General features: G+C 45.4%; 1 pseudogene; it reads left to right on the top strand.

Annotated features, from left to right (window-relative positions):
• The first annotated feature begins 31,939 nt into the window (after window positions 1-31,939).
• LOC130350007 (phospholipid scramblase 2-like) lies at window positions 31,940-70,997 on the top strand (annotated as a pseudogene).
• Window positions 70,998-72,089: the final 1,092 nt, after the last annotated feature.

The raw sequence follows: 72,089 nt of genomic DNA, 5'->3' as shown, positions 1-72,089 counted from the left end.
CCCGATATGCAATCAGTATCCAAGTATACCCGATATACAATCAGTATCCAAGTATACCCGATATACAATCAGCACCCAAGTATACCCGATATACAATCAGCACCCAAGTATACCCGATATACAATCAGTATCCAAGTATACCCGATATGCAATCAGCGCCCAAGAATACCCGATATACAATCAGCACCCAAGTATACCCGATATAAAATCAGCACCCAAGTATACCCGAAATACAATCAGCACCCAAGTATACCCGATATAAAATCAGCACCCAAGTATACCCGATATACAATCAGCGCCCAATTATACCCGATATGCAATCAGCACCCAAGTATACCCGATATACAATCAGTATCCAAGTATACCCGATATGCAATCAGCGCCCAAGAATACCCGATATACAATCAGCACCCAAGCATACCCGATATACAATCAGCACCCAAGTATACCCAATATAAAATCAGCACCCAAGTATACCCGATATACAATCAGAATCCAAGTATACCCGATATGCAATCAGCACCCAAGTATACCCGATATACAATCAGAATCCAAGTATACCCGATATACAATCAGTATCTAAGTATACCCGATATACAATCAGCGCCCAAGAATACCCGATATGCAATCAGCACCCAAGAATACCCGATATACAATCAGCACCCAAGTATACCCGATATACAATCAGCACCCAAGTATACCCGATATACAATCAGTATCCAAGTATACCCGATATGCAATCAGCGCCCAAGAATACCCGATATACAATCAGCATCCAAGTATACCCGATATAAAATCAGCACCCAAGTATACCCGAAATACAATCAGCACCCAAGTATACCCGATATGCTATCAGCACCCAAGTATACCCGATATACAATCAGCATCCAAGTATACCCGATATACAATCAGTACCCAAGTATACCCGATATGCAATCAGCACCCAAGAATACCCGATATACAATCAGCACCCAAGTATACCCAATATATACAATCAGTATCCAAATATACCCGATATACAATCAGCACCCAAGTATACCCGATATACAATCAGTATTCAAGTATACCCGATATACAATCAGTATCCAAGTATACCCGATATACAATCAGCACCCAAGTATACCCGATATACAATCAGCACCCAAGTATACCCGATATACAATCAGTATTCAAGTATACCCGATATACAATCAGTATCCAAGTATACCCGATATACAATCAGTATCCAAGTATACCCGATATACAATCAGCACCCAAGTATACCCGATATACAATCAGCACCCAAGTATACCCGATATAAAATCAGCACCCAAGTATACCCGGTATACAATAAGCGCCCAAGTATACCCGATATGCAATCAGCACCCAAGTATACCCGATATACAATCAGAATCCAAGTATACCCGATATACAATCAGTATCCAAGTATACCCGATATACAATCAGCGCCCAAGAATACCCGATATACAATCAGCACCCAAGTATACCCGATATACAATCAGTATCTAAGTATACCCGATATGCAATCAGCACCCAAGAATACCCGATATACAATCAGCATCCAAGTATACCCGATATAAAATCAGCACCCAAGTATACCCGATATGCAATCAGTATCCAAGTATACCCGATATACAATCAGTATCCAAGTATACCCGATATACAATCAGCACCCAAGTATACCCGATATACAATCAGCACCCAAGTATACCCGATATACAATCAGTATCCAAGTATACCCGATATGCAATCAGCGCCCAAGAATACCCGATATACAATCAGCACCCAAGAAAACCCGATATAAAATCAGCACCCAAGTATACCCGAAATACAATCAGCACCCAAGTATACCCGATATAAAATCAGCACCCAAGTATACCCGATATACAATCAGCGCCCAAGTATACCCGATATGCAATCAGCACCCAAGTATACCCGATATACAATCAGTATCCAAGTATACCCGATATGCAATCAGCGCCCAAGAATACCCGATATACAATCAGCACCCAAGCATACCCGATATACAATCAGCACCCAAGTATACCCGATATAAAATCAGCACCCAAGTATACCCGATATACAATAAGCGCCCAAGTATACCCGATATGCAATCAGCACCCAAGTATACCCGATATACAATCAGAATCCAAGTATACCCGATATACAATCAGTATCTAAGTATACCCGATATACAATCAGCGCCCAAGAATACCCGATATGCAATCAGCACCCAAGAATACCCGATATACAATCAGCACCCAAGCATACCCGATATACAATCAGCACCCAAGTATACCCAATATAAAATCAGCACCCAAGTATACCCGATATACAATCAGAATCCAAGTATACCCGATATGCAATCAGCACCCAAGTATACCCGATATACAATCAGAATCCAAGTATACCCGATATACAATCAGTATGTAAGTATACCCGATATACAATCAGCGCCCAAGAATACCCGATATGCAATCAGCACCCAAGAATACCCGATATACAATCAGCACCCAAGTATACCCGATATACAATCAGCACCCAAGTATACCCGATATACAATCAGTATCCAAGTATACCCGATATGCAATCAGCGCCCAAGAATACCCGATATACAATCAGCACCCAAGTATACCCGATATAAAATCAGCACCCAAGTATACCCGAAATACAATCAGCACCCAAGTATACCCGATATGCTATCAGCACCCAAGTATACCCGATATACAATCAGCATCCAAGTATACCCGATATACAATCAGTATCCAAGTATACCCGATATGCAATCAGCACCCAAGAATACCCGATATACAATCAGCACCCAAGTATACCCAATATATACAATCAGTATCCAAATATACCCGATATACAATCAGCACCCAAGTATACCCGATATACAATCAGTATTCAAGTATACCCGATATACAATCAGTATCCAAGTATACCCGATATACAATCAGCACCCAAGTATACCCGATATACAATCAGCACCCAAGTATACCCGATATACAATCAGTATTCAAGTATACCCGATATACAATCAGTATCCAAGTATACCCGATATACAATCAGTATCCAAGTATACCCGATATACAATCAGCACCCAAGTATACCCGATATACAATCAGCACCCAAGTATACCCGATATAAAATCAGCACCCAAGTATACCCGGTATACAATAAGCGCCCAAGTATACCCGATATGCAATCAGCACCCAAGTATACCCGATATACAATCAGAATCCAAGTATACCCGATATACAATCAGTATCCAAGTATACCCGATATACAATCAGCGCCCAAGAATACCCGATATACAATCAGCACCCAAGTATACCCGATATACAATCAGTATCTAAGTATACCCGATATGCAATCAGCACCCAAGAATACCCGATATACAATCAGCATCCAAGTATACCCGATATAAAATCAGCACCCAAGTATACCCGATATGCAATCAGTATCCAAGTATACCCGATATACAATCAGTATCCAAGTATACCCGATATACAATCAGCACCCAAGTATACCCGATATACAATCAGCACCCAAGTATACCCGATATACAATCAGTATCCAAGTATACCCGATATGCAATCAGCGCCCAAGAATACCCGATATACAATCAGCACCCAAGAAAACCCGATATAAAATCAGCACCCAAGTATACCCGAAATACAATCAGCACCCAAGTATACCCGATATAAAATCAGCACCCAAGTATACCCGATATACAATCAGCGCCCAAGTATACCCGATATGCAATCAGCACCCAAGTATACCCGATATACAATCAGTATCCAAGTATACCCGATATGCAATCAGCGCCCAAGAATACCCGATATACAATCAGCACCCAAGCATACCCGATATACAATCAGCACCCAAGTATACCCGATATAAAATCAGCACCCAAGTATACCCGATATACAATAAGCGCCCAAGTATACCCGATATGCAATCAGCACCCAAGTATACCCGATATACAATCAGAATCCAAGTATACCCGATATACAATCAGTATCTAAGTATACCCGATATACAATCAGCGCCCAAGAATACCCGATATGCAATCAGCACCCAAGAATACCCGATATACAATCAGCACCCAAGTATACCCGATATACAATCAGCACCCAAGTATACCCGATATACAATCAGTATCCAAGTATACCCGATATGCAATCAGCGCCCAAGAATACCCGATATACAATCAGCACCCAAGTATACCCGATATAAAATCAGCACCCAAGTATACCCGAAATACAATCAGCACCCAAGTATACCCGATATAAAATCAGCACCCAAGTATACCCGATATACAATCAGCGCTAAAGTATACCCAATATGCAATCAGCACCCAAGTATACCCGATATACAATCAGTATCCAAGTATACCCGATATGCAATCAGCACCCATGAATACCCGATATACAATCAGCACCCAAGTATACCCAATATAAAATCAGCACCCAAGTATACCCGATATACAATCAGCGCCCAAGTATACCCGATATGCAATCAGCACCCAAGTATACCCGATATACAATCAGAATCCAAGTATACCCGATATACAATCAGTATCCAAGTATACCCGATATACAATCAGTATCCAAGTATATCCGAAATACAATCAGCACCCAAGTATACCCGATATACAATCAGCACCCAAGTATACCCGATATAAAATCAGTATCCAAGTATACCCGATATACAATCAGTATCCAAGTATACCCGATATACAATCAGCACCCAAGTATACCCGATATACAATCAGCACCCAAGTATACCCGATATAAAATCAGTATCCAAGTATACCCGATATACAATCAGTATCAAAGTATACCCGATATACAATCAGTATCCAAGTATACCCGATATACAATCAGTATCCAAGTATACCCGATATACAATCAGCACCCAAGTATACCCGATATACAATCAGCACCCAAGTATACCCAATATATACAATCAGTATCCAAGTATACCCGATATACAATCAGCACCCAAGTATACCCAATATACAATCAGTATCCAAGTATACCCGATATACAATCAGTGTCCAAGTATACCCGATATACAATCAGCACCCAAGTATACCCGATATACAATCAGCACCCAAGTATACCCGATATAAAATCAGCACCCAAGTATACCCGATATACAATCAGTATCCAAGTATACCCGATATACAATCAGTATCCAAGTATACCCGATATACAATCAGTATCCAAGTATACCCGATATACAATCAGCACCCAAGTATACCCGATATACAATCAGCACCCAAGTATACCCGATATAAAATCAGTATCCAAGTATACCCGATATACAATCAGTATCCAAGTATACCCGATATACAATCAGTATCCAAGTATACCCGATATACAATCAGTATCCAAGTATACCCGATATACAATCAGTATCCAAGTATACCCGATATACAATCAGCACCCAAGTATACCCGATATACAATCAGCACCCAATTATACCCGATATACAATCAGCACCCAAGTGTACCCGATATACAATCAGCACCCAAGTATACCCGATATACAATCAGTATCCAAGTATACCCAAAATACAATCAGTATCCAAGTATACCCGATATACAATCAGCACCCAAGTATACCCGATATACAATCAGCACCCAAGTATACCCGATATACAATCAGTATCCAAGTATACCCGATATACAATCAGCACCCAAGTATACCCGATATACAATCAGCACCCAAGTATACTCGATATACAATCAGCACCCAAGTATACCCGATATACAATCAGCACCCAAGTATACCCGATATAAAATCAGCACCCAAGAATACCCGATATACAATCAGCACCCAAGTATACCCGATATACAATCATCACCCAAGTATACCCGATATACAATCAGTATCCAAGTATACCCGATATGCAATCAGCGCCCAAGAATACCCGATATACAATCAGCACCCAAGCATACCCGATATACAATCAGCACCCAAGTATACCCAATATAAAATCAGCACCCAAGTATACCCGATATACAATCAGAATCCAAGTATACCCGATATGCAATCAGCACCCAAGTATACCCGATATACAATCAGAATCCAAGTATACCCGATATACAATCAGTATCTAAGTATACCCGATATACAATCAGCGCCCAAGAATACCCGATATGCAATCAGCACCCAAGAATACCCGATATACAATCAGCACCCAAGTATACCCGATATACAATCAGCACCCAAGTATACCCGATATACAATCAGTATCCAAGTATACCCGATATGCAATCAGCGCCCAAGAATACCCGATATACAATCAGCACCCAAGTATACCCGATATAAAATCAGCACCCAAGTATACCCGAAATACAATCAGCACCCAAGTATACCCGATATGCTATCAGCACCCAAGTATACCCGATATACAATCAGCATCCAAGTATACCCGATATACAATCAGTATCCAAGTATATCCGATATGCAATCAGCACCCAAGAATACCCGATATACAATCAGCACCCAAGTATACCCAATATATACAATCAGTATCCAAATATACCCGATATACAATCAGCACCCAAGTATACCCGATATACAATCAGTATTCAAGTATACCCGATATACAATCAGTATCCAAGTATACCCGATATACAATCAGCACCCAAGTATACCCGATATACAATCAGCACCCAAGTATACCCGATATACAATCAGTATTCAAGTATACCCGATATACAATCAGTATCCAAGTATACCCGATATACAATCAGTATCCAAGTATACCCGATATACAATCAGCACCCAAGTATACCCGATATACAATCAGCACCCAAGTATACCCGATATAAAATCAGCACCCAAGTATACCCGGTATACAATAAGCGCCCAAGTATACCCGATATGCAATCAGCACCCAAGTATACCCGATATACAATCAGAATCCAAGTATACCCGATATACAATCAGTATCCAAGTATACCCGATATACAATCAGCGCCCAAGAATACCCGATATACAATCAGCACCCAAGTATACCCGATATACAATCAGTATCTAAGTATACCCGATATGCAATCAGCACCCAAGAATACCCGATATACAATCAGCATCCAAGTATACCCGATATAAAATCAGCACCCAAGTATACCCGATATGCAATCAGTATCCAAGTATACCCGATATACAATCAGTATCCAAGTATACCCGATATACAATCAGCACCCAAGTATACCCGATATACAATCAGCACCCAAGTATACCCGATATACAATCAGTATCCAAGTATACCCGATATGCAATCAGCGCCCAAGAATACCCGATATACAATCAGCACCCAAGAAAACCCGATATAAAATCAGCACCCAAGTATACCCGAAATACAATCAGCACTAAAGTATACCCGATATAAAATCAGCACCCAAGTATACCCGATATACAATCAGCGCCCAAGTATACCCGATATGCAATCAGCACCCAAGTATACCCGATATACAATCAGTATCCAAGTATACCCGATATGCAATCAGCGCCCAAGAATACCCGATATACAATCAGCACCCAAGCATACCCGATATACAATCAGCACCCAAGTATACCCGATATAAAATCAGCACCCAAGTATACCCGATATACAATAAGCGCCCAAGTATACCCGATATGCAATCAGCACCCAAGTATACCCGATATACAATCAGAATCCAAGTATACCCGATATACAATCAGTATCTAAGTATACCCGATATACAATCAGCGCCCAAGAATACCCGATATGCAATCAGCACCCAAGAATACCCGATATACAATCAGCACCCAAGTATACCCGATATACAATCAGCACCCAAGTATACCCGATATACAATCAGTATCCAAGTATACCCGATATGCAATCAGCGCCCAAGAATACCCGATATACAATCAGCACCCAAGTATACCCGATATAAAATCAGCACCCAAGTATACTCGAAATACAATCAGCACCCAAGTATACCCGATATAAAATCAGCACCCAAGTATACCCGATATACAATCAGCGCCCAAGTATACCCAATATGCAATCAGCACCCAAGTATACCCGATATACAATCAGTATCCAAGTATACCCGATATGCAATCAGCACCCATGAATACCCGATATACAATCAGCACCCAAGTATACCCGATATAAAATCAGCACCCAAGTATACCCGATATACAATCAGCGCCCAAGTATACCCGATATGCAATCAGCACCCAAGTATACCCGATATACAATCAGAATCCAAGTATACCCGATATACAATCAGTATCCAAGTATACCCGATATACAATCAGTATCCAAGTATATCCGAAATACAATCAGCACCCAAGTATACCCGATATACAATCAGCAACCAAGTATACCCGATATAAAATCAGTATCCAAGTATACCCGATATACAATCAGTATCCAAGTATACCCGATATACAATCAGCACCCAAGTATACCCGATATACAATCAGCACCCAAGTATACCCGATATAAAATCAGTATCCAAGTATACCCGATATACAATCAGTATCAAAGTATACCCGATATACAATCAGTATCCAAGTATACCCGATATACAATCAGTATCCAAGTATACCCGATATACAATCAGCACCCAAGTATACCCGATATACAATCAGCACCCAAGTATACCCAATATATACAATCAGTATCCAAGTATACCCGATATACAATCAGCACCCAAGTATACCCAATATACAATCAGTATCCAAGTATACCCGATATACAATCAGTATCCAAGTATACCCGATATACAATCAGCACCCAAGTATACCCGATATACAATCAGCACCCAAGTATACCCGATATAAAATCAGCACCCAAGTATACCCGATATACAATCAGTATCCAAGTATACCCGATATACAATCAGTATCCAAGTATACCCGATATACAATCAGTATCCAAGTATACCCGATATACAATCAGCACCCAAGTATACCCGATATACAATCAGCACCCAAGTATACCCGATATAAAATCAGTATCCAAGTATACCCGATATACAATCAGTATCCAAGTATACCCGATATACAATCAGTATCCAAGTATACCCGATATACAATCAGTATCCAAGTATACCCGATATACAATCAGTATCCAAGTATACCCGATATACAATCAGCACCCAAGTATACCCGATATACAATCAGCACCCAATTATACCCGATATACAATCAGCACCCAAGTGTACCCGATATACAATCAGCACCCAAGTATACCCGATATACAATCAGTATCCAAGTATACCCAAAATACAATCAGTATCCAAGTATACCCGATATACAATCAGCACCCAAGTATACCCGATATACAATCAGCACCCAAGTATACCCGATATACAATCAGTATCCAAGTATACCCGATATACAATCAGCACCCAAGTATACCCGATATACAATCAGCACCCAAGTATACTCGATATACAATCAGCACCCAAGTATACCCGATATACAATCAGCACCCAAGTATACCCGATATAAAATCAGCACCCAAGAATACCCGATATACAATCAGCACCCAAGTATACCCGATATACAATCATCACCCAAGTATACCCGATATACAATCAGCACCCAAGTATACCCAATATATACAATCAGTATCCAAGTATACCCGATATACAATCAGCACCCAAGTATACCCGATATACAATCAGCACCCAAGTATACCCGATATACAATCAGCACCCAAGTATACCCGATATACAATCAGCACCCAAGTATACCCGATATACAATCAACACCCAAGTATACTCGATATACAATCAGCACCCAAGTATACCCGATATACAATCAACACCCAAGTATACCCGATATACAATCAGCACCCAAGTATACCCGATATACAATCAGCACCCAAGTATACCTGATATACAATCAGCACCCAAGTATACCCGATATACAATCAGCACCCAAGTATACCCGATATACAATCAGCACCCAAGTATACCCGATATACAATCAGCACCCAAGTATGCCCGATATACAATCAGCACCCAAGTATACCCGATATACAATCAGCACCCAAGTATACCCAATATATACAATCAGCACCCAAGTATACCCAATATATACAATCAGCACCCAAGTATACCCAATATATACAATCAGCACCCAAGTATACCCAATATATACAATCAGTATCCAAGTATACCCGATATACAATCAGCACCCAAGTATACCCGATATACAATCAGCACCCAAGTATACCCGATATACAATCAGCACCCAAGTATACCCGATATACAATCAGCACCCAAGTATACTCGATATACAATCAGCACCCAAGTATACCCGATATACAATTAGCACCCAAGTATACCCGATATACAATCAGCACCCAAGTATACCCAATATACAATCAGCACCCAAGTATACCCGATATACAATCAGCACCCAAGAATACCCGATATACAATCAGCACCCAAGTATACCCGATATACAATCAGCACCCAAGTATACCCGATATACAATCAGCACCCAAGTATACCCGATATACAATCAGCACCCAAGTATACCCGATATACAATCAACACCCAAGTATACTCGATATACAATCAGCACCCAAGTATACCCGATATACAATCAACACCCAAGTATACCCGATATACAATCAGCACCCAAGTATACCCGATATACAATCAGCACCCAAGTATACCTGATATACAATCCGCACCCAAGTATACCCGATATACAATCAGCACCCAAGTATACCCGATATACAATCAGCACCCAAGTATACCCGATATACAACCAGCACCCAAGTATACCCAATATATACAATCAGCACCCAAGTATACCCAATATATACAATCAGTATCCAAGTATACCCGATATACAATCAGCACCCAAGTATACCCGATATACAATCAGCACCCAAGTATACCCGATATACAATCAGCACCCAAGTGTACCCGATATACAATCAGCACCCAAGTATACCCGATATACAATCAGCACCCAAGTATACCCGATATACAATCAGCACCCAAGAATACCCGATATACAATCAGCACCCAAGTATACCCGATATACAATCAGCACCCAAGTATACCCGATATACAATCAGCACCCAAGTATACCCAATATATACAATCAGTATCCAAGTATTCCCGATATACAATCAGCACCCAAGTATACCCGATATACAATCAGCACCCAAGTATACCCGATATACAATCAGCACCCAAGTATACCCGATATACAATCAGCACCCAAGTATACCCAATATATACAATCAGCACCCAAGTATACCCAACATATACAATCAGCACCCAAGTATACCCAATATATACAATCAGTAGCCAAGCATACCCGATATACAATCAGCACCCAAGTATACCCGATATACAATCAGCACCCAAGTATACCCGATATACAATCAGCACCCAATTGTACCCGATATACAATCAGCACCCAAGTATACCCGATATACAATCAGCACCCAAGTATACCCGATATACAATCAGCACCCAAGTGTACCCGATATACAATCAGCACCCAAGTATACCCGATATACAATCAGCACCCAAGTACACCCGATATACAATCAGCACCCAAGTATACCCAATATATACAATCAGTATCCAAGTATACCCGATATACAATCAGCACCCAAGTATACCCGATATACAATCAGCACCCAAGTATACCCGATATACAATCAACACCCAAGTATACTCGATATACAATCAGCACCCAAGTATACCCGATATAAAATCAGCACCCAAGTATACCCGATATACAATCAGCACCCATGTATACCCGATATACAATCAGCACCCAAGTATACCCGATATACAATCAGCACCCAAGTATACCCGATATACAATCAGCACCCAAGTATACCCGATATACAATCAGCACCCAAATATACCTGATATACAATCAGCTACCAAGAATACCCGATATACAATCAGCTACCAAGAATACCCGATATACAATCAGCACCCAAGTATACCCGATATACAATCAGCACCCAAGTATACCCGATATACAATCAGCACCCAAGTATATCCGATATACAATCAACACTTAAGTATACTCGATATACAATCAGCACCCAAGTATACCCGATATAAAATCAGCACCCAAGTATACCCGATATACAATCAGCACCCAACTATACCCGATATACAATCAGCACCCAAGTATACCCGATATACAATCAGCACCCAAGTATACCCGGTATACAATCAGCACCCAAGTATACCCGATATACAATCAGCACCCAAGTATACCCGATATACAATCAGCACCCAAGTATACCCGATATACAATCATCATCCAAGTATTCCCGATATATAATCAGTATCCAAGTATACCCGATATATAATCAGTATCCAAGTATACCCGATATACAATCAGCACCCAAGTATACCCGATATACAATCAACACCCAAGAATACTCGATATACAATCAGCACCCAAGTATACCCGATATAAAATCAGCACCCAAGTATACCCGATATACAATCAGCACCCAAGTATACCCGATATACAATCAGCACCCAAGTATACCCGATATACAATCAGCACCCAAGCTTACCCGATATACAATCAGCACCCAAGTATACCAGATATACAATCAGCACCCAAGTATACCCAATATACAATCAGCATCCAAGTATTCCCGATATACAATCAGCACGCAAGTATACCCAATACACAATCAGCACCCAATTATTCCCGATATACAATCAGCACCCAAGTATACTCAATATACAATCAGCATCCAAGTATACCCGATATACAATCAGCACCCAAGTATACCCAATATATACAATCAGCACCCAAGTATACCCGATATACAATCAGCATCCAAGTATACCCGATATACAATCAGCACCCAAGTATACCCAATATACAATCAGCACCCATATATACCCGATATACAATCAGCATCCAAGTATACCCGATATACAATCAGTATCCAAGTATACCCGATATACAATCAGCACCCAAGTATACCTGATATACAAACAGCACCCAAGTATACCCGATATACAATCAGTATCCAAGTATACCCGATATACAATCAGCACCCAAGTATACCCGATATACAATCAGCACCCAAGTATACTCGATATACAATCAGCACCCAAGTATACCCGATATACAATCAGCACCCAAGTATACCCGATATACAATCAGCACCCAAGAATACCCGATATACAATCAGCACCCAAGTATACCCGATATGCAATCAGCGCCCAAGAATACCTGATATACAATCAGCACCCAAGTATACCCGATATACAATCAGAATCCAAGTATACCCGATATACAATCAGTATCCAAGTATACCCGAAATGCAATCAGCACCCAAGAATACCCGATATGCAATCAGCACCCAAGTATACCCAATATATACAATCAGTATCCAAGTATACCCGATATACAATCAGCACCCAAATATACCCGATATACAATCAGTATCCAAGTATACCCGATATACAATCAGTATCCAAGTATACCCGATATACAATCAGCACCCAAGTATACCCGATATACAATCAGCACCCAAGTATACCCGATATAAAATCAGCACCCAAGTATACCCGATATACAATCAGTATCCAAGTATACCCGATATACAATCAGTATCCAAGTATACCCGATATACAATCAGTATCCAAGTATACCCGATATACAATCAGAATCCAAGTATACCCGATATACAATCAGCACCCAAGTATACCCGATATACAATCAGCACCCAAGTATACCCGATATAAAATCAGCACCCAAGTATACCCGATATACAATCAGCACCCAAGTATACCCGATATACAATCAGCACCCAAGTATACCCGATATACAATCAGCACCCAAGTATACCCGGTATACAATCAGCACCCAAGTATACCCAATATACAATCAGCACCCAAGTATACCCGATATACAATCAGCACCCAAGTATACCCGATATACAATCAGCATCCAAGTATTCCCGATATATAATCAGTATCCAAGTATACCCGATATATAATCAGTATCCAAGTATACCCGATATACAATCAGCACCCAAGTATACCCGATATACAATCAACACCCAAGAATACTCGATATACAATCAGCACCCAAGTATACCCGATATAAAATCAGCACCCAAGTATACCCGATATACAATCAGCACCCAAGTATACCCGATATACAATCAGCACCCAAGTATACCCGATATACAATCAGCACCCAAGCTTACCCGATATACAATCAGCACCCAAGTATACCAGATATACAATCAGCACCCAAGTATACCCGATATACAATCAGCACCCAAGTATACCCGATATACAATCAGCATCCAAGTATTCCCGATATATAATCAGCATCCAAGTATACCCGATATATTCAATCAGCACCCAAGTATACCCAATATACAATCAGCACCCAAGTATACCCAATATACAATCAGCATCCAAGTATTCCCGATATACAATCAGCACCCAAGTATACCCGATATACAATCAGCATCCAAGTATTCCCGATATATAATCAGCATCCAAGTATACCCGATATATACAATCAGCACCCAAGTATACCCGATATACAATCAGCACCCAAGTATACCCGATATACAATCAGCATCCAAGTATTCCCGATATATAATCAGCATCCAAGTATACCCAATATATACAATCAGCACCCAAGTATACCCAATATACAATCAGCATCCAAGTATTCCCGATATATAATCAGCACCCAGGTATACCCAATATATACAATCAGCACCCAAGTATACCCAATATACAATCAGCACCCAAGTATACCCAATATACAATCAGTATCCAAGTATTCCCGATATACAATCAGCACCCAAGTATACCCAATATACAATCAGCATCCAACTATTCCCGATATACAATCAGCACCCAAGTATACCCGATATACAATCAGCATCCAAGTATTCCCGATATATAATCAGCATCCAAGTGTACCCGATATATACAATCAGCACCCAAGTATACCCGATATACAATCAGCATCCAAGTATTCCCGATATATAATCAGCATCCAAGTATACCCAATATATAAAATCAGCACCCAAGTATACCCAATATACAATCAGCATCCAAGTATTCCCGATATATAATCAGCACCCAGGTATACCCGATATATACAATCAGCACCCAAGTATACCCAATATACAATCAGCACCCAAGTATACCCAATATACAATCAGCATCCAAGTATTCCCGATATACAATCAGCACGCAAGTATACCCAATATACAATCAGCATCCAAGTATTCCCGATATACAATCAGCACCCAAGTATACCCAATATACAATCAGCATCCAAGTATACCCGATATTAAATCAGCACCCAAGTATACCCAATATATACAATCAGCACCCAAGTATACCCGATATACAATCAGCATCCAAGTATACCCGATATACAATCAGCACCCAAGTATACCCAATATACAATCAGCACCCAAGTATACTCGATATACAATCAGCACCCAAGTATACTCGATATACAATCAGTATCCAAGTATACCCGATATACAATCAGCACCCAAGTATACCCGATATACAATCAGCATCCAAGTATACTCGATATACAATCAGTATCCAAGTATACCCGATATACAATCAGCACCCAAGTATACCTGATATACAATCAGCACCCAAGTATACCCGATATACAATCAGTATCCAAGTATACCCGATATACAATCAGCACCCAAGTATACCCGATATACAATCAGCACCCAAGTATACTCGATATACAATCAGCACCCAAGTATACCCGATATACAATCAGCACCCAAGTATACCCGATATACAATCAGCACCCAAGAATACCCGATATACAATCAGCACCCAAGTATACCCGATATACAATCAGCACCCAAGTATACCCGATATACAATCAGCACCCAAGTATACCCAATATATACAATCAGTATCCAAGTATACCCGATATACAATCAGCACCCAAGTATACCCGATATACAATCAGCACCCAAGTATACCCGATATACAATCAGCACCCAAGTATACCCGATATACAATCAGCACCCAAGTATACCCAATATATACAATCAGCACCCAAGTATACCCAACATATACAATCAGCACCCAAGTATACCCAATATATACAATCAGTAGCCAAGCATACCCGATATACAATCAGCACCCAAGTATACCCGATATACAATCAGCACCCAAGTATACCCGATATACAATCAGCACCCAATTGTACCCGATATACAATCAGCACCCAAGTATACCCGATATACAATCAGCACCCAAGTATACCCGATATACAATCAGCACCCAAGTGTACCCGATATACAATCAGCACCCAAGTATACCCGATATACAATCAGCACCCAAGTACACCCGATATACAATCAGCACCCAAGTATACCCAATATATACAATCAGTATCCAAGTATACCCGATATACAATCAGCACCCAAGTATACCCGATATACAATCAGCACCCAAGTATACCCGATATACAATCAACACCCAAGTATACTCGATATACAATCAGCACCCAAGTATACCCGATATAAAATCAGCACCCAAGTATACCCGATATACAATCAGCACCCATGTATACCCGATATACAATCAGCACCCAAGTATACCCGATATACAATCAGCACCCAAGTATACCCGATATACAATCAGCACCCAAGTATACCCGATATACAATCAGCACCCAAATATACCTGATATACAATCAGCTACCAAGAATACCCGATATACAATCAGCTACCAAGAATACCCGATATACAATCAGCACCCAAGTATACCCGATATACAATCAGCACCCAAGTATACCCGATATACAATCAGCACCCAAGTATATCCGATATACAATCAACACTTAAGTATACTCGATATACAATCAGCACCCAAGTATACCCGATATAAAATCAGCACCCAAGTATACCCGATATACAATCAGCACCCAACTATACCCGATATACAATCAGCACCCAAGTATACCCGATATACAATCAGCACCCAAGTATACCCGGTATACAATCAGCACCCAAGTATACCCGATATACAATCAGCACCCAAGTATACCCGATATACAATCAGCACCCAAGTATACCCGATATACAATCATCATCCAAGTATTCCCGATATATAATCAGTATCCAAGTATACCCGATATATAATCAGTATCCAAGTATACCCGATATACAATCAGCACCCAAGTATACCCGATATACAATCAACACCCAAGAATACTCGATATACAATCAGCACCCAAGTATACCCGATATAAAATCAGCACCCAAGTATACCCGATATACAATCAGCACCCAAGTATACCCGATATACAATCAGCACCCAAGTATACCCGATATACAATCAGCACCCAAGCTTACCCGATATACAATCAGCACCCAAGTATACCAGATATACAATCAGCACCCAAGTATACCCAATATACAATCAGCATCCAAGTATTCCCGATATACAATCAGCACGCAAGTATACCCAATACACAATCAGCACCCAATTATTCCCGATATACAATCAGCACCCAAGTATACTCAATATACAATCAGCATCCAAGTATACCCGATATACAATCAGCACCCAAGTATACCCAATATATACAATCAGCACCCAAGTATACCCGATATACAATCAGCATCCAAGTATACCCGATATACAATCAGCACCCAAGTATACCCAATATACAATCAGCACCCATATATACCCGATATACAATCAGCATCCAAGTATACCCGATATACAATCAGTATCCAAGTATACCCGATATACAATCAGCACCCAAGTATACCTGATATACAAACAGCACCCAAGTATACCCGATATACAATCAGTATCCAAGTATACCCGATATACAATCAGCACCCAAGTATACCCGATATACAATCAGCACCCAAGTATACTCGATATACAATCAGCACCCAAGTATACCCGATATACATTCAGCACCCAAGTATACCCGATATACAATCAGCACCCAAGAATACCCGATATACAATCAGCACCCAAGTATACCCGATATGCAATCAGCGCCCAAGAATACCTGATATACAATCAGCACCCAAGTATACCCGATATACAATCAGAATCCAAGTATACCCGATATACAATCAGTATCCAAGTATACCCGAAATGCAATCAGCACCCAAGAATACCCGATATGCAATCAGCACCCAAGTATACCCAATATATACAATCAGTATCCAAGTATACCCGATATACAATCAGCACCCAAATATACCCGATATACAATCAGTATCCAAGTATACCCGATATACAATCAGTATCCAAGTATACCCGATATACAATCAGCACCCAAGTATACCCGATATACAATCAGCACCCAAGTATACCCGATATAAAATCAGCACCCAAGTATACCCGATATACAATCAGTATCCAAGTATACCCGATATACAATCAGTATCCAAGTATACCCGATATACAATCAGTATCCAAGTATACCCGATATACAATCAGAATCCAAGTATACCCGATATACAATCAGCACCCAAGTATACCCGATATACAATCAGCACCCAAGTATACCCGATATAAAATCAGCACCCAAGTATACCCGATATACAATCAGCACCCAAGTATACCCGATATACAATCAGCACCCAAGTATACCCGATATACAATCAGCACCCAAGTATACCCGGTATACAATCAGCACCCAAGTATACCCAATATACAATCAGCACCCAAGTATACCCGATATACAATCAGCACCCAAGTATACCCGATATACAATCAGCATCCAAGTATTCCCGATATATAATCAGTATCCAAGTATACCCGATATATAATCAGTATCCAAGTATACCCGATATACAATTAGCACCCAAGTATACCCGATATACAATCAACACCCAAGAATACTCGATATACAATCAGCACCCAAGTATACCCGATATAAAATCAGCACCCAAGTATACCCGATATACAATCAGCACCCAAGTATACCCGATATACAATCAGCACCCAAGTATACCCGATATACAATCAGCACCCAAGCTTACCCGATATATAATCAGCACCCAAGTATACCAGATATACAATCAGCACCCAAGTATACCCGATATACAATCAGCACCCAAGTATACCCGATATACAATCAGCATCCAAGTATTCCCGATATATAATCAGCATCCAAGTATACCCGATATATTCAATCAGCACCCAAGTATACCCAATATACAATCAGCACCCAAGTATACCCAATATACAATCAGCATCCAAGTATTCCCGATATACAATCAGCACCCAAGTATACCCGATATACAATCAGCATCCAAGTATTCCCGATATATAATCAGCATCCAAGTATACCCGATATATACAATCAGCACCCAAGTATACCCGATATACAATCAGCACCCAAGTATACCCGATATACAATCAGCATCCAAGTATTCCCGATATATAATCAGCATCCAAGTATACCCAATATATACAATCAGCACCCAAGTATACCCAATATACAATCAGCATCCAAGTATTCCCGATATATAATCAGCACCCAGGTATACCCAATATATACAATCAGCACCCAAGTATACCCAATATACAATCAGCACCCAAGTATACCCAATATACAATCAGTATCCAAGTATTCCCGATATACAATCAGCACCCAAGTATACCCAATATACAATCAGCATCCAAGTATTCCCGATATACAATCAGCACCCAAGTATACCCGATATACAATCAGCATCCAAGTATTCCCGATATATAATCAGCATCCAAGTGTACCCGATATATACAATCAGCACCCAAGTATACCCGATATACAATCAGCATCCAAGTATTCCCGATATATAATCAGCATCCAAGTATACCCAATATATAAAATCAGCACCCAAGTATACCCAATATACAATCAGCATCCAAGTATTCCCGATATATAATCAGCACCCAGGTATACCCGATATATACAATCAGCACCCAAGTATACCCAATATACAATCAGCACCCAAGTATACCCAATATACAATCAGCATCCAAGTATTCCCGATATACAATCAGCACGCAAGTATACCCAATATACAATCAGCATCCAAGTATTCCCGATATACAATCAGCACCCAAGTATACCCAATATACAATCAGCATCCAAGTATACCCGATATTAAATCAGCACCCAAGTATACCCAATATATACAATCAGCACCCAAGTATACCCGATATACAATCAGCATCCAAGTATACCCGATATACAATCAGCACCCAAGTATACCCAATATACAATCAGCACCCAAGTATACTCGATATACAATCAGCACCCAAGTATACTCGATATACAATCAGTATCCAAGTATACCCGATATACAATCAGCACCCAAGTATACCCGATATACAATCAGCATCCAAGTATACTCGATATACAATCAGTATCCAAGTATACCCGATATACAATCAGCACCCAAGTATACCTGATATACAATCAGCACCCAAGTATACCCGATATACAATCAGTATCCAAGTATACCCGATATACAATCAGCACCCAAGTATACCCGATATACAATCAGCACCCAAGTATACTCGATATACAATCAGCACCCAAGTATACCCGATATACAATCAGCACCCAAGTATACCCGATATACAATCAGCACCCAAGAATACCCGATATACAATCAGCACCCAAGTATACCCGATATGCAATCAGCGCCCAAGAATACCTGATATACAATCAGCACCCAAGTATACCCGATATACAATCAGAATCCAAGTATACCCGATATACAATCAGTATCCAAGTATACCCGAAATGCAATCAGCACCCAAGAATACCCGATATGCAATCAGCACCCAAGTATACCCAATATATACAATCAGTATCCAAGTATAACCGATATACAATCAGCACCCAAATATACCCGATATACAATCAGTATCCAAGTATACCCGATATACAATCAGTATCCAAGTATACCCGATATACAATCAGCACCCAAGTATACCCGATATACAATCAGCACCCAAGTATACCCGATATAAAATCAGCACCCAAGTATACCCGATATACAATCAGTATCCAAGTATACCCGATATACAATCAGTATCCAAGTATACCCGATATACAATCAGTATCCAAGTATACCCGATATACAATCAGTATCCAAGTATACCCGATATACAATCAGCACCCAAGTATACCCGATATACAATCAGCACCCAAGTATACCCGATATAAAATCAGCACCCAAGTATACCCGATACACAATCAGTATCCAAGTATACCCGATATACAATCAGTATCCAAGTATACCCGATATACAATCAGCACCCAAGTATACCCGATATACAATCAGCACCCAAGTATACCCGATATACAATTAGTATCCAAGTATACCCGATATACAATCAGCACCCAAGAATACCCGATATACAATCAGCACCCAAGTATACTCGATATACAATCAGCACCCAAGTATACCCGATATACAATCAGCACCCAAGTATACCCGATATACAATCAGCACCCAAGAATACCCGATATACAATCAGCACCCAAGTATACCCGATATAGAATCAGCACCCAAGTATACCCGATATACAATCAGCACCCAAGTATACCCAATATATACAATCAGTATCCAAGTATACCCGATATACAATCAGCACCCAAGTATACCCGATATACAATCAGCACCCAAGTATACCCGATATACAATCAGCACCCAAGTATACCCGATATACAATCAGCACCCAAGTATACCCGATATACAATCAACACCCAAGTATACTCGATATACAATCAGCACCCAAGTATACCCGATATACAATCAACACCCAAGTATACCCGATATACAATCAGCACCCAAGTATACCCGATATACAATCAGCACCCAAGTATACCCGATATACAATCAGAATCCAAGTATACCCGATATACAATCAGCACCCAAGTATACCCGATATACAATCACCACCCAAGTATACTCGATATACAATCAGCATCCAAGTATACCCGATATACAATCAGCACCCAAGTATACCCGATATACAATCAGCACCCAAGTATACCCGATATAAAATCAGCACCCAAGTATACCCGATATACAATCAGCACCCAAGTATACCCAATATATACAATCAGCACCCAAGTATACCCAATATATACAATCAGTATCCAAGTATACCCGATATACAATCAGCACCCAAGTATACCCGATATACAATCAGTATCCAAGTATACCCGATATACAATCAGCACCCAAGTATACCCGATATACAATCAGCACCCAAGTATACCCGATATACAATCAGCACCCAAGTATACCCGATATACAATCAGCACCCAAGTATACCCGATATACAATCAGCACCCAAGAATACCCGATATACAATCAGCACCTAAGTATACCCGATATACAATCAGCATCCAAGTATTCCCGATATACAATCAGCATCCAAGTATACCCGATATATATAATCAGCATCCAAGTATACCCGATATATACAATCAGCACCCAAGTATACCCGATATACAATCAGCATCCAAGTATTCCCGATATATAATCAGCATCCAAGTATACCCAATATATAAAATCAGCACCCAAGTATACCCAATATACAATCAGCATCCAAGTATTCCCGATACATAATCAGCACCCAGGTATACCCGATATATACAATCAGCACCCAAGTATACCCAATATACAATCAGCACCCAAGTATACCCAATATACAATCAGCATCCAAGTATTCCCGATATACAATCAGCATGCAAGTATACCCGATATACAATCAGCATCCAAGTATTCCCGATATACAATCAGCACCCAAGTATACCCAATATACAATCAGCATCCAAGTATACCCGATATACAATCAGCACCCAAGTATACCCAATATATACAATCAGCACCCAAGTATACCCGATATACAATCAGCATCCAAGTATACCTGATATACAATCAGCACCCAAGTATACCCAATATACAATCAGCACCCATATATACCCGATATACAATCAGCATCCAAGTATACCCGATATACAATCAGTATCCAAGTATACCCGATATACAATCAGCACCCAAGTATACCTGATATACAATCAGCACCCAAGTATACCCGATATACAATCAGTATCCAAGTATACCCGATATACAATCAGCACCCAAGTATACCCGATATACAATCAGCACCCAAGTATACCCGATATGCAATCTTCGCACAAGAATGCCTGATATACAATCAGCACCCAAGTATACCCGATATACAATCAGAATCCAAGTATACCCGATATACAATCAGTATCCAAGTATACCCGATATGCAATCAGCACCCAAGAATACCCGATATACAATCAGCACCCAAGTATACCCAATATATACAATCAGTATCCAAGTATACCCGATATACAATCAGCACCCAAGTATACCCGACATACAATCAGTATCCAAGTATACCCGATATACAATCAGTATCCAAGTATACCCGATATACAATCAGCACCCAAGTATACCCGATATACAATCAGCACCCAAGTATACCCGATATAAAATCAGCACCCAAGTATACCCGATATACAATTAGTATCCAAGTATACCCGATATACAATCAGTATCCAAGTATACCCGATATACAATCAGTATCCAAGTATACCCGATATACAATCAGTATCCAAGTATACCCGATATACAATCAGCACCCAAGTATACCCGATATAAAATCAGCACCCAAGTATACCCGATGTACAATCAGTATCCAAGTATACCCGATATACAATCAGTATCCAAGTATACCCGATATACAATCAGCACCCAAGTATACCCGATATACAATCAGCACCCAAGTATACCCGATATACAATCAGTATCCAAGTATACCCGATATACAATCAGCACCCAAGTATACCCGATATACAATCAGCACCCAAGTATACTCGATATACAATCAGCACCCAAGTATACCCGATATACAATCAGCACCCAAGTATACCCGATATACAATCAGCACCCAAGAATACCCGATATACAATCAGCACCCAAGTATACCCGATATACAATCAGCACCCAAGTATACCCGATATACAATCAGCACCCAAGTATACCCAATATATAAAATCAGTATCCAAGTATACCCGATATACAATCAGCACCCAAGTATACCCGATATACAATCAGCACCCAAGTATACCCGATATACAATCAGCACCCAAGTATACCCGATATACAATCAGCACCCAAGTATACCCGATATACAACCAACACCCAAGTATACTCGATATACAATCAGCACCCAAGTATACCCGATATACAATCAACACCCAAGTATACCCGATATACAATCAGCACCCAAGTATACCCGATATACAATCAGCACCCAAGTATACCTGATATACAATCAGCACCCAAGTATACCCGATATACAATCAGCACCCAAGTATACCCGATATACAATCAGCACCCAAGTATACCCGATATACAATCAGCACCCAAGTATACCCGATATACAATCAGCACCCAAGTATACCCAATATATACAATCAGTATCCAAGTATACCCGATATACAATCAGCACCCAAGTATACCCGATATACAATCAGCACCCAAGTATACCCGATATACAATCAGCACCCAAGTATACCCGATATACAATCAGCACCCAAGTATACCCGATATACAATCAGCACCCAAGTATACCCGATATACAATCAGCACCCAAGTATATCCGATATACAATCAGCACCCAAGTATACCCGATATACAATCAGCACCCAAGTATACCCAATATATACAATCAGCACCCAAGTATACCCAATATATAAAATCAGTATCCAAGTATACCCGATATACAATCAGCACCCAAGTATACCCGATATACAATCAGTATCCAAGTATACCCGATATACAATCAGCACCCAAGTATACCCGATATACAATCAGCACCCAAGTATACCCGATATACAATCAGCACCCAAGTATACCCGATATACAATCAGCACCCAAGTATACCCGATATACAATCAGCACCCAAGAATACCCGATATACAATCAGCACCCAAGTATACCCGATATACAATCAGCACCCAAGTATACCCGATATATAATCAGCACCCAAGTATACCCAATATATACAATCAGCATCCAAGTATACCGGATATACAATCAGCACCCAAGTATACCCGATATACAATCAGCACCCAAGTATACCCGATATACAATCAGCACCCAAGTATACCCGATATACAATCAACACCCAAGTATACTCGATATACAATCAGCACCCAAGTATACCCGATATACAATCAACACCCAAGTATACCCGATATACAATCAGCACCCAAGTATACCCGATATACAATCAGCACCCAAGTATACCTGATATACAATCAGCACCCAAGTATACCCGATATACAATCAGCACCCAAGTATACCCGATATACAATCAGCACCCAAGTATACCCAATATACAATCAGCACCCAAGTATACCCGATATACAATCAGCACCCAAGTATACCCGATATACAATCAGCACCCAAGTATACCCAATATATACAATCAGCACCCAAGTATACCCAATTTATACAATCAGTATCCAAGTATACCCGATATACAATCAGCACCCAAGTATACCCGATATACAATCAGCACCCAAGTATACCCGATATACAATCAGCACCCAAGTGTACCCGATATACAATCAGCACCCAAGTATACCCGATATACAATCAGCACCCAAGTATACCCGATATACAATCAGCACCCAAGTATTCCCAATATATACAATCAGTATCCAAGTATACCCGATATACAATCAACACCCAAGTATACCCGATATACAATCAGCACCCAAGTATACCCGATATACAATCAGCACCCAAGTATACCTGATATACAATCAGCACCCAAGTATACCCGATATACAATCAGCACCCAAGTATACCCGATATACAATCAGCACCCAAGTATACCCGATATACAATCAGCACCCAAGTATACCCGATATACAATCAGCACCCAAGTATACCCGATATAAAATCAGCACCCAAGTATACCCGATATACAATCAGCACCGAACTATACCCGATATACAATCAGCACCCAAGTATACCCGATATACAATCAGCACCCAAGTATACCCGATATACAATCAGCACCCAAGTATACCCGATATACAATCAGCACCCAAGTATACCCGATATACAATCAGCACCCAAGTATACCCGATATACAATCAGCATCCAAGTATTCCCGATATATAATCAGTATCCAAGTATACCCGATATATAACCAGTATCCAAGTATACCCGATATACAATCAGCACCCAAGTATACCCGATATACAATCAACACCCAAGTATACTCGATATACAATCAGCACCCAAGTATACCCGATATAAAATCAGCACCCAAGTATACCCGATATACAATCAGCACCCAAGTATACCCGATATACAATCAGCACCCAAGTATACCCGATACACAATCAGCACCCAAGTATACCCGATATACAATCAGCACCCAAGTATACCCGATATACAATCAGCACCCAAGTATACCCGATATACAATCAGCACCCAAGTATATCCGATATACAATCAGTATCCAAGTATACCCGATATACAATCAGCACCCAAGTATACCCGATAAACAATCAGCACCCAAGTATACTCGATATACAATCAGCACCCAAGTATACCCGATATGCAATCAGCACCCAAGTATACCCGATATACAATCAGCACCCAAGAATACCCGATATACAATCAGCACCCAAGTATACCCGATATACAATCAGCACCCAAGTATACCCGATATACAATCAGCACCCAAGTATACCCAATATATACAATCAGTATCCAAGTATACCCGATATACAATCAGCACCCAAGTATACCCGATATACAATCAGCACCCAAGTATACCCGATATACAATCAGCACCCAAGTATACCCGATATACAATCAGCACCCAAGTATACCCGATATATAATCAACACCCAAGTATACTCGATATACAATCAGCACCCAAGTATACCCGATATACAATCAACACCCAAGTATACCCGATATACAATCAGCACCCAAGTATACCCGATATACAATCAGCACCCAAGTATACCCAATTTATACAATCAGTATCCAAGTATACCCGATATACAATCAGCACCCAAGTATACCCGATATACAATCAGCACCCAAGTATACCCGATATACAATCAGCACCCAAGTATACCCGATATACAATCAGCACCCAAGTATACTTTATATACAATCAGCATCCAAGTATACCTGATATACAATCAGCACCCAAGTATACCCGATATACAATCAGCACCCAAGTATACTCGATATACAATCAGCACCCAAGTATACCCGATATACAATCAGCACCCAAGTATACCCGATATACAATCAGCATCCAAGTATACTCGATATATACAATCAGCACCCAAGTATACCTGATATACAATCAGCACCCAAGTATACTCGATATACAATCAGCACCCAACTATACTGGATATACAATCAGCACCCAAGTATAACCGATATACAATCAGCATCCAAGTATAGTCGATATACAATCAGCACCCAAGTATACTCGATATACAATAAGCCAATCAGCACCCAAGTATACCCGATATACAATCAGCACCCAAGTATACCCGATATACAATCAGCACTCAAGTATACCCGATATACAATCAGCACCCAAGTATACTCGATGTACAGTAAGCCAATCAGCACCCAAGTATACCCGATATACAATCAGCACCCAAGTATACTCGATATATACAATCAGCATCCAAGTATACCCGAAACACATTGGGCACCTAAGTAAATTAGAAACACCTAAAACACAATCGGCACCCAAGTCTACCCGAAATACAATAGACACCCAAGTCTAACCGAAACACCCAAAATACTAATGGCACTTAAGTATACCCAAAATACATAGAAACATAGAATGTGTTCAGGTGAGAACCATTTGGCCCATTTAGTCTGCCCAATGTATCAGCTCCCAAGTTTACCCCAAATTCTACTACATGGATCACAGGAACTAATAGTTTTGTGGGTGTTTTTTCTTTTTACACTGGGGCAGTTAATAAACATGAATAAGCCCCTCCCAATTATTTTTAAATTGCTCTCTCTTTTCCCATAAAAAAATAAATAATAATAATTAACAAATTTGGTATCACTGTGTGTGGAAATGACCGATCCCGTAAAATAGAATGGTATTGATCCCTCATGGTGAACGGCGTAAAAGTAAAAATATACCAAATGGAAGAATTGCGGATTTTTGGTCATTTCATATATCTGAAAATAAAATAATAAAAAAATTACCAAAAAGTCCCATCAGAAAAAAATCGTCACGTTACAAAACTACAGATCACGGCACAAAAAATGACCCTCATACAGCCGCGTGTACGGAAAAATAAACGGTATAGGGTCATAGGAGGAGGATATTAAGTAGACTCATTTTCTTACAAAAGTCAAAATGGGGCAAACTGACCATAAACCAACAGGAATGGGGGTAGACAGTCCAAGATCGTACACAGGAGAAACTGGTCCGGTCCTAGGGGATGAGACAGAGGCAAAGTCCAGTAGACAGGCAGGGTCAGGACCACAGGGGCAGCAGACAGACAGAGACCTAGCAGTACTTAATACACAACTTTGCTGAGGCCAGGAACAGCACATGTGGCAGACTTGTATAGAGAGTTCTTGGCTGCGATTGGGGGAGGATCCAATAGTGAGAGCACCCTTTTTCTATAAGATTCAGCCAGTACTTGTGCACAGACCCTAGTGGATAGATGAAGAACAGCAGCAGGATACACTCCAGAGCAGCAAGACCAGGAACCATGGCAGACACAAGGCAAAGAAGATGTCGCACGATGCTGGTAAGGACCAGAACACATGGAACACTGGTGGTGGCCAACCAGCAGCATTACAGTAAAGAGGAGGAGGATACAGAGGAAGAAGAGCATGATGAGGAGTATTAGGATGATGATGATTGTTTTGATGATGATGATGACTATGTCGGTAATGATGATGAGGACGATGTCGGTGATGAGGATGGATGATGATTCTGTCGGTGATGAGGATGGATGATGATTGTGTCGGTGATGAGGATGGATGATGATTGTGTCGGTGATGAGGATGGATGATGATTGTGTCGGTGATGATGAGGATGATGATTGTGTCGGTGATGAGGATGGATGATGATTGTGTCGGTGATGAGGATGGATGATGATTGTGTCGGTGATGAGGATGGATAATGATTGTGTCGGTGATGAGGATGGATGATGATTGTGTCGGTGATGAGGATGGATGATGATTGTGTCGGTGATGATGAGGATGATGATTGTGTCGGTGATGATGAGCATGATGATTGTGCCACTTTCCCAGTAATCTCAATTATTCTCTCTGCTCTGTTACAGGTCAGTCAGTTCTACATCAATCAGACTTGTAAGTTTTCACTGCTGGAGCCTGCGTTACATTGTGGTGATAAGAGATGAGCGAACTTTTGAAAAATTCGATTCGGCTGGTCCGCTGAATTAAAAAAAAAATTTGATTTGATCCAAATTTATTTGCGACAAATCTATATTCAAAAAGGCTATTTCTAGCCTACATACAGCCTCTATAGGGGTATAGAACACTTTGCTGTGTCCTAAAACGCATATGGAGTGTGCTGGGGTAGTGAAATAATACTGTTATTCAGAATAACATGCAGATTACCGGCATCGCTCTTAGAATCACTGCCGCACAGCAGCACAATGACAGAGCCTGGTGGTGACATCAGCAAGAGGAGACCATATAGTGACTGAATGGCACAGCGTGGAGGTGTTGGCAGCATGAGGAGACCATATAGTGACTGAATGACACAGCGTGGACATGTTGGCAGCATGAGGAGACCATATAGTGGATGAATGACACAGCGTGGAGGTGTTGGCAGCATGAGGAGACCATATAGTGGCTGAATGACACAGCGTGTAGGTGTTGGCAGCATGAGGAGACCATATAGTGACTGAATGGCACAGCCTGGAGGTGTTGGCAGCATGAGGACACCATATAGTGACTGAATGACACAGCGTGGAGGTGTTGGCAGCATGAGGACACCATATAGTGACTGAATGACACAGCGTGGAGGTGTTGGCAGCATGAGGAGACCATATAGTGGCTGAATGACACAGCGTGGAGGTGTTGGCAGCATGAGGACACCATATAGTGGCTGAATGACACAGCGTGTAGGTGTTGGCAGCATGAGGAGACCATATAGTGACTGAATGGCACAGCGTGGAGGTGTTGGCAGCATGAGGAGACCATATAGTGGCTGAATGACACAGCGTGGAGGTGTTGGCAGCATGAGGAGACCATATAGTGGATGAATGACACAGCGTGTAGGTGTTGGCAGCATGAGGAGACCATATAGTGGCTGAATGACACAGCATGGAGGTGTTGGCAGCATGAGGAGACCATATAGTGGATGAATGACACAGTGTGGAGGTGTTGGCAGCATGAGGAGACCATATAGTGGCTGAATGACACAGTGTGGAGGTGTTTGCAGCATGAGGAGACCATATAGTGACTGAATGGCACAGCGTGGAGGTGTTGGCAACATGAGGAGACCATATAGTGGCTGAATGACACAGCGTGGAGGTGTTTGCAGCATGAGGAGACCATTTAGTGGCTGAATGACACAACGTGGAGGTGTTGGCAGCATGAGGAGACCATATAGTGGCTGAATGACACAGCGTGGAGGTGTTGGCAGCAAGAGGAGACCATATAGTGACTGAATGACACAGCGTGGAGGTGTTGGCAGCATGAGGAGACCATATAGTGGCTGAATGACACAGCGTGGAGGTGTTGGCAGCATGAGGACACCATATAGTGGCTGAATGACACAGCGTGTAGGTGTTGGCAGCATGAGGAGACCATATAGTGACTGAATGGCACAGCGTGGAGGTGTTGGCAGCATGAGGAGACCATATAGTGGCTGAATGACACAGCGTGGAGGTGTTGGCAGAATGAGGACACCATATCGTGGATGAATGACACAGCGTGTAGGTGTTGGCAGCATGAGGAGACCATATAGTGGATGAATGACACAGCGTGTAGGTGTTGGCAGCATGAGGAGACCATATAGTGACTGAATGGCACAGCGTGGAGGTGTTGGCAACATGAGGAGACCATTTAGTGGCTGAATGACACAACGTGGAGGTGTTGGCAGCATGAGGAGACCATATAGTGGCTGAATGACACAGCGTGGAGGTGTTGGCAGCAAGAGGAGACCATTTAGTGGCTGAATGACACAGCGTGGAGGTATTGGCAGCCTGAGGAGACCATATAGTGGCTGAATGACACAGCGTGTAGGTGTTGGCAGCATGAGGAGACCATATAGTGGATGAATGACACAGCGTGGAGGTGTTGGCAGCATGAGGAGACCATATAGCGGCTGAATGACACAGCGTGGAGGTGGCTGAAGAATGAGTAGACATCAGGGCTTCACAATCCCTAAGATTAAAAGATGAATTTTGAAATTGAAATTGAAGATTTCTGATAGCTATTGCTACCATAAATTTCTTTAGGCCCAGGCCCAGCAGCATCAGTGAACCATATAGTGGCTGAATGACACAGCCTGGAGTTGGCGGAAGCATGAGGAGACCATATAGTGGCTAAATGGAACAGCCAGGAGTTGGCGGCAGATGAGGAGACAATAGGGCCTTACAATCTCTAAGAATGAAAGATAAATTTTGAAATTTCCATTGAAGATGTATGGTACCTAGTGCTACCATAAACATATATATGTAATGTCCTAGGCCCAGCAGCATCACTAAACCATATAGTTACTGAATGACACAGACTGGAGCTGGCTGAAGCATCAGCAAACCATACATTGGATGAATGACACAGCCTGGAGGTGGCAGAAGCAGCATCAGGAGTCCTGAAAGTGTGGTGGGTGGAAATTACAGTACCTGGTGACGAAGGTGGGTGAAAAAAGGTCTGATGTGGAGGAATGTCTGTAACTGGGGAGCAGCGCCTTAAATCTGTTTGGCACTATCCATATTTGTGAAGTGTTGGTGTGGCACCATGGTCAATCTACTCTGAGGCATCTGTCATTGGTGGCTCGAAATCCTGGCTGATCCATCCCTGATTCATCTTCACAAAGGTCAGTCTCTCCACGAGTGGCCTCTGCCGCACTAAGCATGGCACACTACTGGCCGGGCAGGACAGCTTTTCCAGGGCAAACTCTGCTAGTTGCGGCCATAAATCAAGTTTGGCTGCCCAGAAGTCCAGCGAATCTTCAATGTTTGTTGGCATGGCCATGTCAAGGTATGCCACCACCTGCTGGTTCAGGTCCTGCTCCATGTCTACCTGCTGCTGATGAGTTGCTTCACTATGCGGGTGAAGACTTAGGCTCATCAGCGACTGTAGACTTAGGCTGTTGATAATAGAGCTGGTACTGCTCCTGCCACCCCACCCCTCCCCAGCAGCCATGGCAGTGGAAGGTGAGCGCAGAGGGCCCTCCAAGTCAGACCTGCTGGTGGATGGACGATGGCGCCGATAGGCATCGGCCAACTGACTACGTAGAATCTCTCTGTAGTAGGTCAGTTTTTCCTCCCTCTCAGTGAGTGTAAAAAAGGTCCCAATTTTGTGCCGGTAGCGAGGGTCTAATAAGGTGGAGAGCCAGAAGTATCCAGCTGCCGAATGGTAATGTGGTGTCCCGATACCGGATTGCATCCGTTACCTTGTGGTGAGGTCCCCAAAGTCAGAGTCCCTAGGTACCAGTGGGATCCTCATCTATAGTTAGCCCCTAGTCACCCCTTTAATAATTAAAATTATCCAATTTCTAATTGTCTATATGTATATAAAGTGTACTTACCTTGTTGTAGTGTCGCGGGACCTGCGGGTCACGTGATGCATTCCAGAACTCTATGGTTTTTACTCAAGGACCTTTGGAGGTAGTCAGGGGATCACCCACCATGCTTTGTAACGGTGAGTGACAGCTGACATGGACCAATCCAAAACGGCCCTGCCCATATAAGGGAGCGGCGACCATTAATCTCTCTTTCCTCGCGGGCTGCTGATGAGGATGGATCTGCGCAGCTGTCATCGGCAACCACTAGGCCAAAGCCTTGCGGCAGCGGCCATCATTCCAAAACTGTGAGTTACTTCAATTCCCTATTACTCCGCAAGATCACTGGACCTAAACAGACCCCTAAATCCAGCGGATCTCTGCAAAACCTAATTCTACTAATCTCAGGATAACTTATCGGTCCTAAGCACCTGTCAGTCCCTGCCGCGCTGATAATAGACTCTGTTACTAAGACTGTTACCGTTACTGAATGTACCGCAATTCATCAGTAAAGTTCCTGCAAGTTCATGTTCAGCACTGCCGTGGACAATCATTTATTTCTGCATGCACCTATCGTTTCTGGGAAGGGTGGCGATAGGCCTAGCAACTACCTCAGCTTATTAACCCTCACCCTGGTGTCACGAGTGACAAGGGTTAAATTAACCCCTCATATTCCAACACAGCAACACCCCAACTACACAATACCCCACAAGGGCTACCACAATGACAATTCGGCTGTCACTACACAACTGAGCATGCATTGTGCCATTTGTGCAAGTGACTCGGAGGGACTCCCTGCCTCCATCTCCACTGTATACTGCCACGGTGTGTCTGGGTCCTCTGTCTCATCTTCCTCATAACCCTCCAGCTCCTCTGACTGCTCCTGCTCCTCCTCTCCTGTCAGATGACTAGAAAAACCACCCATTTGGCGAAACCTAAACTGTGCTCCACTGTGTCCATCCCCATCCCCCTGTTCCTCCAGTTCAGCCCCCACAGGGCTCATGTGGCCATGAGATGTAGTCGCAACGTCTCCAGTGCTGTGATCAGCCATTGTTTCCAACATGTGTTATAGGAAATGAAGCAGTGGAATGATGTCGTTCATGCTGTAATCCAGGTGACTTACAAATAATGTGGCTTCCTCAAAGGGCCTCATCAAACGGCAGGTGTCACGTATGAGCTGCCACTGGTTGACATTGAAGTTACACAGAAATCAAGAAATCGGTGATGGCTTTTCTTTGTTCGTATAGTCTGTCCAACATATGGAGGGTGGAATTCCAACGTGTGGAAACGTCACAAATAAGACTATGTTGTGGGATACTGTTCTGACGCTGCAGCTCAAGGAAGGTGTGCTTGGCGGTGTACGAGTGGCTGAAGTGCATGCAGTTTCCTTGCCATTGTCAGGATGTTTTGCAAATGGGGTGAAGACTTCAGGAAGCGCTTGACAACCAGATTCAACACGTGTGCCATGCAGGGCGCATGTTTCACACTTCCTTGTCGCAGCGCAGACAAGATGTTCTTCCCGTTGTCGGTCACCATGGTTCCCATTTCCAGATTTCGTGGAGTAAGCCATACTCGGATTTCTTTATGAATGAATTTTAGCATTTCCTCCCCTGTGTGACTCCATTCGCCAAGGCAAACCATGTGAAGAACAGCTTGACACCGCCGTGCCCTACACACATGGTACGATGAAGTGGAGTGCAGTGGAGGCCGAGGACACGGTGGAGGATGACGAGGCGACGTTGCACACTGTCACAGGACCAACTACCTGAGAGCGAGAGCGTGGAGGAAGAAGCGGTGTGACCTGCCCAAGTTGCTGTTGTGGCTGTGCAAGAACCACATTTACCCAGTGAGCCGTAAAAGACATGTATTGTCCCTGCCCGTAGTAACAGCTCCACACGTCGGCGCTGTCGCGCACTTTTGAACGCACTGACAGGCTCAAGGATGGCCCACCTTCTCTTGTACAAACTTATGCAGGGCTGGTACTGCCTTCGTCACAAAGAAATGACGGCTTGGGACTCTCCACCTCGGCTCGGCACAAGCCATCAATTCTCTGAAAGGTGCAGAGTCCACCACTTGAAAAGGGAGGGACTGCAACACCAGCAGGAGCACAGGAGCACATTTAACTTCTGCACCGTTGGATGAGTGGGCGCATACTGTTGTCTCTTGGACATGGCTTCGTCGATGGATTGTTGGCGGAATGGCTGACTAAAAGCGGGAGAAGCAGGAGCGACAGAAGGAGAGTTTGACACAATGCTCCCTTCGACTGAGGTGGTGGAGTCTTGGCTGGATGAATGAGGGAGCGGCTGGCCACTGGGTGATGCAGCAGGCTGGACCACTACATCGGAGCCACGGATATCCCAGGCCGCTTTATGGTGGCGAAGCATGTGTTGACGCATGTGTCTTGTTGTCCTGTGATGTGTCTTGTTGTCCTGTGATGTGTCTTGTTGCCCTGTGATGTGTCTTGTTGCCCTGTGATGTGTCTTGTTGTCCTGTGATGTGTCTTGTTGTCCTGTGATGTGTCTTGTTGTCCTGTGATGTGTCTTGTTGCCCCGTGATGTGTCTTGTTGCCCTGTGATGTGTCTTGTTGTCCTGTGATTTGTCTTGTTGTCCAGTGATGTGTCTTGTTGCCCTGTGATGTGTCTTGTTGTCCTGTGATGTGTCTTGTTGCCCCGTGATGTGTCTTGTTGTCCTGTGATGTGTCTTGTTGCCCTGTGATGTGTCTTGTTGTCCTGTGATGTGTCTTGTTGTCCTGTGATGTGTCTTGTTGCCCTGTGATGTGTCTTGTTGTCCTGTGATGTGTCTTGTTGCCCCGTGATGTGTCTTGTTGCCCCGTGATGTGTCTTGTTGTCCTGTGATTTGTCTTGTTGTCCTGTGATGTGTCTTGTTGTCCTGTGATTTGTCTTGTTGTCCTGTGATTTGTCTTGTTGCCCCGTGATGTGTCTTGTTGCCCCGTGATGTGTCTTGTTGTCCCGTGATGTGTCTTGTTGCCCTGTGATGTGTCTTGTTGCCCTGTGATGTGTCTTGTTGCCCTGTGATGTGTCTTGTTGTCCTGTGATGTGTCTTGTTGTCTTGTGATGTGTCTTGTTGTCTTGTGATGTGTCTTGTTGTCCTGTGATTTGTCTTGTTGTCCTGTGATTTGTCTTGTTGCCCCGTGATGTGTCTTGTTGCCCCGTGATGTGTCTTGTTGTCCTGTGATGTGTCTTGTTGCCCTGTGATGTGTCTTGTTGCCCTGTGATGTGTCTTGTTGTCCTGTGATGTGTCTTGTTGTCTTGTGATGTGTCTTGTTGTCCTGTGATGTGTCTTGTTGCCCTGTGATGTGTCTTGTTGTCCTGTGATGTGTCTTGTTGCCCTGTGATTTGTCTTGTTGCCCTGTGATGTGTCTTGTTGTCCTGTGATGTGTCTTGTTGTCCTGTGATGTGTCTTGTTGTCCTGTGATGTGTCTTGTTGTCCTGTGATTTGTCTTGTTGCCCTGTGATGTGTCTTGTTGCCCTGTGATGTGTCTTGCTGTCCTGTGATGTGTTGTGTTGTCCTGTGATGTGTCTTGTTGCCCTGTGATTTGTCTTGTTGCCCTGTGATGTGTCTTGTTGTCCTGTGATGTGTCTTGTTGTCCTGTGATGTGTCTTGTTGTCCTGTGATGTGTCTTGTTGTCCTGTGATTTGTCTTGTTGCCCTGTGATGTGTCTTGTTGCCCTGTGATGTGTCTTGCTGTCCTGTGATGTGTTGTGTTGTCCTGTGATGTGTCTTGTTGTCCTGTGATGTGTCTTGTTGTCCTGTGATGTGTCTTGTTGTCCTGTGATTTGTCCTGTTGCCCTGTGATGTGTCTTGTTGCCCTGTGATGTGTCTTGCTGTCCTGTGATGTGTCGTGTTGTCCTGTGATGTGTCTTGTTGTCCTGTGATGTGTCTTGTTGTCCTGTGATTTGTCTTGTTGCCCTGTGATGTGTCTTGTTGTCCTGTGATGTGTCTTGTTGTCTTGTGATGTGTCTTGTTGTCCTGTGATTTGTCTTGTTGTCCTATGATTTGTCTTGTTGTCCTGTGATGTGTCTTGTTGTCCTGTGATGTGTCTTGTTGCCCTGTGATGTGTCTTGTTGCCCTGTGATGTGTCTTATTGCCCTGTGATGTGTCTTGTTGCCCTGTGATGTGTCTTGTTGTCCTGTGATCTGTCTTGTTGCCCTGTGTTGTGTCTTGTTGTCCTGTGATGTGTCTTGTTGTCCTGTGATGTGTCTTGTTGCCCTGTGATTTGTCTTGTTGTCCTGTGATGTGTCTTGTTGTCCTGTGATGTGTCTTGTTGTCCTGTGATTTGTCTTGTTGTCCTGTGATGTGTCTTGTTGTCCTGTGATGTGTCTTGTTGCCCTGTGATTTGTCTTGTTGTCCTTTGATTTGTGTTGTTGCCCTGTTGTAGTGTCCCGGTACCGTATCCTGTACTTTACCTGTATAGAGGTCCCCATAGCCAGAGTCCCTAGGATGTCGGGGTCCCTCTTGTCTAGTCATCCCCTTGTCACCTCTCACTTAGTCAGTAGATATATAGTAATTCTATTTGATATTTATATAGCTATAGGTATAGAAACTGTATATATTTGGTTATTTACCTGTACGGAGCGTAGCAGGACCTGTGGGTCACGTGATCAGGTAGAAACTATGGTTTTGCTTAAGGACCTTTGGAGGTCCCCGTGACGTGTTCACCCACCATGCCTTGTAACGGTGAGTGACAGCTGACAGGGACCAATCCAAAACGGCCCTGCCCATATAAGGGAGCGGCGGCCATTAATCGCGCTCTTGTTCCTGCGCTGCTGATGAGGATGGATCTGCGCAGCTGTCATCAGCAGTAATCAGGCCTAAGCCTTGCGGCAACGGTCATCTCTCAAATCTGTGAGTTACTTCAATCCCTATTACCTCAGCAAGATCACCGGACCTAAATATTCCCCTAAATCCGGACGGATCTCTGCACCAATCCTAAATCTAATAACTCTTTGGATAAGTCAATGGTCCTCAGCATCTGTCAATCACTGCTGTGCTGTATAGAAACTGTATTACTAAGACTGTTGCTGTTAATTGGATGTACTGCAAGTACCTCAGTAAAGTTTATACAAGTTCAAGTTCATCTCCATTGTGGACCTTCATTCATTTAAGCATGCACCTATCGTTTCTGGGAAGGGGGGCGATAGGCTGGAGATTTACCTCAGCGTATTAACTCTCACCCTGGCGTCACGAGTGACAGGGGTTAAATTAACCCCTTATATTCTGAAGCAACACCACAACTACACTATACCCCCCAAGGGCTATCACACTGTGATTTGTCTTGTTGTCCTCGGATGTGCTGTGTTGTCTTGGGATTTGTCTTGCTGTCCTGTGATTTGTCTTGTTGTCCTTTGATGTCTTGTTGTCCTGTGATGTCTTGTTGTCCTGGGATTTGTCTTGTTGCCCTGTGATGTGTCTTGTTGTCCTGGGATTTGTCTTGTTGTCCTGTGATGTCTTGTTGTCCTTAACTTTTATTCTAACAAAATAAAGAAAATTGTGCTCAGTGGCCACTAGGTGGCAGTGACGTATTAAAAATACAGCACTGTGTATGGACGTTGTTGGGTATATTTATTATGCTATATAGCATGTATAGGTATATAAGCTGATTTTATTCAAATATTTATTATTAATAATCAGCTAGCTGGTTGTACAAGCCAATATTTTCACTTTCAAGATACCCTACATCCAGCATTGGTATGTTAGCTGGCTATTTTTGATATTTTTGCCGCTAGCTTTTATTACAGCCTTCTATACATTTCTTAGATCCAATATCACAGTACTGAGCTAAAATATACCCAACAACCTCCATACACAGTGCTGTATTTTTTATACGTCACTGCCCCCTAGTGGCCACTGAGCACAATTTTCTTTATTTTGTTAGAATAAAAGTTAAGTTATAAACAAATAAAACATTTTTGGGGTGCCTCTAGTCAGGGTTCTCCCTGATGGGATTTATTTCCCCAAGGAATTTTTGTTGTGATTATTAGTTGCCCGGAGACCCCCAGGGGGAATCTTTTTGGTAGTACTGTTGTCCTGTCATGTGTCTTGTTGTCATGTGATTTCAGGCAACAGCATGTTCCAGAATAACTGCACCTACGACTTGTTAGGACCAAATGGAAACCTCATATACCAGGCAACTGAGAATCGGGAATGCTGTGGACCTCGGATGGATGTCAGAGTCCAGGACACTCAGGGATACAATGTCCTCCACCTGCTTATACCTTCTGAATGCTGCAGCTGGGAAACAAAAGTAAGTCACAAATATACAACAAATATACAACATGTAGACCAAGGTCTACGATACAATGGAGGAAAGTTATTATAGATCATTCAGTCTGGAATTCAGGATGGACAAGAGCAGTGTAAATTGAGGTCTAGGTCTTTCTTAGGATGGGTGAGATACAAGGTCTAGATCTTAGGATCGGTGAGGCACAAGGTCTAGGTCTTAGGATAGGTGAGATACAAGTTCTAGGTCTTAGGAGCGCATAGATACAAGGTCTAGGTCTTAGGATCGGTGAGACACAAGGTCTAGGTCTTAGGATAGGTGAGATACAAGTTCTAGGTCTTAGGATGGGTGAGATACAAGTTCTAGGTCTTAGGATGGGTGAGACACATGGTCTAGGTCTTAGGATCGGTGAGATACAACGTCTAGGTCTTAGAAGCGCATAGATACAAGGTCTAGGTCTAAGGATGGGTGAGATACAAGGTCTAGGTCTAAGGATGGGTGAGACACAAGGTCTAGGTCTTAGGATCAGTGAGATACAAGGTCTAGATCTTAGGATGGGTGAGATACAAGGTCTAGGTCTTAGGATGGGTGAGACACAAGGTCTATGTCTTAGGATCGGGGAGATACAAGGTCTCGGTCTTAGGATCGGTGAGATACAACGTATAGGTCTTAGGAGCACATATATACAAGGGCTAGGTCTAAGGATGGGTGAGATACAAGGTCTAGGTCTTAGGATCAGTGAGATACATGGTCTAAGTCTTAGGATAGATGAGATACAAGGTCTAGATCTTAGGATCAGTGAGATACAAGGTCTTGGTCTTAAAGGAAATCTGTCACCAGTGTCACCTACACTAACCTGTTGGTACTGACAGGTAGTGCAGGTGACACTGATGACAACCATACTCACCTTGTCCCTTTCCGTGGTGGAGATCTTCGTTAATCTTCTTCATTAGCTCCACTCCGGGCACCCGGCTTGGGGCATGGGCAGAGCTTAGTGACGTCACAACTGCTGTTCTCTCACAGCATGACCAGCAGGGAGCAGCAGCGGTGATGTCGCTAAGCTCTGCCCCATGCCCCAAGCCGGGTGCTCGGAGCAGAGCTAAAGGAGAAGATTACCAAAGATCCCTGTCATGGAACAGGACAAGGTGAGTACTACTGAAATCAGTGTCACATGCACTATCTGTCAGTACCGACAGATAGTGCAGGTGACACTGGTGACAGATTTCCTTTAAGATGAGTGAGATACAAGGTCTAGGTCTTAGGATCAGTGAGATACAAGGTCTAGGTCTTAGGATCAGTGAGATACAAGGTCTAGGTCTTAGGATAAGTGAGATACAAGGTCTAGATCTTAGGATCAGTGAGATACAAGGTCTAGGTCTTAGGATCAGTGAGATACAAGGTCTAGGTCTTAGGATCAGTGAGATACAAGGTCTAGGTCTTAGGATCAGTGAGATACAAGGTCTAGGTCTTAGGATAAGTGAGATACAAGGTCTAGATCTTAGGATCAGTGAGATACAAGGTCTAGGTCTTAGGATCAGTGAGATACAAGGTCTAGATCTTAGGATCAGTGAGATACAAGGTCTAGGTCTTAGGATCAGTGAGATACAAGGTCTAGATCTTAGGATTAGTGAGACACAAGGTCTATGTCTTAGGATCGGTGAGATACAAGGTCTAGGTCTAAGGATCAGTGAGATACAAGGTCTAGGTCTTAGGAGCCCATAGATACAAGGTCTAGGTCTTAGGATGGGTGAGATACATGGTCTAGCTCTTAGGATCGGTAAGATACAAGGTCTAGGTCTTAGGATCAGTGAGATACAAGGTCTAGATCTTAGGATCAGTGAGATACAAGGTCTAGGTCTTACGATCAGTGAGATACAAGGTCTAGGTCTTAGGATGGGGGAGATACAAGGTCTAGGTCTTAGGATCGGTGAGATACAAGATCTAGGTCTTAGGATCAGTGAGGTACAAGGTCTAGGTCTTAGGATAGTGAGGTACAAGGTCTAGGTCTTAGGATAGTGAGATACAAGATCTAGGTCTTAGGATCAGTGAGGTACAAGGTCTAGGTCTTAGACCTTGTATCTCACCGATCCTAAGACCTAGACCTTGTATCTCACTGATCCTAAGACCTAGACCTTGTATCTCCCCCATCCTAAGACCTAGACCTTGTATCTCACCCATCCTAAGACCTAGACCTTGTATCTCACTGATCCTAAGACCTAGACCTTGTATCTCACTGATCCTAAGACCTAGACCTTGTGTCTCACCCATCCTTAGACCTAGACCTTGTATCTCACCCATCCTTAGACCTAGACCTTGTATCTATGCGCTCCTAAGACCTAGACGTTGTATCTCACCGATCCTAAGACCTAGACCATGTGTCTCACCCATCCTAAGACCTAGAACTTGTATCTCACCCATCCTAAGACCTAGAACTTGTATCTCACCTATCCTAAGACCTAGACCTTGTGTCTCACCGATCCTAAGATCTAGACCTTGTATCTCACCCATCCTAAGAAAGACCTAGACCTCAATTTACACTGCTCTTGTCCATCCTGAATTCCAGACTGAATGATCTATAATAACTTTCCTCCATTGTATCGTAGACCTAAGACTTATCAGGACAACAAGGAGTAGGAAACTGGAAGCTGGATATCGCGCTGCTGTGTAATGGATATGGACAACTCTCCGGTAAGTTTAAACATTTATTAAGCATACACACAACGTGTTTCAGGGAATTAATGTTCCTTTCATCAGGCGTAATATCCAATAAAGAAACATACACGGAATTTAACAGGTAGTTGAATGACGTATACAGGAAATGATGTTATCCACAGTCATTTAAAACAATCCATAATATATGTGAGCGCAAGAAAAAAATTAATCAAAGGTGTATATGCAGGATGGGTGAGATACAAGGTATAGGTCGTAGGATGGGTAAGATACAAAGTGTCGGTCGTAGGATGGGTGAGATACAAGGTGTAGGTCGTAGGATGGGTGAGATACAAGGTGTAGGTCGTAGGATGGGTGAGATACAAGGTGTAGGTCGTAGGATGGGTAAGATACAAGGTGTAGGTCATAGGATGGGTGAGATACAAGGTGTAGTTCGTAGGATGGGTGAGATACAAGATCTAGGTCTTAGGATCGGTGAGATACAAGGTGTAGGTCGTAGGATGGGTGAGATACAAGGTCTAGGTCGTAGGATGGGTGAGATACAAGGTCAAGGTCGTAGGATGGGTGAGATACAAGGTGTAGGTCGTAGGATGGGTGAGATACAAGGTCTAGGTCTTAGGATGGGTGAGATACAAGGTCTAGGTCTTAGGATCGGTGAGATACAAGGTCTAGGTCGTAGGATGGGTGAGATACAAGGTGTAGGTCGTAGGATGGGTGAGATACAAGGTCTAGGTCGTAGGATGGGTGAGATACAAGGTGTAGGTCGTAGGATGGGTGAGATACAAGGTCTAGGTCTTAGGATGGGTGAGATACAAGGTCTAGGTCTTAGGATCGGTGAGATACAAGGTCTAGGTCTTAGGATCGGTGAGATACAAGGTCTAGGTCTTAGGATCGGTGAGATACAAGGTCTCTCTATACAAACCAAGTGCGTATATATGTCCACACATATCAATTGCATATAGTAATCAAGCATGTACATTTCTATGTGTATATGATATTTTTTATACTTGACATATGTATAATTTTTCTTCCTGTCTATATGTATATTTATAGGTTCGTATATATTAGCATTTATTAACTAACTATGCATAGACACAGATATGTTTCTGTGCACACACACCCACTTCATTTAATAACGCTCTGTAATTGAACCTCTCTACCTGGCAACTTTTCAATTTTTAGCTTTACCCTATGGTTCTTTTTAAAACTACCCTATGTGTCTTTCATACATCCGTCCAGAAGGTATACACCTTCCACATGTTTTTAGATGTATTTATTCTTTTAGAACTGTAAGTGGACCTGAGGAAGGCATCAGTGGATGCCGAAATGTGTTGTCCTCAAAACACCAATAAAGTTTTTATTGTCCTGTGCTACTCGAGTCCTCATTTATCGACCATACACTGAGCAGTGCCTCACCAAACCATTTTTTTCCTATCTATACTCCCATTGCCTTTCTATTGGACACCTCTCTGGGTGATCCAATACAGGTAAGAGAGCAGCAGCCAGCACACCTCGCACACCGCTGCCTTCGGTAGCGCAGGTACATACAAGGTTGGTATATCACCTGAGTGTGGTGGAGGGTACACACCAGTGGATACACCTCACCAGGGAGCGACCCCTGTATTTTTCATCCCTTCTCTCATGCAAGGTCTAGTTCTTAGGATCGGTAAGATACATGGTCTAGGTTTTAGGATCAGTAAGATACAAGGTCTAGGTCTTAGGAGCGCATAGATACAAGGTCTAGGTCTTAGGATCGGTAAGATACAAGGTCTAGGTTTTAGGAGCACATAGATGCAAGGTCTTGGTCTTAGGATCAGTGAGATATAAGGTTTAGGTCTTAGGATCAGTGAGATACAAGGTCTAGGTCTTAGGATCAGTGAGATACAAGGTCTAGGTCTTAGGATCAGTGAGATACAAGCTCTGGGTCTTAGGATCAGGGAGATACAAGGTCTAGGTCTTAGGATCGATAAGATACAAGGTCTAGGTTTTAGGAGCACATAGATGCAAGGTCTTGGTCTTAGGATCAGTGAGATATAAGGTTTAGGTCTTAGGATCAGTGAGATACAAGGTCTAGGTCTTAGGATCAGTGAGATACAAGGTCTAGGTCTTAGGATCAGTGAGATACAAGCTCTGGGTCTTAGGATCAGGGAGATACAAGGTCTACGTCTTAGGATCAGTGAGATACAAGGTCTAGGTCTTAGGATCAGTGAGATACAAGGTCTAGGTCTTAGGATCAGTGAGATACAAGGTCTGGGTCTTAGGATCGGTGAGACACAAGGTCTAGGTCTTAGGATCGGTGAGATACAAGATCTAGGTCTTAGGATCGGTGAGATACAAGGTCTAGGTCTTAGGATCAGTGAGATACAAGGTCTTGGTCTTAGGATCGGTGAAATTCTAGGTCGTAGGATCGGTGAGATACAAGGTCTAGGTCTTAGAATCGGTGAGATACAAGGTCTAGGTCTTAGGATCAGTGAGATACAAGGTCTAGGTCTTAGAATCGGTGAGATACAAGGTCTAGGATCTTAGGATCGGTGAGATACAAGGTCTAGGTCTTAGGATCAGTGAGATACAAGGTCTAGGTCTTAGGATCGGTGAAATTCTAGGTCGTAGTATCGGTGAGATACAAGGTCTAGGTCTTAGAATCGGTGAGATACAAGGTCTAGGATCTTAGAATCGGTGAGATACAAGGTCTAGGTCTTAGGAGCGCATAGATATAAGGTCTAGTTCTTAGGATAGGTTAGATACAAGGTCTAGGTCTTAGGATGGGTGAAATACAAGATCTAGGTCGTAGGATGGGTGAGATACAAGGTCTAGGTCTTAGGAGCGCATAGATACAAGGTCTAGGTCTTAGGATCGGTGAGATACAAGGTCTAGGTCTTAGGATTGGTGATAATACAAGGTCTAAGTCTTAGGAGCGCATAGATACATGGTCTAGGTTTTAGGATGGGTGAGATACAAGGTCTAGGTCTAAGGATCAGTGAGATACAAGGTCTTGGTCTTAGGATCAGTGAGATACAAGGTCAAGGTCTTAGGATCAGTGAAATACAAGTTCTAGGTCTTAGGAGCGCATAGATACATGGTCTAGGTCCTAGGATCGGTGAGATACGAGGTCTAGGTCTTAGGATCGGGGATATACAAGGTCTAGATCTTAGGATCGGTGACATACAAGGTCTAGGTCTTAGGATCAGTGAGATACATGGTCTAGGTCTTAGGATCGTTGAGATACAAGGTCTAGGTCTTAGGATCAGTGAGATACATGGTTTAGGTCATAGGATCGGTGAGATACAATGTCTAGGTCTTAGGATCGGTGAGATACAAGGTGTAGGTCTTAGGATGGGTGAGATACATGGTCTAGGTTTTAGGATCGGTGAGATACAAGGTCTAGGTTCTTAGGATCGGTGAGATACATGGTCTAGGTCTTAGGATCGGTGAGATACAACGTATAGGTCTTAGGATCGGTGAGATACAACGTATAGGTCTTAGGATCGATGAGATTCAACGTATAGGTCTTAGGATCGTTGAGATACAACGTATAGGTCTTAGTATTGGTGAGATACAACGTATAGGTCTTAGTATCGGTGAGATACAACGTATAGGTCTTAGTATTGGTGAGATACAACGTATAGGTCTTAGTATCGGTGAGATACAACGTATAGGTCTTAGTATCGGTGAGATACAACGTATAGGTCTTAGGATCACTGAGATACAACGTATAGGTCTTAGTATCGGTGAGATACAACGTATAGGTCTTAGGATCACTGAGATACATGGTCTAGGTTCCGGGGTCCTTCTGATGTCACTTTTTGATGTTCTTCAGTTACAGGTAATTGACGCCTCGGGTCAGCTCCTCGGTTACATAGAACAGAACTGGTCCTTTTCTTCTGCATCTTTCGACATCCTGAACCGTTAAATCAGATCTGTCTAAAAGTGAAAGGACCGGGATGGGGAGAAGGCTTCATGTCTGACCGAGTCTTCCAGGTTAGTCTCCAACTATTAGAACTGAACGCCCATTCCTCCCGATCATTATCTTAGGGATTCTACACTATGGAGATGTTCTAGTGTCTGAACACATGGGGTTCCTGGGTGTCAGCAGAGGAGACTGTGGGGCCCCTCTATCTGTATAGAGTAACATGACGCTTCTCTCTCCCCCCCATGCTCCAGGTGCTGTCAGCTGATAAATCCTTTATGGTAGGCCACATAACCCGAGTGTGGAAAGGAATTAGCAAGGAAATGTTCTCCAGAGAAGATCAGTTTGTGGTACAATTCCCACCAGACCTGGAAGTTTCCATGAAGGCCATCCTGCTATCCTGCACCTTACTGATCGTGAGTATGAGGAGATGTCACGATCACACCCTATCGGTCCAGCCAAGACGCTAGAGAGAGTGTAATGGTGCAAGGGTTAAAGCCACCAGACCTCTGGGTATACACTACTAGTCCCAGCAAGTCACCAAATTAACCCTTAGATAAACATGTTTCCACCAGAGCTGCCTTCAGAAAGGTGAGCTCATATATTTAGAGATCAAAGGCCAGAGCTGATTAATTAAACATTTAATCTGATAAAAGGTATCACAGTGCTAAATATATAAAAATACAGGAACAAATGACATAAAGGTATAACAATATATGAAAGAGTTTAGCAAGACAAGTTCAGCAAACAAAAGATGAAGTTCTTACAGCATGATGATATAGCAGTCCATGAGAGTGAGTTCCAGCTGTTCTTAGGATGGTCTTGTCAGCTTGGGGCACAGCCTTGAAAACCAACTTTTAGTCTAGCATTGTTTAAATATCATATCTGCTTTCTTGGGAGGGAGACTCCATTCCCCTCCCCCCCTCCCCTCATATCCCACCAGGGGGTCTTCTCTCTTCCTGGCCCCCTTATCTGTGTGATTATATGATGGGACCAGAGTGCACCTTACATCCTGCTGCTTCAGAAGAGCCTCTGACTTCAAAGGAGATGTAAACAAACAGCCAGACCCCCCAATAAAATGCAATACACAAGCCCACAGTCTGAATGACCCCTCACCCATGGCTTGGATAATACATCACACAGTTATAATTATAATACACATATAGGATTTTAATAACCAGGCCTTGGGCCTGACACCTCCCCCTTAAGATGGGGACAGAGAGATCTTGCCTCTCCAGTCTGATAGATCTGTCTCCCTTAACCATCTATTTCTTTTCTTGACACCACAGGCCCTGCATTCCCAGGCACAGATGGCACTGAAGGGGCCTAGTACCTGATTAAGCTGCCTCCTCCTGTGGATTGATCTCCACATCCTGAAGGGATCCCTGGCTCTTAGCTTCCTCCACTAGGTCCAGTAGGGGATCACTACCCAGCCCTTCCTCTGGTACACTACATACGCTGAGTACCACCTCCTCAGGGCCATAGTATGCCATATTAATGTGGTACTGTCTCTGCCTCTGACCTTTCTCATCAAGGGCAACTACATATGTGGTGGGTTCTAGGCACTGCAGAATGGGGAAGGGACCCTCCCAGGCAGCCTGCAACTTATTCTGCCTGATGAGGTTCAGAACCATTCCCTTCTGTCCCACTTCATAGACCCGGTCCCTTGCATTGCGATCATACCAGTGTTACGCTGAGCACTCCGGGTCCCTGCTCCTCCACGGAGCGCTCGCGGCGTTCACCTCCATGCAGCATCCCGGTCAGACCCGCTGACCGGGAGCACTGCATTAGTGTCACCGGCCGGGATGCGACCCGCATAGCGGGACACGCCCGCCCACGGCTCGCATCCCAATCTCCTCACCTGCCCCGTCCTCCGTCTGCTCACTCCCGGCGCGCGCGGCCCCGCTCCCTAGGGCGGGCGCGCGCCGGCTCTCTGAGATTTAAAGGGCCAGTGCGCCATTGATTGGCGCCTGGCCCAATCAGTACCTGCACCTGTGACCTCCTTATAAAAACCCACTTCCCCTTCCTGGTATCGCCGGATCTTGTTGCCATTGTGCCAGTGAAAGCGTTTTGTGTGTGTTCCAAGGCAGTGTTCCAGACCCTCTGCTGTTGCCCCTGACTACAATCCTTGCTGCCTGCCCTGACCTTCTGCTACGTCCGACCTTGCTCTTGCCTTGTCCCTTGTACCGCACCTGTCTCAGCCGTCAGCTGGGGTTGAGTCGCTATCGGGTGGAACGACCTGGGGGTTACCTGCTGCTGCAAGTCCATCGCGGGCTCTGGTGAAAACCAGTAACCCCTTAGACTCCGTTCCCCTGGTACGGCCCACGTCATCACCCCACTGACACAGAGGATCCACCACCAGTGTCCTCGCTGCATTCCTATCCGGATCCTGACAGTAGATCCGGCCATGGATCACGCTGAGGTTCCGCTGCCTGTTGTCGCTGACCTTACCATGGTGGTCGCCAAGCAATCCCAACAGATCGCGCAACAAGGACAGCAGCTGACTCAACTGACCGTCATGCTGTAACAACTTCTGCCACAGCTTCAGCAATCATCTCCTCCGCCAGCTCCTGTATCTCCTCCGCAGCGAGTGGCCGCTCCCAGCCTCCGCCTGTCTCTACCGGACAAGTTTGATGGGGACTCTAAACAGTGCCGTGGTTTCCTGTCTCAATGTTCCCTACACTTGGAGATGATGTCGGACCAATTCCCCACTGAACGGTCTAAGGTGGCTTTCGTGGTCAGTCTCCTGTCTGGAAAGGCCTTGTCATGGGCCACACCGCTCTGGGACCGCAATGATCCTGCCACTGCCAGTATCCAGTCCTTCTTCGCTGAAGTTCGTAGTGTCTTCGAGGAGCCAGCCTGGGCCTCCTCTGCCGAGACTGCTTTGCTGAACCTAGTCCAAGGGAGTTCTTCCGTAGGCGAATACGTCATCCAGTTTCGCACCCTCGTTTCAGAGCTATCCTGGAACAATGAGGCCCTCTGCGCGACCTTCAAGAAAGGCTTATCCAGCAACATCAAAGATGTACTGCCCGCACGAGAAATTCCTGCTAACCTGTCTGAACATATGCATTTGGCCACCCATATCGACATGCGTTTCTCAGAAAGACGCCAGGAGCTCCGACAGGAAGAGGATCTTGTTCGCACTAGGCGATTTCTCTCCCCGGCTCCTCTCTTCAATCCACTGCAATCTGTTCCTGTGCCTTCTGCCGAGGAGGCTATGCAAGTGGATCGGTCCCGCCTGACCCTACAAGAGAGGACTCGTGTCAGGATTCGGCAGGCTGGAGGTGGATCCTCTGTGTCAGAGAGGGATTGGCGTGGACCGTGTTAGTGGACCGGTTCTAAGTTGCTACTGGTTTTCACCAGAGCTCGCCATAAAGCGGGATGGACTTGCAGCGGTGGTAGCAACCAGGTCGTATCCACCGGCAATGGCTCAACCTCTCTGACTGCTGAGATAGGCGCGGTACAAGGGATTAGACAAGAGCAGGGTCGGACGTAGCAGAAGGTCAGGGCAGGCAGCAAGGATCGTAGTCAGGGGCAACGGCAAGAGGTCTGGAACACAGGCTAGGAACACACAAGGAATGCTTTCACTGGCACAATGGCAACAAGATCCGGCAAGGAAGTACAGGGGAAGTGAGGTATTATAGGGAAGTGCACAGGTGAAGACACTAATTAAAACCCATGCGCCAATCAGTGGCGCACCGGCCCTTTAAATCGCAAAGACCCGGCGCACGCGCGCCCTAGGGAGCGGGGCCACGCGTGCCGGGACAGCACAGACGGGGAACGAGTCTGGTAAGCGGGTCGGGATGCGCACCGCGAGCGGGCACGTCCCGCATCGCGAATCGCATCCCGGCTGGGGACATTATCGCAACGCACCCGGTCAGCGGGTCTGACCGGGGCGCTGCAAACAGGAGAACGCCGTCAGCGCTCCGGGGAGAAGCGGGGACCCGGAGCACTCGGCGTAACAGTACCCCCCACCTTGGGTCTCCCCCTCTTTTTAGAACCCGAGAACTTGTGGATAAGGTCCTTGTCAAGGATGTTGTCCTTGGGTTCCCATGACCTCTCCTCTGGGACGCAATTCTCCCAATCTACAAGAAAATTTTTTTTACCGTCTTGGATGGCAGAATTTCTTTAACCGAGAAGATGTCAGAGGACCCGGAGACAGGAGTAGGAGCAACAACCTTAGGAGAGAAGCGGTTAAGGATGAGTGGTTTAAGGAGAGGAGCGGGGACCCGGAGCGCTCGGCGTTACAGTACCCCCCCCCCCTTGTTCTCCCCCTCTTTTTGGAACCTGAGAATTTGAGGATAAGATCTTTGTCCAGGATGTTGTCCTCAGGTTCCCATGATCTCTCCTCTGGGCCGCAATTCTCCCAATCAACCCAAAAAAATTTTTTACCTCTGACCGTCTTGGAGGCCAGAATTTTCTTTCACCGAAAAAACGTCAGAGGACCCGGAAACTGGAGTGTGAGAAACAACTTTGGGAGAGAAGCGGTTAAGGATGAGTGGTTTAAGGAGAGAGACATGGAAGGCATTGGGAATACGGAGAGAAGGAGGAAGAAGGAGTTTGTAGGAGACAGGGTTGATTTGGCATTTGACTTTAAAAGGACCAAGATAACGTGGTCCCAGTTTATAACTGGGGACACGAAAGAGGACATACTTGGAGGAGAGCCACACTTTGTCTCCAGGAGAAAAGACAGGAGGAGTTCTTCTTTTTCTATCGGCATGTTTCTTCATCCGGGATGAGGCCTGTAGGAGAGATTTTTGAGTCTCTTTCCAGATGGTGGAGAAGTCCCGAGTCACCTCATCAACAGCGGGCAAACTAGAAGGCATGGGAGTGGGGAGGGGGGGGGGAAGAGGGTGACGGCCGTACACCACAAAGAATGGAGATTTAGCGGAAGACTCAGAGACTTTGAAATTGTACGAGAATTCGGCCCATGGTAGGAGATCGGCCCAGTCATCCTGGCGGGAGGAAACAAAATGTCGCAAATAGTCACCAAGAACCTGATTAACTCTTTCCACTTGCCCATTGGATTGGGGATGATAAGAAGACGAGAAGTTTAATTTGATTTTAAGCTGATTACAGAGGGCCCTCCAGAATTTCGACACAAATTGAACGCCTCTATCCGAGACGATATGCATGGGAAGCCCGTGAAGGCAAAAAATGTGCACAAATTTTTTTTTCGCCAACTGAGGCGCAGAAGGAAGACCTGGAAGAGGAATAAAATGTGCCATCTTAGAAAAACGATCAACGACCACCCAAATAACTGTGTTGCCATGGGATAAAGGTAAGTCTGTAATAAAGTCCATAGCAATCTGAGACCATGGTCGCTCAGGAACAGGCAGAGGATGGGGGAGACCGGCAGGCTTCTGGCGAGGAGTCTTATCCCGGGCACAGACTGTACAAGCCCGAACAAAATCAGCAACATCTGTTTCCAGGGTAGGCCACCAATAAAAATGAGAGATGAGCTGGACGGATTTCTTGATGCCAGCATGGTGGGCGAGGTGTGAGGAGTGTCCCCACCTGGGAATCCTGAGGTGCTGGTGTGGAGGGACGAAGGTCTTCCCTGGAGGAGTTTGTCTGATGGAGGCTGGGGAAGTGGAGATCAGACAGTCAGGAGGAATAATGTGTTGTGGGGAGGCTTCCATTTCAGAGGCATCCGAGGAACAAGAGAGAGCGTCAGCTCTAATGTTCTTGTCAGCGGGGCGAAAATGAATCTCAAAGTTAAAACGGGCAAAGAACAACGACCACCTAGCCTGGCGTGGGTTCAGCCGTTGGGCAGACTGAAGATAAGAAAGATTCTTGTGATCAGTGTATTTAATAACTGGGTATTTGGATCCCTCCAGCAGGTGCCTCCATTCCTCGAGAGCCAGTTTTATGGCCAGTAGTTCTCGATCCCCAATGGAGTAGTTTTTCTCCACCGGAGAGAAGGTCCTAGAAAAGAAACCACAAGTAACAGCATGTCCAGAAGAATTTTTCTGTAGGAGTACTGCTCCAGCTCCCACCGAGGAGGCGTCTATCTCCAGTGAGAAGGGTTTAGATGGATCAGGTCTGGAGAGTACGGGAGCAGAAGAAAAGGCAGTTTTGAGATGGTTGAACGCCTCTTCCGCTTGAGGAGACCAGGACTTAGGGTTGGCGTTTTTCTTGGTTAGGGCCACAATTGGGGCTACAATGGTGGAAAAACGTGGAATAAGCTGTCTGTAGTAATTGGCAAACCCCAAGAAATGTTGGATAGCTCGGAGTCCGGAGGGGCGTGGCCAATCCAACACGGCTGATAGTTTGTCCGGGTCCATTTGGAGTCCCTGGCCAGAGACTAAATATCCTAGGAAGGGAAGAGATTGACATTCAAAGAGACATTTTTCCATTTTGGCATATAATTGATTGTCCCGAAGTCTCTGAAGAACCATGCGGACATGCCGGCGGTGTTCTTCCAGGTTGGAAGAAAAAATCAAAATATCATCCAGGTAGACCACAACACAGGTATATAAAAGATCACGAAAAATTTCATTTACAAAGTCCTGGAAGACGGCAGGGGCGTTGCAAAGGCCAAAGGGCATGACCAGATACTCAAAGTGTCCATCTCTGGTGTTAAACGCGGTCTTCCATTCGTCCCCCTCCCTGATGCAGATGAGATTATATGCACCTCTTAAATCCAATTTGGTAAAGATGTTGGCGCCACGTACGCGGTCAAAGAGTTCCGAGATAAGAGGTAGGGGATAGCGTTTTTTTATAGTGATTTTATTAAGACCGCTGTAATCAATGCAAGGACGTAAGGAGCTGTCTTTTTTGGAGACGAAGAAGAATCCAGCTCCGGCAGGGGAGGAAGACTTGCAGATAAATCCCTTTTTAAATTTTCTTGGATGTACTTCGTCATAGCTTGTGTTTCCTGAGCAGACAGGGGATAGATTCTGCCCCGTGGTGAAGTAGTACTAGGGAGGAGATCAATAGGACAGTCATAAGGCCTGTGAGGAGGCAAAGTCTCTGCTTGTTTTTTGCAAAAAACATCAGCATAGTCCAGATAGGCCTTGGGGAGACCTGGTATCGGAGGAGCCATAGGGTTTTGACTGACAGGACTGGGAGCAGACATAAGACACTTTTTGTGGCAAGTATTACCCCAGTTCTTGATTTCCCCGGTGGTCCAATCGAGGGTAGGGGAATGGCGTTGAAGCCAAGGTAGTCTAAGAAGAATTTCAGAAGTGCAGTTAGAGAGGACCAGAAATTCAATCTTTTCATGATGGGGTCCAATGCACATTAAGAGGGGTTCCGTGCGGTAACACACAGTACAGTCCAATCTTTCACCATTAACAGAGGCGATGTAGAGGGGGCTGGCGAGACTGGTCACTGGGGTGTTGAACCTGTTAACGAAAGAGGCCAAAATAAAATTTCCTGCAGATCCAGAATCCAAGAAGGCCACAGCTGAGAAGGAGAAGTTAGAAGAAGAAATCCGCACAGGCACAGTAAGACGTGGAGAAGCAGAGTTCACACCTAGAGCTGTCTCACCTTTGTGCGGAGTCGGTGTGCGTCTTCCCTGACGTGGAGGTCGGATAGGACAATCCTTCAAGAAGTGTTCGGTACTGGCACAGTACAGGCATAGGTTCTCAATGCGGCGGCGTGTCCTCTCTTGAGGTGTCAGGCGAGACCGGTCTACTTGCTGTCACGATGCCGGCTGGCAGGTAGTGGATCCTCTGTGCCAGAGAGGGATTGGCGTGGACCGTGCTAGTGGACCGGTTCTAAGCCACTACTGGTTTTCACCAGAGCCCGCCGCAAAGCGGGATGGTCTTGCTGCGGCGGTAGTGACCAGGTCGTATCCACTAGCAACGGCTCACCTCTCTGGCTGCTGAAGATAGGCGCGGTACAAGGGAGTAGGCAGAAGCAAGGTCGGACGTAGCAGAAGGTCGGGGCAGGCAGCAAGGATCGTAGTCAGGGGCAACGGCAGAAGGTCTGGAACACAGGCTAGGAACACACAAGGAACGCTTTCACTGGCACAATGGCAACAAGATCCGGCAAGGGAGTGCAGGGGAAGTGAGGTGATATAGAGAAGTGCACAGGTGAACACACTAATTGGAACCACTGCGCCAATCAGCGGCGCAGTGGCCCTTTAAATCGCAGAGACCCGGCGCGCGCGCGCCCTAGGGAGCGGGGCCGCGCGCGCCGGGACAGGACAGACGGAGAGCGAGTCAGGTACGGGAGCCGGGGTGCGCATCGCGAGCGGGCGCTACCCGCATCGCGAATCGCATCCCGGCTGGCAGCGGAATCGCAGCGCCCCGGGTCAGAGGATGTGACCGGGGCGCTGCAGCGGGGAGAGTGAAGCGAGCGCTCCGGGGAGGAGCGGGGACCCGGAGCGCTCGGCGTAACAGTACCCCCCCCCTTGGGTCTCCCCCTCTTCTTAGAGCCCGAGAACCTGAGGAGCAGACTTTTGTCTAGGATGTTGTCCTCAGGTTCCCAGGATCTCTCTTCAGGACCACAACCCTCCCAGTCCACTAAAAAAAAAGTTTTCCCTCTGACCTTTTTGGAAGCTAAGATTTCTTTGACAGAGAAGATGTTCGAGGAGCCGGAAACAGGAGTGGGAGGAACAGATTTGGGAGAAAAACGGTTGAGGATGAGTGGTTTGAGAAGAGAGACGTGAAAGGCATTAGGGATACGAAGAGAAGGAGGAAGAAGAAGTTTATAAGAGACAGGATTAATTTGACACAAAATTTTGAAAGGACCAAGATAGCGTGGTCCCAACTTGTAGCTAGGGACACGGAAGCGGACATATTTAGCGGAGAGCCATACCTTGTCTCCAGGGGAAAAAACGGGAGGGGCTCTTCTTTTCTTATCCGCGAACTTCTTCATGCGTGATGAAGCCTGTAAGAGAGAATTTTGGGTCTCTCTCCATATGATGGAAAGGTCACGAGAAATTTCATCTACAGCGGGCAGACCAGAGGGCAAGGGAGTAGGGAGGGGGGGAAGAGGGTGACGGCCGTACACCACGAAAAATGGGGATTTGGAGGAAGATTCAGAGACCCTGAAGTTATACGAGAATTCGGCCCATGGGAGGAGATCTGCCCAGTCATCCTGGCGGGAGGAAACAAAATGTCGCAAATAATCACCCAAGATCTGGTTAATTCTTTCTACTTGTCCATTGGACTGGGGATGATATGCAGAAGAAAAATTTAATTTAATCTTGAGTTGTTTACAGAGAGCCCTCCAGAATTTAGACACGAATTGGACGCCTCTATCCGAGACGATCTGCGTAGGCAACCCGTGAAGACGAAAAATGTGTACAAAAAATTGTTTAGCCAACTGAGGCGCAGAAGGAAGACCAGGAAGAGGGATGAAATGTGCCATTTTGGAGAATCGATCAACGACCACCCAAATAACAGTGTTGCCACGGGAAGGGGGTAAATCAGTAATAAAATCCATACCAATCAGAGACCAAGGCTGTTCGGGGACAGGCAGAGGATGCAGAAAACCAGCGGGCTTCTGGCGAGGAGTCTTATCCCGGGCACAGATAGTGCAGGCTCGCACAAAGTCCACAACATCCGTCTCCAGAGTCGGCCACCAATAGAAGCGGGAGATGAGTTGCACAGATTTCTTGATGCCCGCATGACCTGCGAGATGGGAGGAGTGACCCCATTTGAGGATTCCGAGGCGTTGGCGAGGAGAAACAAAGGTCTTTCCTGGAGGAGTCTGCCTGATGGAGGCAGGAGAAGTGGAGATCAGGCAGTCAGGTGGAATGATGTGTTGCGGAGAGAGTTCAACTTCTGAGGCATCCGAGGAACGAGAGAGAGCATCGGCCCTAATGTTCTTATCGGCAGGACGAAAGTGAATCTCAAAATTAAATCGGGCAAAGAACAGAGACCACCGGGCCTGGCGAGGATTCAGCCGTTGGGCAGACTGGAGGTAGGAGAGGTTCTTGTGGTCGGTGTAGATAATAACAGGAGAACTTGATCCCTCCAGCAGATGCCTCCATTCCTCAAGTGCTAATTTAATGGCTAGAAGCTCTCGATCCCCGATGGAGTAGTTCCTCTCCGCTGGAGAGAAGGTCCTAGAGAAAAAACCACAAGTGACAGCATGCCCGGAAGAATTTTTTTGTAGAAGAACAGCTCCAGCTCCCACTGAGGAGGCATCAACCTCCAATAGGAAGGGTTTGGAAGGGTCAGGTCTGGAGAGGACGGGAGCCGAAGAAAAGGCAGACTTGAGTCGTTTAAAGGCGTCTTCTGCTTGAGGAGGCCAGGACTTGGGATCAGCATTTTTTTTGGTTAAAGCCACGATAGGGGCCACAACGGTAGAAAAATGTGGAATAAATTGCCTGTAATAATTGGCGAACCCCAAAAAGCGTTGGATAGCACGGAGTCCGGAGGGGCGTGGCCAATCTAAGACGGCAGAGAGTTTGTCTGGATCCATCTGTAGTCCCTGGCCAGAGACCAAATATCCTAGAAAAGGAAGAGATTGGCATTCAAACAGACATTTCTCAATTTTGGCATAGAGTTGATTGTCACGAAGTCTCTGAAGAACCATACGGACATGCTGGCGGTGTTCTTCTAGATTGGCAGAAAAAATTAGGATATCGTCCAGATATACAACAACACAGGAGTATAACAGATCACGAAAAATTTCATTGACAAAGTCTTGGAAGACGGCAGGGGCGTTGCACAGGCCAAAGGGCATGACCAGATACTCAAAGTGTCCATCTCTGGTGTTAAATGCCGTTTTCCACTCATCCCCCTCTCTGATGCGGATGAGGTTATAGGCGCCCCTTAAGTCCAATTTAGTAAAGATGTGGGCACCTTGGAGGCGATCAAAGAGTTCAGAGATGAGGGGTAAGGGGTAGCGGTTCTTAACCGTGATTTTATTAAGACCGCGGTAGTCAATGCAAGGACGTAGGGAGCCATCTTTTTTGGACACAAAGAAAAATCCGGCTCCGGCAGGAGAGGAGGATTTACGGATAAAGCCCTTTTTTAGATTCTCCTGGACGTATTCAGACATGGCAAGAGTCTCTGGGGCAGAGAGAGGATAAATTCTGCCCCGGGGTGGAGTAGTGCCCGGGAGGAGGTCGATAGGACAATCATAAGGCCTGTGAGGAGGTAGAGTCTCAGCTTGTTTTTTGCAGAAAACATCCGCGAAGTCCATATAGGCCTTAGGGAGACCGGTTACTGGAGGAACCACAGAGTTACGGCAAGGGTTACTGGGAACCGGTTTTAGACAGTTCTTGGAACAAGAGGACCCCCAACTCTTGATCTCCCCAGTGGACCAATCCAGGGTTGGGGAATGAAGTTGAAGCCAGGGAAGTCCAAGGAGAATTTCCGAGGTGCAATTGGGGAGGACCAAAAGTTCAATCCTCTCGTGATGAGATCCGATGCTCATAAGAAGGGGCTCCGTGCGGAAACGTATGGTACAGTCCAATCTTTCATTATTTACACAATTGATGTAGAGGGGTCTGGCGAGACTGGTCACCGGGATGTTGAACCTGTTGACGAGAGAGGCCAAAATAAAATTTCCTGCAGATCCAGAGTCCAAGAAGGCCACAGTAGAGAAGGAGAAGGCAGAGGCAGACATCCGCACAGGCACAGTAAGACGTGGAGAAGCAGAGTAGACATCAAGGACTGTCTCACCTTTGTGCGGAGTCAGCGTACGTCTTTCCAGGCGGGGAGGACGGATAGGACAATCCCTCAGGAAGTGTTCGGTACTAGCACAGTACAGGCAGAGGTTCTCCATACGGCGTCGTGTCCTCTCTTGAGGTGTCAGGCGAGACCGGTCGACCTGCATAGCCTCCACGGCGGGAGGCACAGGAACAGATTGCAGGGGACCAGAGGAGAGAGGAGCCGAGGAGAAGAAACGCCTCGTGCGAACAGAGTCCATATCTTGGCGGAGTTCCTGACGCCTTTCGGAAAAACGCATGTCAATGCGAGTGGCTAGGTGAATAAGTTCATGTAGATTAGCAGGAATTTCTCGTGCGGCCAGAACATCTTTAATGTTGCTGGATAGGCCTTTTTTGAAGGTCGCGCAGAGGGCCTCATTATTCCAGGACAATTCTGAAGCAAGAGTGCGGAATTGTACGGCATACTCGCCAACGGAAGAATTACCCTGGACCAGGTTCAACAGGGCAGTCTCAGCAGAAGAGGCTCGGGCAGGTTCCTCAAAGACACTTCGGATTTCCGAGAAGAAGGAGTGTACAGAGGCAGTGACGGGGTCATTGCGGTCCCAGAGCGGTGTGGCCCATGACAGGGCTTTTCCGGACAGAAGGCTGACTACGAAAGCCACCTTAGACCTTTCAGTGGGAAACAGGTCCGACATCATCTCCAGATGCAGGGAACATTGGGAAAGAAAGCCACGGCAAAACTTAGAGTCCCCATCAAATTTATCCGGCAAGGATAGGCGTAGCCCAGGAGCGGCCACTCGCTGCGGAGGAGGTGCAGGAGCTGGCGGAGGAGATGACTGCTGAAGCTGTGGTAGTAACTGTTGTAGCATAACGGTCAGTTGAGACAGCTGTTGGCCTTGTTGCGCTATCTGTTGTGACTGCTGGGCGACCACCGTGGTGAGGTCAGCGACAACTGGCAGAGGAACTTCAGCGGGATCCATGGCCGGATCTACTGTCACGATGCCGGCTGGCAGGTAGTGGATCCTCTGTGCCAGAGAGGGATTGGCGTGGACCGTGCTAGTGGACCGGTTCTAAGCCACTACTGGTTTTCACCAGAGCCCGCCGCAAAGCGGGATGGTCTTGCTGCGGCGGTAGTGACCAGGTCGTATCCACTAGCAACGGCTCACCTCTCTGGCTGCTGAAGATAGGCGCGGTACAAGGGAGTAGGCAGAAGCAAGGTCGGACGTAGCAGAAGGTCGGGGCAGGCAGCAAGGATCGTAGTCAGGGGCAACGGCAGAAGGTCTGGAACACAGGCTAGGAACACACAAGGAACGCTTTCACTGGCACAATGGCAACAAGATCCGGCAAGGGAGTGCAGGGGAAGTGAGGTGATATAGAGAAGTGCACAGGTGAACACACTAATTGGAACCACTGCGCCAATCAGCGGCGCAGTGGCCCTTTAAATCGCAGAGACCCGGCGCGCGCGCGCCCTAGGGAGCGGGGCCGCGCGCGCCGGGACAGGACAGACGGAGAGCGAGTCAGGTACGGGAGCCGGGGTGCGCATCGCGAGCGGGCGCTACCCGCATCGCGAATCGCATCCCGGCTGGCAGCGGAATCGCAGCGCCCCGGGTCAGAGGATGTGACCGGGGCGCTGCAGCGGGGAGAGTGAAGCGAGCGCTCCGGGGAGGAGCGGGGACCCGGAGCGCTCGGCGTAACACTTGCATAGCCTCCACGGCGGAAGGCACAGGAACACATTGCAGTGGACCAGAGAAGAGAGGAGCCGGGGAGAGAAACCGCCTCGTGCGAACAAAGTCCATATCCTGGCGGAGCTCCTGATGCCTTTCGGGAAAACGCATGTCAATGCGGGTGGCCAGATGAATAAGTTCATGCAGGTTAGCAGGGATTTCTGGTGCGGCCAGCACATCTTTGATGTTACTGGATAGGCCTTTTTTGAAGGTCGCGCAGAGGGCCTCGTTATTCCAGGACAATTCGGAGGCGAGAGTACGGAATTGGATGGCGTACTCGCCCACAGAAGAATTACCCTGGACCAGGTTCAGCAGGGCAGTCTCGGCAGAAGAGGCTCGGGCTGGTTCCTCGAAGACACTTCGAATCTCCGCGAAGAAAGAGTGTACAGAGGCAGTGACAGGATCATTGCGGTCCCAGAGCGGTGTGGCCCATGACAGGGCTTTCCCAGACAGAAGGCTGACCACGAAAGCCACCTTTGACCTTTCAGTTGGAAATTGGTCCGACATCATCTCCAAATGCAGGGAATATTGCGAGAGAAAACCACAGCAAAGTTTAGAGTCCCCATCAAACTTGTCCGGCAATGATAAACGGAGGCTGGATGCGGCCACTCGCTGCGGAGGAGGTGCAGGAGCTGGTGGAGGAGATGGTTGCTGAAGCTGTGGTAGAAGCTGCTGTAGCATCACAGTCAGTTGAGACAGCTGGTGGCCTTGTTGCGCTATCTGTTGCGACTGCTGGGCGACCACCGTGGTAAGGTCAGCGACAACTGGCAGCGGGACCTCAGCGGGATCCATGGCCGGATCTACTGTCAGGATTCGGCAGGCTGGAGGTGGATCCTCTGTGTCAGAGAGGGATTGGCGTGGACCGTGTCGGTGGACCGGTTCTAAGTTGCTACTGTTTTTCACCAGAGCCTGCCGCAAAGCGGGATGGACTTGCAGCGGCGGTAGCAACCAGGTCATATCCCCCGGCAACGGCTCAACCTCTCTGACTGCTGAGATAGGCGCGGTACAAGGGATTAGACAAGAGCAGGGCCGGACGTAGCAGAAGGTCAGGGCAGGCAGCAAGGATCGTAGTCAGGGGCAACGGCAAGAGGTCTGTAACACAGGCTAGGAACACACAAGGAAACGCTTTCACTGGCACAATGGCAACAAGATCCGGCAAGGAAGTGCAGGGGAAGTGAGGTATTATAGGGAAGTGCACAGGTGAAGACACTAATTAAAACCCATGCGCCAATCAGTGGCGCACTGGCCCTTTAAATCGCAAAGACCCGGCACGTGCGCGCCCTAGGGAACAGCACAGACAGGGAACGAGTCTGGTAAGTGGGTCGGGATGCGCACCGCGAGCAGGCGCGTCCCGCATCGCAAATCGCATCCCGGCTGGGGACATTATCGCAGCGCACCCGGTCAGCGGGTCTGACCGGGGCACTGCGAACAGGAGAACGCCGTGAGCGCTCCGGGGAGGAGCGGGGACCCGGAGTGCTCGGCGTAACAACTCGCAGCCATAACGAGAATCTATGCCTGTACTGTGCTAGTACCGAACACTTCTTAAAAGACTGTCCTATCCGCCCTCCGCGTCAGGAGAGACGCACTCTATTACCTCACAAAGGTGAGACGACTCTAGGTGTGAATTCTGCTTCTCCACGTCTCACTGTGCCTGTGCGGATTTCTCCTTCCGCCAACTCCTCTTTCTCTGCTGTGGCCTTCTTGGACTCCGGTTCTGCAGGAAATTTTATTTTGGCCTCTTTTGTTAATAGGTTCAGCATTCCAGTGACCAGTCTCGTCAAGCCGCTCTACATTTCTTCTGTCAACGGAGAAAAATTGGACTGCACTGTGCGTTACCGCACAGAACCCCTGCTTATGTACATAGGACTGCATCACGAAAAAATTGAATTTCTTGTCCTACCCAACTGCACCTCTGAAATCCTCCTCTGTCTGCCATGGCTCCAACGTCATTCTCCTACCCTTGACTGGACCACTGGGGAGATCAAAAGTTGGGGTCCATCTTGTCTCAAACATTGCCTCACGTGTGCTTCCACTTGTCAAACCCCTGTGGCTCCACCTATACCAGGTCTTCCCAAGGCCTACCAGGACTTTGCCGAAGTTTTCTGTAAAAAACAAGCAGAGATCTTACCACCTCATAGGCCTTATGACTGCCCCATTGACCTCCTTCCTGGTACCACTCCACCCCGGGGCAGGATCTACCCTCTGTCTGCCCCAGAGACTCAAGCCATGTCCGAGTATATCCAGAAGAACCTAAAGAGAGGTTTCATTCGGAAGTCCTCATCTCCTGCTGGAGCGGGGTTCTTCTTTGTCTCTAAAAAAGACGATTCCTTACGACCCTGCATTGACTACCGCGGTTTAAATAAAATCACCATCAAAAACCGCTATCCCCTGCCTTTGATCTCTGAACTCTTTGGCCGCCTTCGTGGCGCCAATATTTTCACTAAATTGGACTTAAGAGGCGCATACAATCTTATTTGCATCAGGAAAGGTGATGAGTGGAAGACCGCATTTAATACTAGAGACGGACATTTTGAATATCTAGTTATGCCCTTTGGGCTCTGCAACACCCCTGCAGTCTTCCAGGACTTCGTTAATGAGATATTTCGGGACTTGTTATATACCTGTGTTGTGGTTTACCTGGACGAAATCCTGATTTTCTCTTCTAGCCTGGAGGAACACCGTCGTCATGTCCGTCTAGTGCTCCAGAGACTCCGCGAAAATCACCTGTATGCCAAAATGGAAAAATGTCTCTTTGAATGCAATTCTCTTCCTTTCCTAGGTTACCTAGTCTCTGGCCAAGGGCTTCAAATGGACCCAGACAAACTGTCAGCGGTTTTAGATTGGCCATGCCCTTCAGGACTCCGTGCTATCCAATGCTTTCTGGGATTTGCCAACTACTACCGACAGTTTATTCCCCATTTCTCCACCATTGTGGCCCCCATTGTAGCCCTGACCAGGAAGAATGCTAATCCTAAATCATGGCCTCCTCAAGTTGATGAGGCCTTCAATCGTCTCAAAACTGCCTTCGCTTCTGCTCCAGTGCTGTCCAGACCTGATCCATCGAAACCTTTCTTGCTGGAAGTGGACGCCTCCTCAGTCGGAGCCGGAGCCGTACTCCTTAAAAAAAAACTCTACAGGACATAATATTACTTGTGGTTTCTTTTCTAAAACCTTCTCTCCGGCAGAAAAAAATTACTCCATTGGTGATCGTGAACTTCTGGCCATCAAGTTAGCACTCGAAGAATGGAGGCATCTATTGGAGGGTTCCAAACACCCCATTGTCATTTACACTGACCACAAGAATCTCTCGTATCTCTAGTCTGCCCAGCGTCTGAATCCTCGCCAGGCTAGATGGTCGTTGTTTTTTGCCCGCTTTAACTTCGAGATTCACTTTCGTCCTGCAGACAAAAACGTCAGGGCTGACGCCCTTTCACGTTCCTCTGATGCCACCGAATCTGAAGTCCCTCTGCAGCATATCGTACCTCCTGAGTGCCTGGTCTCCTCTGCTTTCAATTGGACAAACTCCTCCTGGAAAGACCTTTGTCCCTCCACACCAGCGCCTCAAAATCCTCAAATGGGAACATTCCTCTCACCTTGCTGGCCATACTGGCATTAAGAAGTCCATCCAGCTTATTTCTAGTTTGTATTGGTGGCCTACGCTGGAGGGTGAAGTCACTGATTTCATTCGGGCCTGTACAGTTTGTGCCCAGGACAAGACCCCTCGCCAGAAGCCTGCTGGACTCCTCCTTCCTTTACCCGTTCCCGAGCAGCCATGGTCCCAAATTTCCATGGATTTTATTACGGATCTGCCTGTATCCCATGGCAACACCGTCATCTGGTTGGTCGTTGATCGTTTCTCCAAAATGGCACACTTCATTCCGCTTCCAGGTCTTCCTTCTGCGCCACAATTGGCGAAGCAATTTTTTCTGCATATTTTTAGCCTTCATAGGCTACCCACGCATATCGTCTCGGATAGAGGCGTTCAATTTGTGTCGAAATTTTGGAGAGCTCTCTGTAACCAATTAAAAATCAAATTAAATTTCTCATCCTCCTGTCACCCCCAATCCAATGGACAAGTAGAGAGGGTAAACCAGATTCTTGGTGACAACTTGGTGACCCAAGACGATTGGGTCGACCTTCTACCCTGGGCTGAATTCTCCTACAATTTCAAAAATTCGGAATCCTCTGCTAAATCCCCATTCTTTGTGGTGTACAGCCGTCACCCTCTGCCCCCCCCCCCCTCCCCATTCCCACTTCTTCTGGACTGCCTGCTGTAGATGAAGTTACCGGGGACTTCTCTGTTATCTGGAAGGAGACTCAAAAGTCGCTCCTACTGGCCTAGTCTAGTATGAAGAGACATGCTGATGAGAAGAGAAGAACTCCTCCTGTCTTCGCTCCTGGGGACAAAGTGTGGCTCTCTGCCAAATATATCCGCTTTTGCACGTTACCTTGGACCATTTAAAATCAAGAGTCAAATCAATCCTGTCTCCTACAAACTTCTTCTCCCTCCTTCTCTTCGTATTCCTAACTCCTTTCATGTTTCGCTTCTCAAACCTCTCGTTCTTAACCGCTTTTCCCCCAAGGTCACCGCTCCTGCTCCTGTCTCTGGCTCCTCTGATGTCTTCACTGTAAAGGAAATCCTCGCCTCCAAAGTAGTCAGAGGTAAAAAAAAAAATTCTCGTAGATTGGGAGAATTGTGGCCCCGAAGAGAGGTCTTGGGAACCCGAGGATAATATCATCGACAAGGAGCTCATCCACAAGTTCCTAGGCTCCAAAAAGAGGGGGAGACCAAAGGGGGGGAGGGGGTACTGTTATGCCGAGCGCTCCGGGACCCGCTGACGGGAGTTCTGCATTAGTGTCACCTGCCCCGTCCTCCGTCTGCTCAGTCCCGGCGCGCGCGGCCCCACTCCCTAGGGCGCGCGCGCCGGCTCTCTGAGATTTCAAGGGCCAGTGCGCCATTGATTGGCGCCTGGCCCAATCAGTACCTGCACCTGTGTCCTCCTTATAAAAACCCACTTCCCCTTCCTGGTATTGCCGGATCTTGTTGCCTAGTGCCAGTGAAAGCGTTTTGTGTATGTTCCAAGCCAGTGTTCCAGACCCTCTGCTGTTGCCCCTGACTACGATCCTTGCTGCCTGCCCTGACCTTCTGCTACGTCCGACCTTGCTCTTGCCTTGTCCCTTGTACCGCGCCTGTCTCAGCCGTCAGCTGGGGTTGAGTCGCTATCGGGTGAAACGACCTGGGGGTTACCTGCCGCTGCTAGTCCATCCCGCTTTGCGGCGGTCTCTGGTGAAAACCAGTAACCCCTTTGACTCCGTTCCCCTGGTACGGCCCACGTCATCACCCCACTGACACAGAGGATCCACCACCAGTGTCCTCGCTGCATTCCTATCCGGATCCTGACAACCAGTACTTCTGCCTGGACTGTGCTGCTGTGAGGTTGTCCTGTACCAGCCCAGTCACTGTCTGCATCCTGTCCCTGAATCTCAGAACATACTCCACCACAGAAGTCTCAGGTGCAGGTAGCCCCCCTTCCCATTCTTCCCTAACTAAATCTCGGGGTCCCCGCTCTTTGTGATCATATAATAACTCAAAGGGCGAGAAACCTGTAGACTCTTGGGGTACCTCCCTGTAAGCAAATAACAGATGGGGTAAATACTTTCCCCAGTCTCTGCCCTCCGATTCTACAAATGTTTTTAGCATTTGTTTCAAGGGGCCATTGTTACCGGACACTCTGTCCAACCAATGTAGAAGGTTGTGATCAGTTATGACAGTAAAATCCCTGCCGTACAGGTATGGCTGTAATGTTTCCAAAACCCAGACCACAGCTAGACATTCCTTCTCTATGACCGCATAGGCCACTCCAAAATGTCCTGCCAGGGGGGTCTCATGGGCCAACCTCAGCAGCTCTTTCCTGTACTGCCTAGGAACCACTAACTGCCTTTCTCTCTCCTGGGCCCCTAGCATGCCTTTGGAAAGGGACTCCCAGTACAAGATATCATTTTCCCAATATACCCGATGCCCATCTGTGTCAACACCTGTATGTTCAGCACGTTGTCTCAGCCCTTCAAGGGAAGGGTCACTGCGCAGAGCTTCCCGGAAATGCTCATTTCCCTCCCCCCATCTTGGGGCATCAGGGAGCACATTTCCCCCAGGTGAACTAGCATCTCCACCTTCCTCTCCCTCAGTTCCAGACATAACAATACAGGCATCATACACAGGGCTATCACTCCTTCCCTCCTCCTCCTCCTCCTTAGGCTCACAGGATTGGGACATATCACTCACTGCTGGTCCCTCATCCTTACATGTCACCAGGGGCACACCAACCCCTCCCCCTAGCCCATCTCCACTAGGTTTTGGCATTGACAATTCATTGTCACCACATGTTACAATACACCCCGTTTCACTTTTGGAAAACTTTACTGGTCCAGTCACAGGTAAACATTTATCAATCCCCTGCACTCCCTCCCAGTTACCACGTTTCACAGTGTCTCCCAAAGTCTCGCACAGTACCTCAGAATGAACAGGGCTCTCTCCTAGCCCATCCGGTGTGCAGGTAGTGTCCTCTGGAGCATAATGACAGAGCATCCGACCCAAATCATTCCCCAGCAGAACATTAACAGGGATGTCCTCAGAGACCCCCACCTCCCGCAAACCTTGGCCTGTACCCCAATCCAGGTACACACGGGCCATGGGCACAGCAGGCCGCACACCTCCGATTCCTTTTAAAGCCATGGTTCTTCCAGGGATGATGTCCTCTGTATCCACCACTTCAGGCCGCACCAAGGTAAAGGAGGCTCCAGAATCCCGCAAACCCACTGTCACCCACAGTTACACTCTTCAGGTTATCCGCTCTTTTCTCCACCGCTCCAGACACCAGAAGAACGGCTGTGTGTCCTCCAGCTACTGGTGGAGAATTCTTTTTGCTGGGGCAAGTGCCCAATATTGTTGCATCTGTAACATCGGCAGGTGTCCCCCTGACCCAATGTGGCTCCTGTTGCTTTTGGGAATGATGGCAAGAATTTCCCGGCTGACCTGGTGGTGCTTTGTGGTTGTGTGGCTCCCCTCCAGGTACTTGCTCCAGCTTGTGCAGATCCACGCTTTGCTGCTGGCGCCCGGTTGTTGACAAAGTCATCTCCTAGTTCTGCTGCTTCCATGGCTGTCTTGGGCTTGCGGTCCAAAATCCACTCTCTGGCTTCAAAGCTCCGTGTTTGGAGAAACTGATCCAGGACCATCAAGTCCTCCAGGGCCTCATAGGTAGTGACTTGTAGGCCCCAAGTCCATTGTCTGAATGCAGTCCTTAGCTGACCTGCATGTTCAGTGCAGCTTTCTGTGGCGCTTTGTTGCAAAGTCCAAAACTTTTTCCGATAAGTCTCTGGAGTCAGATTAAAACTTTTTAGCAGGGCAGATTTTATTGCCTCATAGTCCTGGTCACTCTCAGAGGAAAGAGAAGCAAACACATCCAGAGCTTTCCCTCGAAGCTGTGGGGTTAGATATCGTCCCCACTGTTCCTTAGGTAGATGGAACTGCCGGCAAACCTTTTCAAATCCCCTCAGGAACACATCCAGATCACCATCTTTCTCCAACATGGGGAAATGTTCCAAGCAGGGTTTGTGGTCTCCTTGATCCTGCACATCACTCCGTGCGGATGAAGCATCCCCTCTCTGCCTCAGAACCTCCAGTTCATGCCTCCGCTGGGCCTCTCTCTCTGCGGCTCGTGCCTGGGCCTCTCTCTCTGCGGCTCGTGCCTGGGACTCTCTCTCTGCGGCTTGTTCCTGGGCCTCTCTCTCTCAGCAGCTCGTGCCTCTCTCTCTGCGGCTCGTGCCTGGGCCTCTCTCTCTGCGGCTCATGCCTGGGCCTCTCTCTCTGCGGCTCGTGCCTGGGCCTCTCTCTCTCTGTGTGCCTCGTGCCTGGGCCTCTCTCTCTGCAGTTTGGTACTGGAGAAGCAGTTGGAGTTTCATATTGGCATCCACATTCCCAAGGTGTTGTAAGGCAGTCCGCATATAAGAGTCCGCGGCTTCATGTGGAGTACTGTCCTGATAGGGAGTAATGTTGTATTCCCCAGGAGATATCAGTCCTTGGATGGCAGTTCCAGCTGTAGGACTTTGTCTCATGTCACTCAGCTCTTCTGCACGGGCATCATACTCCACAAGATCAGCAATAAGTTGTTCCTTGTTCTTTCCTGCAGTAGGGATCTCCTTTTCTTGGCTCATTAGCTCCAGTGCAGGCTTGGACTGCTTGCGATATGCCTCCATATTTCCGAGACAGAGGAGGTAAAACAGGAGATGGGGAGGACAGAACTGTCTTGCACTCTTTTTGTATGTCTTTTAAACCAGCACTGAGCTCTGTCTTTGGAATTTACTCACAAGAAGATGTCTGCAATTACTTTTTAGTGCTAGGATTTTCTTACAGGTAAAATCTAGCAAGCACTAAAAATCTCTAAATATATCCCGACGCTGCCACCAGTTGTCACGATCACACCCTATCGGTCCAGCCGAGACGCTAGAGAGAGTGTGATGGTGCAAGGGTTAAAGCCGCCAGACCTCTGGGTATCCACTACAAGTCCCAGCAAGTCACCAAATTAACCCTTAGATAAACGTGTTTCACCAGAGCCTCCTTCAGAAAGGTGAGCTCATATATTTAGAGATCAAAGACCAGAGCTGATAAATTAAACATTTAATCTGATAAAAGGTATCACAGTGCTAAATATATAAAAATACAGAAACAAATGACATACAGGTATAAAAATATATAAAAGAGTTTGGCAAGACAAGTTCAGAAAGCAAAAGATGAAGTTCTTACAGCATGATGATATAGCAGTCCATGAGAGTGAGTTCCAGCTGTTCTTAGGATGGTCTTGTCAGCTTGGGGCACAGCCTTGAACAACCAACTTTTAGTCTAGCATTGTTTAAATATCATATATGCTTTCTTGGGAATAGATAAGCAATTTGACCATGTAGTAGGAGATATCGGCGCTGGATGAAGGAACCAGGAGGAGTGCAGCATAAAATCAAGCTGGGTTTATTAGATGCAACATGTTTCGCTGCGCATGCGCAGCTTTATCAGGCATGACAAGGTTGGGTTCACAAGAGGTATAAATACCTACAAGTGTTAACCCTTTACATTACATAAAATTGTACATATCAAAAAGTATAATAATCAAAATATGAACACCACATAAAATACATGTCACTTTTCATATCATATGTTAAACAACAATTAAAATGTTATAACATTAACGCTATAAATAAAATGTCACAAATCATTGTATATATACATAGAAGTGGTTTGTAAGAGGTTAATACACCAGCCGGGAACCTCGCCAGTCTATTCCAGGGACCTAGATCTCAAGGCGAGGTCACGGAGTGTGAATGGTGGACTTAAAAAAGCAATAGAGAAGCGGTAAAAAATACACAAATTTGTAGATTGTCAAACTAAAATACACGAGTCCGTCAAGTCAGATCCACAAGGTGCCGCCCACACAGGAGCTCCCAAGCCACCGTCCAAGGACGCGTGGATTACGGAACCCCACATGGTGAGAGGGCAGTATGTGAATACCGGCCTATGAACCAATAGGTCCTCAAAGCGTCTGCAGACACGCCACACGCTGTTACTGCCCTCTCACCATGTGGGGTTCCGTAATCCACGCGTCCTTGGACGGTGGCTTGGGAGCTCCTGTGTGGGCGGCACCTTGTGGATCTGACTTGACGGACTCGTGTATTTTAGTTTGACAATCTACAAATTTGTGTATTTTTTACCGCTTCTCTATTGCTTTTTTAAGTCCACCATTCACACTCCGTGACCTTGCCTTGAGATCTAGGTCCCTGGAATAGACTGGCGAGGTTCCCGGCTGGTGTATTAACCTCTTACAAACCACTTCTATGTATATATACAATGATTTGTGACATTTTATTTGTTGTTTAACATATGATATGAAAAGTGACATGTATTTTATGTGGTCTTCATATTTTGATTATTATACTTTTTGATATGTACAATTTTGTGTAATATAAAGGGTTAACACTTGTAGGTATTTATACCTCTTGTGAACCCAACCTTGTCATGCCTGATGAAGCTGTGCATGCGCAGCGAAACGCGTTGCATCTAATAAACCCAGCTTGGTTTTATGCTGCACTCCTCCTGGTTCCTTCATCCAGCGCCGATATCTCCTACTACACGGTCAAATTGCTTATCTATTGCCTCTGAGGAGGGCTGCGGATGAGGACACAAGCACTTACAGGCGCTTCCCATTGTTGTGTGTGTGCACACAACCAACTCTGGTATGTGGCGTGGGATAGGTCGTTTCCCTTTCCCTATGGGCCTGACCTGCTGATCCCACACATGGAGCGCCTTCTGCTTTCCTTTTAGATCATTTGCTTTCTTGGGAGGGAGATCCATTCCCCCCTCCCCTCTGATCCCACCAGGGGGTCTTCTCTCTTCCTGGCCCCTTATCTGTTTGAATATATGATGGGACCAGAGTGCATGACTTCAAAAAAGCCTTTGACTTCAAAGGAGATGTAAACAAACAGCCAGACCCCCAATAAAATGCAATACACAAGCCCATAGTCTGAATGACCCCTCACCCATGTCTTGGATAATACATCACACAGTTATAATTATATTACACATATAGGATTTTAATAATCAGACCTTGGGCCTGACAGGGGGCGGGTGAGGGGCAAAAAGAGGCAGAATCATAACAAACACAGTGTATATGGTGGTGTCACCGCTAATCTCTAGTGATATCACCGCTGATCTCAAGTGATATCATCGCTGATCTCTAGTGATGTCATCACTGATCTCTAGTGATGTCATCGCTGATCTCTGTGGTGGTGTCACCGCTGATCTCTAGTGATGTCATCGCTGATCTCTATGGTGGTGTCACCGCTGATCTCTAGCGATGTCACCGCTGATCTCTAGGAATGTCACCGCTGATCTCTAGTGATATCACCGCTGATCTCTAGTGATATCATCGCTGATCTCTAGTGATGTCATTGCTGATCTCTGTGGTGGTGTCACCGCTGATCTCTAGTGATGTCATCGATGATCTCTATGGTGGTGTCACCGCTGATCTCTAGTGATGTCACCGCTGATCTCTAGGAATGTCACCGCTGATCTCTAGGGATGTCACCGCTGATCTCTAGGAATGTCACCGCTGATCTCTAGGGATGTCACCGCTGATCTCTAGGGTTGTCACTGCTGATCTCTAGGGATGTCACCGCTGATCTCTAGGGATGTCACTGCTGATCTCTAGGAATGTCACCGCTGATCTCTAGGGATGTCACTGCTGATCTCTAGGGTTGACACTGCTGATCTCTAGGGATGTCACCGCTGATCTCTAGGGATGTCACTGCTGATCTCTAGGAATGTCACCGCTGATCTCTAGGGATGTCACTGCTAATCTCTAGGGTTGTCACTGCTGATCTCTAGGGATGTCACTGCTGATCTCTAGGGTTGTCACTGCTGATCTCTAGGGATGTCATCGCTGATCTCTAGGGATGTCACCGCTGATCTCTAGGGATGTCACTGCTGATCTCTAGGGATGTCACTGCTGATCTCTAGGGATGTCACTGCTGATCTCTAGGGATGTCACCGCTGATCTCTAGGGATGTCACCGCTGATCTCTAGGGATGTCACTGCTGATCTCTAGGAATGTCACCGCTGATCTCTAGGGATGTCACTGCTGATCTCTAGGGATGTCACCGCTGATCTCTAGGGATGTCACTGCTGATCTCTAGGGATGTCACTGCTGATCTCTAGGGATGTCACCGCTGATCTCTAGGGATGTCACCGCTGATCTCTAGGGATGTCACCGCTGATCTCTAGGGATGTCACTGCTGATCTCTAGGGATGTCACCTCTGATCTCTAGGGATGTCACCGCTGATCTCTAGTAAATGGATAGGATGTGATGGTAATTTTTCCTTTTGCAGGATCTGTTGGAACATGAGAGGGAGAGGGAAGACGATAGAAGGAGACGGCAGAGGCATTGACGTGTAGTGAGGGTCCTGTTGGTTCCGGGGGTCCCTGCGCTGTGGACACATTGGGGTATTTCCTCTTGTGTGTTACATTTGATGCTTTTATGTTCAAATAATTTTTTATTGAATTTTTCAGGAAAATTTTTTCACAAAACAGAATTGGCCAATAGATAACAAACACGACCAAAAGAACAAAACAGAATTGGCCAATAGAACAGAATCAAACAAATTCTTTAGAAATGATCACTCAGTTTAGATTCACTTCTTTAATAAAATATATATATATATATATATATATATATATATATATATATATATATTAATTAATCAGATCCATCGGATGTTGTATAAGCGTATCCGGAATGTGTTGGAAATATCTATAAGATTTACCATTAATGAAATGAACAGATAACTTATAAGTTTACTATACCTGAAATAGTCCGTCAGCAAGTAAATGTATGCAGGATCCCACAGTCCTCCCCTGTCTCACCACAGGCGGTCATATAAAGTATGTGGAGAATATACCGTACATCATGTAATGACCTGTGTACATGTGTACGTAACCCTTGGTACAGTCTACACACCAAAACACTACTATGAAGACTGGAACAGAAGTGACGCCATCTAAGTGTGAAACGTGTAATAGTTAGGACTGTGGATAATGTTTCGTCCAGCGACACCATCTAGACTCGCAGTCATCTCCGGTATTCATCGTCCATGTGTACGTTATTTCGTACAAACAGTTGGTCCTGACGGCGTCAATAATGTCGGCAGCAGCCGGTACAGATGGAGTCTTCCCCCTGGCTGCAATGTGTGTCCTGTAAGCTATAAAATGTGTCAGATAGGTGTCCGAAATCTAACATCTACAGCATCCGGGCCTGTAACAGTGCTGGACAAAGGAACTGATTTACTTGATATTAGTTTTATTAACTCATCAATGCCCTTTGTCAAGTTATGTAGCGTAGGACATGTCCAAAAGACAATGCTAATAGTGCCCACATCCTCGCCAGCATAACTGGGAGCAAGTGGGTATCATAGGGGTGTCATACCATCAGGGGTTAACAAAATGTCTGTCAACCAACTGGGGAGTGTAGACCCAAAATGTGCGACCAACCCAAGTGGTCAGTGAATACAATTATAAAAATAAT

This window comes from Hyla sarda, unplaced genomic scaffold, assembly GCF_029499605.1.
Source record: "Hyla sarda isolate aHylSar1 unplaced genomic scaffold, aHylSar1.hap1 scaffold_931, whole genome shotgun sequence".
Lineage (NCBI taxonomy): Eukaryota > Metazoa > Chordata > Amphibia > Anura > Hylidae > Hyla > Hyla sarda.
The sequence above is the reverse complement of the archived record's forward strand: the minus strand, read 5'-3'. Positions and strand labels throughout refer to the sequence as shown.